The following is a 72,089-nucleotide window of genomic DNA, read 5'->3' on the forward strand; positions in this document are numbered from 1 at the left end:
TTCCACGCTTACTTTTCAGTTACAACTCTGAAAAGACATCCCTGGGACGATTTAAAAGTGCTACCTCAGAGCTTGGTAGAGGGTGCTGTGGTCTGCATGGGGTGGCAGGACGAGGGAGGCACGTTTCAGGCTCTGTGAGGCAGGAAGCAGCATCACGGCCAAGAGAGGAGCTCAAGGCAGGGAGTGAGGCTGAGGGTTTGCAGCAAAGAGCATTCTGTGCTGCTTATGGGAGATTACTTGCCTTAGCTTGAGGGTTACCTCCATCCCCCCTTTACCCCCAGGCCACCTGGGAAAATCTGTAACCCTGCTAGCCAGCATTTATCAGGAGGAATTTTATACAGGAAGCACACATCTTCTTCAGCAGGCATCCAGCTCATGTAAAGAGCACCTGCTCAGTAACGGAAGAGCATGGATTTTGAATCAGACAGGCTTGGGTGAACTTAGGAAAGTTACTAGACCTCTCTAGGTCTCGGTTTCTTCTGTACTACTCACAAATGATGCGTTCTCCACCCTGTTCAACCCCTCCACACACAGTCTCCCGATGTGTGCAGACCAGTGCTTCCCAATCCAATGTACATGTGAATCACCTGGGGGATCTTAGTCACATGCAGGCCCCGATTCAGTAGGCCTGGGGTAATTCTGCATTTCTAATGAGCTCCCAGGTGCCTCCCAGGCTGCTGGTCCTTGTACCACACTTTGAGTTGCAAAACCCTCTCTGTGCATTGATCATATGAGTATGAAAAAAGAAAATGAGTCACCATCCCTTACAGCAACTGAAAGCCCCCCGATGTCCCCTAGCCTTTTCCAACATCCCTTACAGCTCTGAGGTTTAGGGTCAGGGTCTCCTCCTACCCTCTCATTGCTGGTGTGGTCAGACCTGTTGTCCCTCCGGTCCTGTCTCCTGCCCTCTCCTAATTCACGTCCTAGCTAGCCACGGCACCTTAGCCCTGTTAAGGTACCTCAGGTATTTATAGAGGAATCTGTATGTTCCCAGTCTCCCTTCAATTAATCAGCCTGTGCAGACTGTGTCTGAAATTTGGTCCAGACATTGTGGAATAAAGAGCTCCCTGCAGGCATGTCTTAAATTTCACGAGTACTGGGCAATAACAGTATAAATTAGCTTTTAGACTCCGAAAAAAATTGGGCCAAAAAAAATATTGGGCCAAACTCTTCCATGTGCATTTATTACTGTCAAATCAAGCATGTATAAATGCTTTGACACATTTAAAAACCACTCTAGGTATTAAAATGTAAATAACAATGAATGACAAGATGTCATCAATAATGCCTATAATTTTATTGAGCATGTGGTGCTTTATACTCAATATCTGTAACCCTCACAGAAACATTGTAATCTGCATTTCCCTCTCATGCCAATGGGGACCCTGGGTCTCAGAGAGGTTCAGCACCTTTCCCAAGTCACACAGCTCGTAGGCAGCAGAGCCCGGATCACCCAGGATGCGGGATGTAAAAGCCGGCTCAACGCCATCTGCAGCTCCAGATTGACGGGACCTCTCAGGCTCTCTTTTCATGAGACAACCACTTCCTTAAATAATGTCTTGTTTTACTTTTTCCATTTACTTTCTCAATCCTGTTATTTGTGGATTTTATTAACAAGGCTCCCCTTAACTTGAGACAATGTGATCGTCACACTGGAAAATAGCAATGAGAGCCTGTTTTGAAATATTTAGTTGGTTTAATCTTACACACAATGATATTCTGAGGAAGAGGAGTGGGTGGGAAGTGGAGTCACCTTTTCTACCAGGTAGCGAGGCAGTGTCAGTCTACAAAGGGCGAGAATAATACATCAGAAATGTGGGCCATTATTGACTTTTCATTGTGGGGCCAAAGAAGTATTTGAGTTCATACCGACCCACACACTAAGAGCCTGGTGTGCTATTTTTATTGTGAGTGACTGAATTGGGGTTAGCCTGGAGGATGGGAACCAAGGCAACGGGACTTAAATAGGAACTTGACCAAAACCATCACGGCATCAATAGTCTACCAAGGAGGAGTGGATTTAGATATCAGACGCCCAGAATAGCTTTTATGAACTCGATGTGCCCTCTAAGTCTACTGACTAGTCGTCTCTCCAATTTTAAAGAAGGAAGTTTCAGTAAATTATAGCAATAAAGGGCAGTGGTTGGGACATTTTGGTCTGACGTCCCAAATATTTCCTATAACATCACAAAATGCTATTGACCCTGATTGCCTGACCATCAGGAGAACTCGTCTACCTTAAAAACAAGAAAACAATTACCTCCCATTTTGCACACCCTCTGCTTTTTCTTTTTGGGATCATGCTCAGTACTTCATCTCCTTCAAAGGATAAGAGATGGAGGAAACAGAGGTGATTTCTAAGTCTCTAGATTCTGTAAGAGGTGTTAAAGACTCATATAAGGTACTGTTTTTTCTTGATGTTTCCTTAAAGCCATGATTGCAGGGGTGGCCTGGCCTTCAGCACACATTCCACTGCTGGCCTCCATGTGTCTTCTTTATTTGCCAAACACTTAAATATTTCAGAGACGGTTGCTCTGTGCTTTATAAATAGCAATGTTCTAAAATCCATCAAGAACTGCATTTTCTTTCAATGACGACCATCTAAAAGAAAGGCGTAGCACATTAAAGCAGCAGAAATGCTGTAGAAATGCAAAGTGACTCACTACACAGCGTTAAGTATTTAAAAGGTAGTAAAGAGGACCCACAGTAGTTCATGATCAGCAAGTTAACAGGAAAGCTAGAAGTAGGCAGGTAAAGAAAAAAATCCACAGCTTTAGTGGAGCAAATAGCCAGTGTGCTGTTTATTAACGTCATAAAGTGAGAGTGATAGGAATTGACCTCTTAAGAAATATTCAGCTTGTGGAGAGTTTGTTTCCGGATAGAATCCAGATTATTGGTGGTGGAAAAGACCCTTCTCTGTGTCATTGGATGGTGTTCCTTGCATTGGCGATTGAGGGTCAGGGAAGGGGTATGGATGGTGAAACACAGCATCTGGCTTTGAGTCCCTCAAAGATGTTTCAAGTGGAGCAAGTCACACAACCCCTCTGGGCCTACATTTCCTCATCTAAAAATGGGGAATGAAATGAGAATACATGTGAAAATGACTGAAACCTCTAGCTACATGGGTATTAGTTATTGTGACAAATATTGTTATTCTGACCGGAAGTAGTGGCCCTCACTTGGAAAAGGCTCCGGTTCAAAGTTCTCCATGCTGAGACTTGGAGGTCAGCATCCGCAAGCTCCTCATAGCTCTGCCCATCATGGCCCGTCTAGGCAGCCCTGCCTGTCTGCTGTGTGTGTGTTTCACTAACCTAGGAATGGCCTGATGGTTCTACTAACGGTCCTACTAAGTGCTCCCAAGTTCAGAGGACACAGGGGGACACTGAAACTAATAAAAGTATCAACAGTCTTAGGATGAGGGTTGAAAACAATTTTAAATGTTACACAGCCCTGGGAGTCAGGGATATAAAAACATCACTTATTCCTCAGTGTCCAGCTCACAAAACCATTTCCACTGAGAGCAGAACAAAAATTCTGCCAATTCAAGATAAATAGTCACTTGTGAATGTTAATTCAGTTTCAGATGCAGTCTGTGCCTCCCTTCTCCTTGGGGTGATCTAAGTCTCTAGGGGTCTCACATATTATCTTGACTGTGGCAGAAGTGTCTGGTCTTGGGCCATCCTTACTCCTCATAGGCCTCACTTCAGGGCTCTCATCCTCTTGGGGTGAGACTGCCTTCCCTCCCCTCAGGGCACTTCACGGCCCCTTTGTCTCAGCCCTGGCTCTCACAGCTGCTGGCTTCTCTCTAAATGCCTTTTGATGGGAGGGACCACTGCTTCAGAAACGTTTTGGATGCTGTTCCACATGGTGCCTGGGGTATGTGTAGGATGATTGTGCCTCCTGTTTCGGAGGACATTGCCAGTTTTCGCCTGTTGTTTCTATGTCATTACTATTAGCAGCACACTCTTCACTCACAAAAGTGTCCCAGTTTCACAATACGTTCTAAGTCCCCTTGGTATGCAGGACCCAGGGAGGTCCCTCTCAGGTCTACCTGGCTTCCCTCAGCGACCACTCCCCTCCCATTCAGACGCCTTCTTGGATGCAGAGTAGATAGGGCCCAGGGGCATCTCAACCCTAATAAAGTCCACTCCAATCCTCTCACTCTGCCTCAAGGTTCTTTTTGGCAAGGAGGGAAGGGAGAGGAGGCAAATAATACTTATGTAATCAAATATCCTTCCCCGCTTCACGTTCTAAGCTTTCTCTCTTACTATTTAAATAGAAATTTCTAGAAATAAAGCAAAACAAAAAGTTTCTTTTTCAGATTCCTGGCCCTGTCATTGGGCTTCAAGAACCTATGTTGGTAGTGAAGGGGAAAGTTCCAGTGGGTAGGATGCTGAAGGTGTGTGTGAAAGGTGGTACCTCAAAAGGTGGTGCAAAGGAGAGGGACTAAGGGCAGGTGAAGGGGGCAGGACTTACACTGAAAGGAGCAGATAGTCCAAGTCAGCAGTGAAGAAGCCACGTGTGAACAATGTACCCTAATTGCTTCAGACACCAGGGAGGAGAAGATCAGTGAGGAAATGCTCCCTTAGGCTAAAGTGGTCAAGGGAGGCCTTCTGACAGCCGGGAATTTCAGTGAGAGAATTGAGAAACAGGTGGAGAGCATGATATGGGAGAAAGGGAAAGGGGTCTGAAAACGTGGTGGCAGGAACTCACAGGCACTTTAGTGGACCGAGAGCAAACCAGGAGTAAAGCAATCTAGTTGAAACATATCCTGTGTGCAGAGAGGCAGCTGGACAGGAAACTGAGACGGTAGACTGGAGACAGATAGTGAGTGGCCTTTAAAATCAAGTTGATGAGTTTCAACACTATCCTCTGATATAAGGGAAACACTGAAGGATTTTGAGCAAGGGAGAGGTATAATTAGAGCAGGCTTCTCTCTCCTTTCCCCTCCCTCCGTTTGTTTGTTTTCTGTTTTAGAGAAATTAATCTGTCAGGTATGTAGACGAGATAAAACTTTGGAATGATTAGAGCGAGAAAGACCAGATACGGATTTTGAACCAGCTATTAAAACTATGATCAATGAGGGAAAATACGCTTTCAGTGAATGAAAAGATAAAAAACTTCATCAGAATAAGTAAAGTATAGAAAATAACCAAATGAATATTCTAGAACTGAATAATACACTATCCGAAATTAAAAAGTTCCTGGATGCACTTATCAGAAAAGAGACGACAAAGTGAGCTTGAGGAGAGATCAACAAAGTTCTCCAACCCAAAGAAGAGAGAAACAAGAATGAAAACAATGAACAGAGCTCAAGGACATGAGAAACAACATCGAAAGATCTAATATATGTGCTATTAGAGTCCCAGAGCAGAGCAGAGAGACTCTGTGAAACTAATGGCCAAAATTTCCCCCAATTTGGTGAAAGACAGAAACGTACAGATTTAAGAAGCTCAGCAAACCCCAAGCAGTATCAATACAAAGAAAACCTGGGCACATCACAGACCAACTGATCAGAACCAAAGATACGGAGAAAACACTGAAAATATCCAGGAAAACCCAACACCTTGTTGGCAAGGGAAATGACTTGACTGATCACTGACTTCTCATCAGGAAGTATGAGGCCAGAAGACAATGAAACAACATCTTGAAAGCGATGGAGAAAAAAGCCAGAGAAAAGGCCCTTTAAGAAGGATGGTGAAATGAAGGTGTTTTCAGATAAAAGAGAATTTGTTACTAGCAGATCTGTAGGAAATACTCAGGGAAGTTCTTCAGACTATAGAAAATGAAAATGGATGGAAACTTGGATCCTCAGGAAGCAATCAAGAGCATCAAAGTGTGAGTATGAGAGTCGATACAAAAGTGGCCCTCTTATTCTACTCGCTTGCACCCAGCAAACCTCATCTTCCTGCGTCTTCCAGTCTCAGCAAGCGGCTCAGGCCAAAATCCCTGCAGTCATTCTCGACTCTTCTCTTTCTTTCATACTGCTTTCCTGGTACCAATTCGCCAGGAAATTCTGTCCTTTCCACCTTCAGAACACGTACACAGAATCTGACCAATTTTTTTTTTTACCTCCGCTGTTCACCCCCCTGGTCTACGCCACCATCATCTCTCCCAGGTCATTGCAGCAGCCTCCACACTGCCCTCCCTTCTGCTTCGTGTGACCCCTACAGACTGTTCTAGCACAGCAGCTGCATCCTTTACCGCATAAACTTGATGGTGTCACTCCTCTGTCACCACCTTCTAAAACTTCCCGTCTCAGAGGTGTCGCTGGATACATCAGTAATACATCATTTTTAAATGAGACATCATTGTGATTTTTATACATTGAGAAGACTTTTAAAGAACTGAATAATTTTACTATAATAAAAAAGTCTTCTGTTTCCATTAACTTATCTATATGAACAAGGCTTCTCAGAATGTGTATCTTTAAAAAAAAGGAAGAGAATAGAATTGATGCTGAACCTTGTTTCATTCTACCAATGAAAAATATTACTCTATGGATACATGACCTCATTCAGAAAAAAAAATCCCAGCCCCATTCATGTCGTTAAGAGATACATTTTCAATAAAATTTTACTTTTTATATTAAGCAATAATTTTTCAAAATTTAGAAAATATAATTTTGTTCAATTATGTCCAATAATAATTGTCACAATAACTCAATCCCTAAGACATTTTATAACACTTAGTGTCTTATGGACATAGAAAATAAAATTTAACAATTTATGTTTACATTTTTGTTGCAGAGAACTATTTCATAGGGACATGTGTAAAATATTTTCAGGCATACAAATATTTTATATCAGAATAAAATTCTGAGTGAGAAATATGTTCTGAGTATAGAATAGCTTGAAGAGCAGCTGTATTACTGGAAAAACACGTTCAGGAAGAAAAAGGAAGAATGTGGAATTTCCAACTGCTGGAGAAGACAGTGTTCATGAATTTTTTAAATGGATGATGATAGATATCAAATAGCTATGGGGTTTAAATTCCATTGGATACATTTAAGATAGGGATGTAACAACTTCATTTTTAAAATAACAAGACTTATAATGCGCTGGACACGGCATCCTTTGCAACTATTTAAATTTATGACAAATGTATATTTAAATATACAATTTAAATAAATATTCAAAATATTTAAGTTGATGCTGAGTTTTTCAAATTTTTATAAGGGAAACGTAAGCAGAAAATTTGAATTCTAGTGTTGCAATAGTATCTAACTTGGAGAATAAATATTAATACCTATTAAATGTTAATATGTGCTAGACAACGTTCTATTTCAAACATATTTTGTTATATGTTTATAATAAGGGTATGTTCTTATATAATAAGAGTAATGTTCTGGTTACTATTTATGCACAAAACTTATTGGTGGTAAGAAAGCCGCCATCATCTTCAGCTCACCGTGTCATGGGTTAGGAATCTGGGAAGGGCTGGGCGGGCCTTCTCACAGGGGCGTCCTCACAGGGGCGTCTCATGCAATTGCAGGCAGATGCTGGCTGGGACTGCAGTCCTTGGAGGGGTCGACTGTGCTGACGCCCACGCTGGCTTGCTCACAGAGATGGGGCAGATGTTGGCTACTGTCTGGGCACTCAGCTGGGCTAATGATCAGAGTACCTACATGTGACTCTCCACCATGGCAATCTCCAGGTAGTCAGACTCCTTACATGGCAGCTGGCTTCCTCCAGAATGAACGTCCCAAGAGTGATGAGTGACAGCTGCACGGCCTTTCTGATGTAGCTGTGGAAGTCATATAGCATCGCGTCCATCCTATTTTACTGATTAAAGCAGTCAGGAGCCCACCCAGCTTCAGGGGAAGGGAAACAGACCACATCTTTCAATGAAACGAGTGTCAAAAAATTTGAGGGCTGTATTTTAAAACTGCCACAAGTAGATAATTATCCCCGTTTTTAGAGATGAGGAAACCAAAGCATAGTGGGGTTAAGTAATTTGTAGAGCAGGTGAGTGACGGAGTTAGGATTCAAACGGAAGCAGTCTGACTCCAGAGCAGAGCTCTTAAACACAGCAGCACTGCCTCCTGAGAGAGGCAAGCCAGGAGGTACGCAGCCCCCTTGGCTGAATAGGCATAGACCCCCCTCCCCAGTTCCACTGCAGAGCCCCCTATTGACACATCCCCAACTATATCAAACTGGGGAGACTGTCCCCAGAGACTACACTTTGGGGAGCCTGTTGCTATGGATACCGTGTTGCCAGAGCCCTTCAATGACTCAAGGGATGGAGGGCAGGAAGAGGAGTTGGAGAGGCTGCAGCCACTGGTGCTAAAAGTCCCTAAGTGCCCCAGCCTCAGGTGGGACAGACTTGGTGCCGGGTAGCAGCTGCCTCCTCGCCCTTGGATGGATGTTCCAGGTGGCTGGTTGCTTGGTTGTCAGGGTTCTAATCCTAGACTACCCTGGATTCTAAGATTAAACAGCTTTCACCTGAGTATGGGAGAGTCCCCGTGGTGTGATCTGCTGTCCCCTCAATCCTTGGCTTTGATTGATTAACAGCCACAGGGGTTAGACATCAACATGCTTTCCAGAAGAGCTAACTCCTTAAGAAGAGCCTCTTCTTTCTCCTTTCTCTCCTGCCATTCCCAGAGACTATAAGACCTCGCTATACCTCTATGATTTTTAATTTACGGTCTTGCCTGGACAGAGAAATTCACAAATCTCCCTGAGTTCTTTACATGCAGCCGACACTGAGGCAGTTGATACAGGAGGGCCGGAGGTTGATTAGGGGATGGGTGGGGCTTGGTGAGTCACCAAACAATTTTGTGGTAGACACCTAAGTGGCACTGATATCATTGTCCCTGAGCTAGGACAGAGGTCAGATTGGTGGGCATGTGTGGGTCGGTCTCATGCATCGTAACCACGAAGGCTATTACCTGCACTTTCTTTCCATCTTCAGAGCTAGTTTTCATGTGCAGTGGGCACACCCCCCACATCCACACCCACGCACACACAGGCTCTTACCGCTTCCTCTCATTCTACTATTTTTTAACTCCAACTTCAACCTCAGTCTCCAATTATATTCCTCATGCTTCCATCCTTTGGAAGTATCAAAAGGGCCAATTACTGAATCACTTATGGTGGGCTTTAGGAATGAGAGAATGTTTGACATGTATGTGTTCGCTGACATTCAAAAAGCCTCCCTTTCCTGAAGGATCATAAAATAAATTGAAAATATTATTTTTAGGTTTACACAAAAGAAATAATCCTTCTTTCGCATTGATGTTGTTAAATTTATTTGAGGAAATTCACTTTAAAACTCTAAAGGGACTCTAATTAAGTGGCTAATGAGCCTCTAGATGTCTTTTTTTATAACTCTAACATGATGATCAAATATAATTTACCAAACCCTAATGATCTAAGGTTCAGAGTCATCATTAAATGAGGCAGAAGTCCATACTTTGCAGAAGAATAGCACTGCAAAACTTCAGCATTACAAAGTTGTTGGGGGTTGTTTTTACAATTTCCGTGCTCTGAGACGTCACAGATAGTGGCCGCCTTAGTTCCTCCTCAGGAAAGTGAGAGATGCCCTTTCCTCCCCAGCCGGGGACGCGGCTCAATTACAGCTTTGCGGCAGGATAAGGTTAAGGGGACGAGGGAGGACAGGCAAGCGGAGGGAGGCAGAAGCAGAGAAATCAATTCAAATTACTTTGATGACAGTGACTTAGAGTCTTCTGTGACAGACAGACACGAACCTCCGCGATGCTGTCAGCCCGGACTGGGGCCGCGGGGAGTCAGATCTCGGAAGAGAACAGCAAGTTAAGGAGACAGTCTGGGCTTTCCGTAGGGAGCAAAGACAGATCTCCCAAGAAAGCCTCAGAAAAGGGGAAAGACGGCAGCCTCGGGCCCTCGGGGCAAACCCAGCTCAGGGCCTGGCAGCTGGCTCTGGCGCGTGAAGCAGAGAAGAACTGGTACCTCAAGCTCTGGGACCTGTCCAGCGAGCACAGCACCGCCTCCAGCACCGGCATGCCTCACAGGTAAGCCGCCGCCCCTCCCTGCGCGCTTCAGGAGACACCACGTGCCAGTGCTCTCCAGAGGGGATGCTTGGTTTCTTTCCCGGTGCTGCTGGAGAGCTTAAGGGTTCTAATTGCCTGAAGGATGATTGACACTTCAGAATGTGTAACCACAAAGATCAGGAACCTGGTGAAAATGGCAAATGGTGCTCCTTGGATTGTTATTCAGAAAAGGCCCCTCGTAAACAGGCAGTAGACACTCAAGAGCTGACAGGAAGAAGGAGTGAGGCCTTAAGATCTGTCTTAAGTAACAATCAGAGGAGGTCACAGATTGCAGGAAAACGGCCCCCTTCCAAAACAACAACAAGACTGCACTTCCCTTGAGAACTTGGGGAGGAGGGAGGGACTCATGTGCTGCCCATCTGACCAGTGCAGCAGTGTAGTGTGAACCAGTTGACTGCGAGTCTAGCCCTGGCAGTGGGGGTGCAGAGCAGACGGCACTGATGGCCAAAACAGCGTCTGGGCCCCTGCCTAAGACAGACAGCGTCAGGAGAAAAAGCCACTTTGTAAAAATGAGGTAAATGTAAAACAAATCTCTGTAGATTTTCTCCCTGTTCTTTCCTTGCCTTGGCCTCAAATAATGCAGAGGAGGAATAATGTCACAAATCTCATTGCTATAAGGAAAACTAGACTCAGTAAAAGTGTCTGGAGTCTTGAAATTTAAGAATGCTTATTCTCTATAATTGCTACAAAAAACCTCTTAGGAATTAAAGATAATTTTGCAAGGAAAATTATTGTGAAAATAAAGCCTAAAATAACTACTTTCATTAAATAGTAATAAAAATCCATTAGAAATGAAAAATGATGCCACTGAATTGGTCAAAGTATGGAAAACTTCTGTAGATACTGTGTGGTAGCTTAGAAATTCTGGAATGCGGTCTGTTTATCAGAGCATCCCAGTATGCTCTGAGCTGCCTCTTTTTATATTTCTAATTCCAAAAAGACACTACATGAAAACTTATTTAGTAATTGAATTACTGATACATATAGACTAAAAACTTGTTGGATTACAAACTTCAAAATGCCTGAACTTCTGTTTTCCCCTTTCCAAGGCGGGAATAAAATAGATATTTCCAAATCTAAGCCACTATTTAACAATCAACATTTAACAGGTAGAACAAAATAAAGCTTCTGGAAATGTTCTGTGAAATACATTTTCTGTTTATGGCCCGAGTGATCTGTTTGAAGCTCCTGTGAGCTGTTATGGCTAAGTTTGGGTTCTGGAGGAAAGACTGTGGAGAATGGTCTCAGTCTAAGGAGGCTTCAATGAGCTTCCCAGTGTTGGGAAGGGAATGCACCTCGTATCTATAAATCTTAAAGCTGTTATTAAAGAGCTCCTGGAAAAAGAGTTGAGTGGTAAAGGAAAGCCTTGATAATGGTTTCCTTCCATGATATATGCTTTCACTTACTCTAGATCAAAAACTTTCCTTAAAGGAGTCTAACGCAGCACCACAAAATTCCTGCTCTGTTACCTGACATTAGAATAACATCAGGTCAAAGGGGAATGTTAATTAAGGTAGCCAGGTTTAGCCAGCAACTTTGGGGGAAGAAAGATCTCCCCTCTTTTCTGCTTTACTCAAACAAAAACAACTTGTCCTGTCATCAGAAGAGATGATGCAGAATTAACGGTTTCCATGCTAATCTGTGAGGCGATGTTATGAGTCATCCCTTTCCAGTAGCCTTCTGTGTCCCTGGTTTAGTGAGTGTGTTAAAGAACAGTGAAAGTCACGTCTCTCTTATGTCATCAAAAATTAAAAATGTCTCCTCCTCCTTTATTTTTGCAACATGATTGTTTCCAGGAGGAAACTAGTGTGTGCAGTTGGAGCTAAGTTCATTTATGAATTAGATTTACTGCAGAGCTCTAGGTGTGCACATTTCAGAAAAAGGAAATTGTTCCTGTCACCAGCTCCTTTCGTTTTTACACCTTTATGTTGGAACTACCTACCTCAGTTACTGAGATTACTGCGCGCCCAGGATCCCAAATGGCGAACCCCGGGCCCCTGCAGCGGAGTGTGTGCACTTAACCGCCTGCGCCACCACGCCGGCCCCTCTCTGGTTATTTTCTTAGGCTCTATTTCTAGAAGTGGAATTAATGGTGACTATTACGTATATAATATTACATGTACATATATAAACACACATACATGTTTATTCTTAATGCGACCGCTGTCTCAGTGTACCTTCCCACGGCAATATTTGAGAGCACCTATCTCATTGCTTTCTCTATATACGCAGTGTTTATATGGAATCTATAGCACTGAGTTATGTAGTTAAACAAATTGTTGGGTAAGTTAATTAACTTTTCTGAGTTTCAGGTTTTTTGACTGCAAAAGAGGACTAATAGCATTATAAAGGCCTGTTGTAAAAATTAAATGAGATAATGTACAAGTGATTTGAATAGAGTAATGTGCTTTGTTTTCAAACTCTCGGAAATAACAGTTGAGATATGACCCCATAGTATGCATTGTTGTGTTTAAGCTTGTGAAGATAATTAAGGATGAGGTGACTCTTAAAATATCTGCAAAAATGTGCACTTCACCTGGCACCTAACAACTGAGGATCCTGTTGTGCTCCTTTATGACAGAGCACCGTGTGTTCTGACAGAGGCACTTTTGGGATTCATACAATCACCATCCTCCTGGGGAAAAGTGACTTGGGGATAGAATATAAAGAGCTTTGAAATACCATCAGTATTAACATTCCAAACCATAGCCGACTGAACCTATTAAATTGAAATGACTGGGGACATTTAGGAGGACAAGTCAACACATGAATGAACATTTAGCTATAGCATTTTCATAGTGATTTCTACCATCTTAATAAACGTTTCTTCTTAACCGGAGCCACATTTCTAATATTTCCTCTTTCTGCTATCAAGACTCCCTGACTTCCTGGAAGTCATTTACTCCTGCCCACTTCCAGAGGATCAGATGTGGTTCTACGTGAGGACAGGCAGCTCTCCAGGGTGAGTTTTGGTAGACTCAGCTCCTGCTAACAGGACAGCAGGTTGGTCCACGAGCTTAGCAACCTCTGGCTGAGTTTACGCAGGAAGATCTGGTTGTTGAGAACCAAGCCTGCGCTCAGGGAACGCGCACTGTTCAGTGTTGATTGAGCATCCTCTTTCTACACCTACCTGTAGGTGACACACAAAGAGGAGTTAGATAAGATCACTGCCCTCAGGTTAAGTACAGACTAGGGGAGATAAGACGTGTACTTAAATAAGAAGTGCTGTACAAAAGAAGGTCATACAGAGCTTGGAGGAGGAGTGCATGCTCCCTGCTGGAGTGATGAGCCCTGGACTTGGAAGATGTGCAGGACTTGAGCAAGAGGAGATGGGGGCTGGGGAAGGCAATCTGTGTGGAGGGAGGAGCGTGAGCAAAGGCGTGGATGTATGAAAGCAGGAATGGAAAGGGAGGGCTGCTTCCATTCATGAGGCTCCTGCAAGCGTCCTGGAAAGCAGGCTGGGGGTGTGGCCAGGAGAATGGGAGGAGAGGGGACCACTTCAGACACATGGGAGTTGGGCAGGGACCAGGCATGGAGGAGAGGCAGAGTGTGTAGCCGACTTGCAAGAAGAGGCAATGGAGGGGGAGAGGATGGTAGTTGAAGTCGGCAGCAGGGTCTGGGGAGAAGTTTGTGGGAGAAAGCAGATCTGTAGATGTTTTGGGGCAGAAGGGAGGAGTTAATGGGTAGAGGAAGTGGGCAACACAAATAGTGAAGCAAAGTCCCCACAGAGGAAGAAGACGGAGTCCAGGGCAGCAAATGCGGGTGCTAGCTTTGGCAAAGGGCAGTGTGGGTGGAGGCGCTGGTGATGAAGAACATGCCTCTGGAGGCCTGTTGTCTGCAGGCTGCATCCCAGCAGCACCACGTCCCAGCTGGGGGCTCTGGGCAGGCCCCTTGCCTGACAGAGGCAGTTGGCTTGGGGGTTAAAGCCATAGACCCTGGAGCCAGGCTGCTGGGTTCAAGCCTTGGCTCTGCCACTGACCAGCCACGTGACTTCGTTTCTTCAGCTATTAAAGGTGAGTAATGAGAGTACCAAAGCCATAGAGTTTTTATGAGGGTCAAATGACTTAATAAGTAAAGCACGTGGACCAGGGCCAGGCACACAGTGTGTTATTCATAGTTCCTGACACAGGGTCCAGGCCCCTCTTATTATCTTGAGATTATTATTGGATCTACCAAAATTAGGGATGCCTCCCCTTTCTAGAGCATACTGACTCTACTCTGATTCTGTAAATGGGTGCAGGAATAACTAGCTCAGAGACTGTTATGAGGATTCCATGGAAGGATGTAAAACATTTGGTGTGGATGGGACGCTCCACCAATCTTGGTCCCCTCCTAGCTTTCCCCTCCTTTAGTGACCTAGAACACGGTGGATAGCATCAGTAAAATGGTATCAGGGCAGAGTATGGAGAGATGGAAATGAGCTTCAATGGAATAACTCTAAATTTTTAAACCAATTTTTTTTTCTTAGAAAATACTATTGATTAGTTTCTTTTCTTATTAAAGAGAAAGCTCTTCCTTTTCTAAAAGATGCTACCTATTTCTTAGAGCAGGCACACTTTCTTTAAGATTATAACTCTTGGAATGTTTATCTAAGAAGTCACATGAAAGTATCTTTCCAGAGATGTTAGAATGTGAGGACATTTTTCTGTAGTTTACTATGATTTTAGACAAACGCTAGAAAAATTGCTTCCTAGCCCGCTGTTCTGTTGTTCTGAGTGTTAGTGCAAATCTTAGACTATCGAATGACTGGGTGAAGAGCGAGAGAGTGAACCTCAACAGGACAGGAGTTAGGTAGCCCGAGAAAGTTGCCAGCATCTGAGCAGCAGTGTCTGGGGTGGGGTGGGGTTGCCATGGTCCCTAATGGTGATGATGGTGCCCTTTGACTGAAGGACCATGAGGCTGTGGCTGCCTTGTGCAGCTGTACCCCCAGGATGGTGAGTTGGAAGTAGACATTCCTGGGCAGGCACACGCACTCCCACGATAGTAGCCAAATACACAGGGGCTTCTTCAGTTTCCATCCCTGTGACTGCTTTTTGGATTATCTTGGGAAAATTGAGGCGGTTTCTCCTTTTATATTCCTGTTAGTTGGGCCATGTTTGTTGTGTTCCCAGTTCCTTATGGACTGTGGACACCTTGAAGGCAGTGTCTATGTCTTGATCCTCTGACTTGCCCACAGGGTTCTTTCCTAACTGGAAGTTAGTGGATTATATAGAGCACAGCACCTCCAGTTCCTCTTCTCCTGAGGTCCTCTGCCTTTGCAGGGAACAGGCTCACGTAATGGCAGGAGCATTGGCTGAGGGGCTTGGAGCATGATTTGAATCCCATTTTGCTCCATAGTAAGGTTTTTAAAATGCTCTAGAACTCAGTGCCTCCTCTGTATAATGAGAAGACTAGACAAGATGTTCTCTTGGGCTCTTTCCAACTCAGAGCCCATGTGGTATAATAATAATAATATCATAAGCCAGGGCAAAGGGCAGAATTTGAATTGCGCTCACTGACCTTTATAGAGATTGTGCAATTGTGTTACCTCTGCAAGAAACAGGAAACAAGCTGATGCTTTGTTTTGAAGTTGTAAAAGCAGTAAAAAATTCTCTGACTTTTAGAGTGTATTATTTTAGTAATTGGTTGACCATTGTCAGATATGTTTGACTTTTTAAAAAAGTTTTCTTTAATAGAAGGAGACAGAGTCACACAACATCTTCAGTTTGTAATGTCCGTTTATGAAATGTTGTCACCTTCATTATCTCACGTGCCTTCGTGCGACATAAAGCATGAGCTCTTCTCTCCCACTTTCCTTTGGGAGAACATGCCTCATGATGGTGGCCTGCCTGCTCTTGCAGCCTAGACCAGGTCTCCTTGTCCCACATCCAGGGCCCTTTACACGCTTCCAGTGTTTCCCAAACTGTGGCACACTAGCTGTGCCTGAGATGGCTTTGGGGGGCGTGTGGACATTAAATCTCTCAATGGTTTTAAATTTATTTTCATGAATATTAGGAAGAAATGTATAACTTACACCTCAAATCTATGAATTCATGGCTATTATGACAGAGGACAAGGCTAAGTTTAAAAATAAGTGAGTCAATTTAAAGGAAAACATTCACTAAATATGAGTAGAGGTGGAACTCAGACCTAACAAAAATCCTGAAGGTGGTACACAAAGGACTGTTTATTTCATCTCCTGCACATTTGTCAAGCCCCTATAAAGCATCAGGCCCTCTGCCCAGGGCTTTCTGTATTCATTTCATTTAATCTGTATGTGGGGAATCAGAATTTGCCACCCCAAAATGTGTCTCTTTGGCTTGATTATTTTTAAGAGCAAAAGACTCAGGAAGAAACTTTGACCTTCCCCCTAACTGCCTAATATAATTTAAGACAGAAGGCCTGTTCCAGGAAGAAGCTATTGCTATGATAACTATCGTATGATACGAACTAGGCGTGGTGGACAGGGAGGAACCTAGAAAGGCCCATTTGATCAAAGTCCTCTCCATGTCCCATTGTCTTTGTAAGTCACAGCAAACACTTGTTTACCAAACACTTGCTGTTCCATCTCCGAGTGAATTGCCTTCCTCCCCTTTGAAGTCCCAAACACTACCCCCAACATCTTCCTTTGCCTTTAGCTGAAGATGATATTTAAGGTGGTGGTATCAGCCATTTTGGTGAGTTACTCAGTTTTCCTGGGTTTACCCCCTGTCTACATGTTATTAAACTTTGTTTGATTTTCTCTTGTTATTCTGTTTCATGTCAATTTAATTCTTAGACCAGCCAGGAGAACGTAGAAGGGTAGAGGAATAGTTCTTTCTTCCCAACACATAGAACAGCCCACGGACTTGTTACAACACACATCCTCCAGTGATGAAGAGTATGGCTCTGCTGATTCACTTTCTATTGTTGATTATTTCTTTCTCCTTTTCCCATTAAGAGGATAAAATATTCCCTAGGCTGCCTCTCTGCTGTATATGCTCAAGTATATTCCAGCTGACTTATTTGAGCCATTGCTGTTTTACTCCCTGTCCAGGGCAGCCTTTCTGTTCTGTCTCTAGATACTGAATATTCTGCTTCTCCTTTGGGGAGGTAACATTGTGCTGTGATTTTAAAATTTAGCCATAGTTATACACCTTTGTTTCATTTTATACAGCTTAATTGTATTGCATACAGCTTAGTTTATTAATTTTTTATATTTGCCCTGCAGCTTATCGTGTGCTTCTGGTCTTAGCCAATGAGAGACAGTGTGCATCTTGCCTTTTCTGTAAGCCTCAGGGGCTACATAAACCTGGGGCAGACTAACATGAGCACTGATGTCAGGCCAGCCTAGGTCTGCATCCTGATTCCGCCATACACTATCTATGTGACCTTGACCTCAGTCTCCTCACTTATAAAATGGGAGTGACAGCATTATACATTCACAGAGTTGGGAGGATTAAACGGGATCATATCTAGAAGTTTTAGCACGGCGGTGAGTGCACAGAAAGGGCCCTTCAGCAAATGCCACCGTTACCGTCCCCTGTGGAGAGCCATCAGCCTTCATCTGTTGTTTTGCCTCCACTCTCCTGTCGCTGGATTCCTTCCACAAGCTCCCTAGCCTGGGAAAGCCCCCAACCCTCCAGAATGGTCTTGACATGCTGCTTCCTCCTCGCTTCACCTAGAACCTCATTCTTCTAAGATTTTCATTTACACCCTCATTTAAAATCCTTTCTGCGTCACACATCTGTCTGACGCATCCTCCCTCCGTGTGCAGTGGTCTGGGCTGGTCCTTGTCTCTGGACTAGAGGGGCCTGGGTTTGAAATAGCTGGCTAGCTGTGTGAATTTTAGCCAATCATGTCCCCTCTCCGAACTTCAATTTCTCTGTCTAAATGGTGGAAATAAAACATCTATGTTATCTATCTTCTAGGTTTTTAAAGATTAGATACAAGCGTATATGTGAAAACACTCAGTATGTTATAAACCACCATCTACATATTTGCTATGATATTATTTTTATTACCTTCTATCCCGAGACGTTGGCTCTAGTTCAGTCTAGAACGTGGCTTGAGAGCACGGTGACCTCCAATCTGCTTTTCTGGTAAACATAGGGGTAAATGCAGTCACACTGCTTTCCCAGACCCTGCACGGGGTTTCCTGGGTGTGTTGACAAAGACTGTGACATTTGTCTTCTTTCCTGAAAATCAACAACTGCTTATTGAATATTTATTATACACCAGCACTTTCCCTAGATTATTCAATTTAATCCTTTCCAATAAGCCATGAGGTGGCCATTTTTATTACCTCCACTTTACCGGAGGAAGCTGAGGCTTAGAGAAGATGCTGCCCAAGCTTAGACTCAAGTAAGCGACAGAAGCAGTACTTGACCTTGGGTAGTCGGGATGCAACTGTCACCTCTTAATCCCAAAGAACCCTCCCTCCCCTAGTTTGGATTGATTATTGATTGCTACTGAAATGTCACTTAGGTAATTTCACCTTTCACTTTCCCTCACAGTGTAAGGTTCCTTCAGTGGGATGTGGGAGTCACGGCTTCCCCTCCCTGTCTGCGGTCCTTGACTTTTGTCCTGCTCATGTGTAGCCAAGGGCTGGGGGTGTTTGGGGAGCAGCTCTGATGGGGATGAAGTCACGCAGATGGAGAGTGAAGGGCTGTGTAATAGAGTGGACTGTGAATTTCAATATTTCTTCAGGCTTCTCTCCCAAGGAGGTTATTTCCATCAAAAAAGCTGTGTAAGAACAGAGGCCCTGGAGGCCCCCAAGTGGCACCCTCTGTTAGATGAATTTAACTCAATTTCAGCTCTTAGGTTTAAATCAGAGTCTTTGGCCATCTCCCTCTCATACGAGCTCTCAGAGGATACAAACGTTAGACAACAACAGCTGCCCCGGCCTTTCCAATTTTAGCTTGTGGTTGTCACTAGATGGCATGTGCTAATGTCCTGCCAGAAATTTTCACTGTTGTATTCTGTGCTTTTGCTCTGTGGGAGGAGGAAACAGCATAGCTTTGAGGAGCACTTGCTCACGTTTCTCTGGAGATGACAGTTGAAACAATGCTCCTTTTCCCGGCAGCCTTTCTAGCTATATGAAATGTCATCGGTGTCAATTTTACAGTTTTGGAGAAAAATCTCCATTCCAAGGCAAGAGAAATTGGGAGTTTTGTGTGCATTGGTACACATATTGCAACCTAGTGGCAAACAAAAACTTGCCAAATATTTCTTCAGTCACCAGGAAATTAACCTGGGCTCCAGACTAGATATCTGGCTCTGGTTCCCAGTCCGGGAAGGGCTTCTGAATGCTTATTATGGTCAGGCTGTAGGTAAATATCCTCTACAAAATAAAGTCCATCAATTTTATTAAAGGTAACCCTAGCTGCTAAATCCTGCAACCTCGGTGACTTGACATAAAACAGTTTATTTCTTAATCATGTAAGTCCAAGCAGGGGGAGGAGGTGCAATCAGGTGGGAGCCAGGCTGATGAAAGTTTGGTCACCTTCAACTTTTGTTTTCTACGCTGTCCGGTGGCTGAGTATTGACATCGATCGAGCAGACAGCAGAAGAGAGCATGGAGGATCAAGTGGAGGGTACTTCATAGGCCAGGCATGTAAGTGGCACCAATGGGCAGAAGTGACTTTGGCTGGAACACAGTCACATGACCATACTGAACTGCAAGGGAGGCTGGGAACTGCAGTCCAAATGTGTGCCTAGGAAGAGAGAGAAATAGGTATGGGAAAGAGCTGGCCAGTCTCTGCCGCAGAGCCTTGGTCAGAGCAGAGTGAAGGAGGTGCTGAGGTAGAGTTTGGCTGTTTCCTATAACAGGGAGAGGCCAAGGCACCACTTAACCATCAACGTTATTCTCCTCATTCAAAGCCCAGCCTTAGCCACATGGTGGGTACGTCTCTTTTGGCTTCTCTACTTGGAACTCACTTCCCTGTTTCTCTGAGAAGGCTGTGGCCCTTCAGAAACCTGTAGATGGTGATCTGATATCAGCTTGGCAGGGACTTGGAACACAGCCTTCCTTATGTCAACCCATGAGTGCTCAGCTCTCATTTTGAACCTCGCGGAGTTTTCCTGTTGCCCTAAGGATCACTATGGATGGATGAGCCTGAACCTCTCTGCAGCTCGTGTTTCACTCCTCCTTCGTCCAAGTGTGAGATGGAGCTGCCGCAGTGCAGCAGGTCAGCCCTTCCCAGGGGAGCAGCCACAGGCTCTGGCACCACAGACACGGGCTGACATCGCATGAGGCAGGATCAGACACGTGGAAACAAAGGTCAGAGAGCCCTTGTTGAGAGCCAAGAGAGCTTGCTAATTCACTCTGTTATTTCAGAACCGGCCAGGTGTGCTGTGTGGTTTTTTTTTTTTTTTTTTTGAGGACGATCAGGCCTGAGCTAACATCTGTTGCCAATCCTCCTCTTTTTTGCTGAGGAAGACTGGTGCTGGGCTAACATCCCTGCTCCTCTTCCTCTACATTATATAGGATGCTGCCACAGCATGGCTTGACAAGTGCAAGTAGAACCTGTGAACCCTGGGCTGCCAAAGTGGAGTGCGTGCACTTAACAACTATGCCACCGGGCCAGCCCCCAGGTGTGTGTTTTTAAAGAGTTTCTATGACAGTATGTTCATTCAAACAATGTAATTATGTTTTTCTATGCTGTGCCTACAGGATTCTTGAAAACAGATAAGCCAGTCACTCTGTTCCCAGCCGCAGGATACAGCATGGTTTTGAATGTAACATCATTAAATAAAACTGCATATCATCAATGATGTTCTGGCATTCCTTCTCTGGCTCATTATCCTCACACAAGATACATGCAGGTTTTTATGTGGAATGGTGAGGAATTTGGGGAAAAACTGGTTAAGAAAATTTGGGTTTATATTCAAGAGACCTTTTTTATTATAAATATCTCCCATTTGACATCGTTCACTTAAAAATAATCAGAACCCAGAGTGCATTTTGTAGCTGAATCTTCATATTTAATTTGATTACAGCAATGAACATTAAGTATAAAACAAGCTGTCCAAAAGGGCTGTTGAATTATTTGATTACCTCTGGGACTAAGGAGGGGAGAGCACAAACAGTTGCACAAGCGGATGAATGCGTTAGAAAGATCAGCTCTTTCTGTTTCCAAGCTTAGTAATTTGAATGATGTGACTATCTAAAACACCAGTTGCTTGTTGAACAAAATATTAAATGCTTAAATCTGTTTATAATATTTTAGGTTCCAGATGGTCATTCATCCAAAAGAAATGGCAAAGAAGCATTTAGTTTAAATGCATTTTTAAAGTATTTTCAGTTAAATGAATTTCCAATGAAGTCAATATTCAGAATTCAAGGACACTCTTTTATTACTATATATGTAATATTAGAAGAATTTCTAACAATCAAACCAGAAAATAAAACAGAAATTCATTCAAGAGGTTTGATCATCTGTTATGTTCCGGTTCTGAGGTTATGGGGATGAGGTTAAGACAGGCTTTCTGCCCTGAATAACTTGGGAGTCTTTTCAGGGAAGACAAGACTATAATATAGATTTATTGGTGTGATATCAGAAGTGTGAATCAAGTGCTGTGGAAATATAGATAAAGAGTAATTCTTCTGCCAGGAGGCGGGGAGACAGAGAAGAGAAGTACCAGGAAAAGATACACAGAAAATGCCCCATTTCAACTGGAGTTGTCCAGGGACATGCAGGCGTTTGTGGGAAAGTGAACCAGTGGGGAGGTGGGGAGGCAGCGGGCAGGAGAAGAAATGTGTAGTGTGCGGTAGGTTAAGAACAGAGTTGCCTTTTCCTCAGGCTAGGAACCAGCTAAACCACCACGTTCTAGTAATGGGAAAAACAGTCATGAGGACGGGCAGGAGAAGATTTCTAAATGCAGAAAATATTCACAATTAGGCCTTATTTGTCTGACATTGTCAGAGAACAAAAATTTTCATTCAAGCAGTTTTCCCCAATACCTGCAGCTTTCTCATTTAAGTGTCAAGGCTTTATTTTAACCTTTTAAACCCAAAGAAACAACTTGACAACTCTAGTTTATCTTAATAAACGTCAAGGATTGTGCTACGGTAAGGTGTCCTCAGGGACTATTGAGGCGTACAGAACTACTTGCCTTAAAAATTAGAGGCCTCAGTTTGCTGTTTTATTTTTAAATTTTGGCTTCTGTATTTTTCCCTCCTCTGTTATTTTTTTCTGTATCCTCGCCTTGCTGTACATTTTTCTTGCTGCTGTCAGTATGCCTGCCTCTAATGGCTCTTTTCGTCTAATTTGTTCTCTTTACTCTGCAAGGAATGGGAAGTAAGAAAATCTGTCCTGCTTGAATTATGACCAAGAAAGAACAAATCATTCTGACTTGAGGTCTGAAGCACGGGCTCGGTGATGGACTTTACTTGTTCATTTGTGATTCTCTGTTGTGCTCTGCCTAGCAAGGTTGCTGAAAAGGCGACCTCTAAAATATTCAGTTCACTTTATTTGAACTAACATTTGAGTCTGTTTGGGAAAATGCCAAAGGCTGCAATTGCTTCAAGTTGAAGTTGATCTTGGAATAATCCTTAGAGATTTTAGAAAAGCAAACCATGCAGAACACAACTTTTCAAAATGTTGACGGGACACTTGGACTCAGGATTTTATAAATGTCCCAGTCAAAAAGAACATTACATCACAAACACAGTCAGCAAAGTGAGCTCTTCATTTGCCTTTCAGCAGAAGCACACTGAGGCCTTTTCAGGGGGTCACTTTTTCAACAGTTTTGCCTTGGAACTTTGGAGCTTTGGTCACTAATTAAACATTTACAAGACTACACAGTGAAATGACATTTCAAGAGGCAGGGTGGTATATCTGGGGATTTAAAGTATATCAACTGATTTAGCTTATTTTGTTTTCTCCATTTTTCTGAGGAAGAAACCACACAGTAGGATGTTGACGGATAAAGATTCAACCCCTGTCCATCTGACCTCCAAGCCCAGGCTCCTGGAAACGTGCACTTTATTCCGGACCTTACAATAGCTGACTCCTAATGTCACCAATTTACCTGCCTGTTTCTCTCCTTGTTTGTAAAATCAGAGAAATGAACCAGTTGACTTCTCAGATTTCTCACAGCTCTGGTTAGAATCCTAGATTTTTCAGATTGATCTTCAGTGCCTAGAAGAAGAAAACGAGGTAAATTGGTTCAGATGGAATGGTCCCAATGAGACCCCTCAGCAGGGCATTGTATCACAAAACCGAAACTATAAATTTTCAGGCCTTGTTTTTGTAGCTGAGATTTACTTCTGATGATGCCACTTTGCGTCCCAGCCTCCCAGCCTTGTCTCTGACAGGTTCCAGACCCCAAAGGAATAATGTGTGGAAGAAGACGGATGAGCCCCCTGGCAGAGCATGGAGTGGTGACTGTGGGGTGTGGGATTCTCTACAGCTTTCAAATCTGCTTTCTGAGCTGACGTTTAAGGAGTGAGAGAGGGATTTCTTGCCGGATGAAAAACAAATCAACTTTATCCAAAGAACCTGTCAGTTCTCTTTAGAACGAGAAAGTCATTTTTAAAGCCATCCCATCCATTTTGCAGTCAATGCACTCACAGCACTGAAGTCCCCTGAAAATTGTGGCTTGCTACATCTGTCCAGGTTGGCCACAGACAGCTGTGCCTGCCGTGCACTGCAACACTAGGGGGCGCCAGCCACACAGACTGCAGTGTCAGCGGCAGTCCTTGGAGTTCGGCGATGCAGCAGATGCTATAACAATAACCACCGTTTATTGAGCCATTTCTTCTGTGCCAGGTACATCAAACACCCTATTTTCTTTAATCTTCACAACAACTCTATGAGGTAATGTGGTGAGGTGTATTTTCCAGAGGAAGAAATTGAGACTCAGCAAGTGCCCACTGTCAATCTTCTAGTGTGCTGTAGGGGTAGGATTCAAACCCAAGTCTTCCTGATTCACAGCCATGCTCTTTCCACCACACTCCACCCCCTCTCCATGGAAACTCTTCTAAGCCAGGCCAATACAGACTGGAATAAGGTGGGCACATGTTCTCAGCATCCTGGAAGCATTACTTCAGTGATGACTCGACAGCATGTGACTACAATCCTATCCTGATCTCGAAACATCCATGCTCAATATTGTTTAAAAAAAGAGTGCAATGCCTAGATAATAGGACCACGGCCCCATCTCCCACCTTCCTTGCTCCTCACCAACCTCTTCACCAAGGCACTCTGTGCCCCCAACAACCATCTTTCAAGGCATTTCTGGCCACAGAATGCACTTCTGCACATCGAGGTCCCATGGGCCATTTCCTTTGCATTAGCCTTAGGCTAAAGCACACATCTTGGCATCTTTTGGGGCCTTTTGCAGAAAGAGCAAGAGAGTCACACCCAAAGTAGTGAGGGGAGCCTTTGCTGCAAATGCCAAAACTCTACTCAAGATGCTTTCTGCTGGTGGATGTGGGTCGGTGTGGGGGTAAATGCAGTTGCCAGTGAAATCCCAAGGGCCAGCCCTCCCCACAAGCCCTTTACAGGCCAAGGAAGAGACCCACAGACCTGGCCACCCTTAAGTATGCTTTGTTTTTTCTAAAGCAAGACTGTAATGTATATATCTATGCGTATATTAGAAATATAACAATTATACACTGTGGAGGGGTTGTTTTTATGTTGCAGTGCGAGAATATTTAATATTCAAGCAGCAGGGAGAGGAAAAGAGGTAAATGAGACAGACCGAGGTGGAGGCGCTGCCTTCGGGAGCTGAGGCTGGCTTGACGGGGGCTCTCCGTTAGTCCCAGGCTATACCCACGCACTGTAACATGGGTCCCCTCCCTTATTCCCCGGGGACTGTTTTAGTCTATTCCTAGAGAAATTTGGCCTAAAAGGAGGTAATTGTCTAGAAAAGGGCCAATAAATAATAAACAGAGAGACTTTCAAGACTGCGCTTCTTGCTTGATTGCAAACTTCTGAAAGAACTCCCCCCACCTCCCACCCCTTTCTTTTACTGCTGATGTCACTTCCTCCACTCCACCCCAGGACTGGACTGTGTGTCTTCTCCCTGCTCGCCTCCAACGAAGCTCAGAGTGCCCTGCCACGTAACCTTTACTCTCTCTCCCCTCCCTTCTTCTGTGAGCTCCTCAAGGACAAAGGTGACGTTTTCTTCATTGCGTTGTGTTGACACAACACACACATATTTAACTGTGGTCTCGCCACACACAACTAGATCCTGAGGTAGCTCTGGCAAAGGTGAGAGAAGATGGCAATGACAAGGGGAGAAACCCCTTTGTTGGTCCCCAGGGGGACGGAGGCAGACGTCTCAGTCAGGGGACTTGCCTGTCACTGTGTCACCTGCAGAATGCTGGTGAGCAGACACCTGAGCAGGAGCAAGAGGACGAAGTTCCCATAAATAATTGGAATAGAAAGACAGGCTCTGACCCGTGGACTGGTGTCTCTTGTCCAAACGCATTTGGGCAGAAGCAGCACTCCTTCCCCCAGCCGTGGAAACACAGCCCCATCCTCCTAGCCCCACCAGCTCCCACCTCAGTTTTCAATTGGAGGCCAAGACAAGTCTTAGATGACTGTGATATGTCCATAAATCCAGGATGTGGTGTATAACAGTCACTTCTTTAGCCAAGAAAAATTTAAAACCAGGCTATAAATGTGATTGGTATATTCCAAGAATGATAGTAGCCATCTCATGGGCTTGGTATCTTAGAGAACTGGCTGGTAAGTTATTGAATCCACGCCTCACCCGTCAACACAGGAAGGGCCCTCACTCTATAGACTGTCTACCCAAGTAGTTTTCAAGACTCACAGAACATCAGACTTAGAAGAATCTTAAACATTACTTAAGTCTGAGCCAATAAAGAAACCCAGGGACGGAGAGGTGAAGACCTGCCCAAGGTCCCACAATTATTTATGAAAGCTGAACAGGTGTGGTGAAGCCTGGCCACCGCCCAGAGCCATGGGAACTTCTATTTGTGACTTCTGGGTCCCATGGCCTCTGGTGCCCCATCAGCAGAACGCGGCTGGAAGCACCTCTCTCATTGGATGGCCTTGTCACTTTTTCCCATGCTCTGCTGACCCTGGGATTGCATAATACTCAAAGATTCTGAACAGTATACGATAATTATCATTCCCGAGACACAGAAAGGCAGCAAGACAGACATTAACTGCCCGTCAGCTACTCAGAGGCATTTCTTATACTCTTTACATTTAGTTTAAAACTGATCCTAATTTGCATTGACAGCCAAAGGGGCTAATACGTCCCTTATAAATATAGTTTCTACTCCCCAGCTTCAAGTTGGGACCTTTTATGACAGTGATCAACTTTTAAAACTTTATGAAAAGAAACTTCAGTTTAGCCGAATATTGGCTTTCTCATCCCTCTCTCCCTTCCTGGGCTTGGCTCCACGTCCAGAGGGCAGAAAAAGCGAGTGATGGGTCGAAGAGGGCTCGTGTCTCAGATTTCACGACTGCTTTTCCACTTCACCTCTGTTCTCTTGGCGGGAACTCCCACTGGAGGAACCGCTTCCATGGCTCACACAGTCAGATTCCACTAGTGGCTGGTGTACGTGACGGAGCGGTAGGTACAGCTTGACTCGGGAATGCGGGGTTCTCCACAACTCCATCCGCTGCTCGCTTCTTCTTCTAGCTTTTCTGGCCTTGTCTCTACAAGCTCTTATTCCTCCCTTGAGGCTCAGAGCTTTGGCTGCTGGGGTGAAAATGGACATAGATTGACAAGAGGAAAGGTAGCTTTTGGGAGTTTAAAATTCAAGCAAGCAAACCATTAATATCTTTGAAATATTGATTGTGCACAAAACACCATGCCGATTATTATGGAGGTTACAAGCTTACACCAGATACAGTTCATCCCTCCCCTCAAAGAGCGTAGAGTCTAGACGGGGAGTTAGACGTGCGCCTGCAGGAGGCGGAGGTATTTAATACCGTGGGACAATGTGTTATCAGTCTGTGTTTCCCAAAGTAGGTACAGTACCCCTGGTGGACACGATGATTTTAGTGGGTACACGGATGGGGCATTAAATAACTTTGATTCACATTGTAAAGGTGGCATAGTCCTGTTTCAACTTCCTTTCAATTCTTCTGATTACCTAAAAAAAGAAAAAAAGAAAGTCTCAGATTTGTACTAAAATATGTCAAACACCTATCTAATACCTTTTACCCTCCTCAATAAACACCAAAAAGTGGTAGGACTCTGGTTTAGAGCCTTTGGACACCAGTAGTGTCCAGTGCAATCTAATAATAGTCTTCATTTGCATTGTATTTATTTTTTACAGGTTACACTCTATTTTACTACAAGTGATAACATTTTTCTACTTGTGCTAGTAATATAATGTTTCCTCACTAAATGTCTTAGTTCAGTCTGCTATAACAAATCACTATAGACTGTGTGATTTAAGCAACAAACATTTATTCTCCTGGTTCTGCAGGCTGAGAATTTCAAGGTCAGGGTGTCTGCATGGTTGTGTTCTGGTGACAGCCTTCTTCCTGGGTTACATACGATCATCTTCTTGCTGTGTCCTCACATGGTGGAAAGAGAGCGACCTAGCTCTCTGGCCTCTTATAAGTGCTCCACCCTTATGACCTATCACCTCCCAAAGGCTCCACCTCCAAATACCAAAGCATTGGAAACTAGATTTCAACATATGAATTTCAGAGGGGACAAAAAACATGCAGTTCATAACACTAAATAAATTCATTTAGCTAGGAAAAAAGCAAGTTAATTCCAAATAGTAAATAAATAATGGTACAAATGGTACAAAAATATGGCAGAAATCATCAGGGGGTGCAAATGTCTGGGAAACACTTTACAAGTGTCAAGTGAGTGCTTTAGAAGTGAATTGCAAGAGGCATGTCAAGGAATGATTGTAGACCAGGGCTGGGTGATCAGGGAAGAATTCCCGGAGGAGGTGAGCTGTGAGGGCATATCTGAGGGGGTGCGGGAGAAGCCATGAGAGCGAAGATGTGGTGACAGGTGGGGTGGGAGTGGGAAGCTGGTTGGACTGGATGAATCATTCATGTCCGGGAGTCAAGGACGGAGGAGAGCCACAGCTGGAATCACAAGGTGGAAGGACCTTTACATGAGGAGTCTCTTTGCTTTTTTTTTAAACTTTTTACTTTTATTTAATTTTTTACCTTTTTGTTTTAACTTTTTCCTTTTTTCTCATAATTATTGATTCACGTGCAGTTGTAAGAAACAATACAGAGAGATCCCATATACCCTTCACTCAGCTTCCCCTCGTGATGACATTTTGCATAACGATAGTTCAATAACTCGATCAGGAAATTTACGATGATACAAGTCGCTGAGCTTCCTCAGGGTTCATTGGCTTTACATGCACTCGTGTGTGTGTGTGTGTGTGTGTGTGTGTGTGTGTGTGTGTGTGTTACATAATTTTATCAAAAGTGTAGATTGGTGTGACCGTCACAATAGTCAAGACACATGACAGCTCCAAAACAAGAATCCCTTGTCTATCCTTTTATAGACACAGCCTCTCCCTCCCTTTCCTCCTCCCTAACCCCCAGCAACCACTAATCAGTTATCCATCTCCATAATTCTGTCAACCCAAGAATGTGATATAAATGCAGACATACAGCATGTAACCTTTTGGTATTGGCTTTTTTTCACTCAGCATAATTCCCTTAAGATCCATCCAACTTGTTGCTTGTATCAATAGTTCATTCCTTTTTATTGCTGAGTAATATTCCACGGTACGGATGTTCCACAGTTGAACCATTCACCCACTGTAGAAAATTTGGGTTGTTTCCAGTTTTTGGCTGTTACAAATAAACCTGCTATGAACATTTGTGTACAGGTTTTTGTGTGAACGTAGATTTCATTTCTCTGGGATAAATACTCAAGAGTACAATTGCTGTGTCACATGGTAAGGTTGTTATGTTTAGTTTTATAAGAAACTGTCGTACTCTTTTTGGGAGGGGTGGTACCATTTTAGATTCCTTCCAGCAATTTATGAGGGATCTAGTTTCTCTGAATCCTTGCCAGCATTTGCTGTTATTGCCATTTTTATTTTAGCTGTTCCGAAACGTATGCAGTGATATCTCGTGTATATTTAGTTTGCATTTTTCCTCATGGCTAACGATGTTGAACATCTTTTCATGCACTTATTTGCCATCTGTAAATCCTCTTCAGTGAAATGTCTGTTCATATCTTTTGTCCATTTGCTAATTGGATTGTCTATGTTTTTATTGTTGAGTTCTAAGAGTTCTTTGTATATTATAAAGAACTTATTCTAGATTTAAGTTATTAGTTAGATATGTGGTTTGCAAATATTTTCTCTCAGTCTGTAATTTGTTTTTTCATCCTCTTTACCAAGTCTTTCACAGAGCGAAAGTTTTAAATGTTGATGAGATCCAATTTATTAATTTTTCCTTTTGTGGATTGTGTTTTTGGTGTCAAGTCTAAGAACTCTTCACTTAGTCCTAGGTCCTGAAGATTTTCTCCTAAGTTTTACCTAGAAGTTTTATAATTTTACATTTTACATTTAAGTCTGTGATCCATTTTGAGTGAATTTTTGTAGAAATAGGAGGTTTAAGTTCAGGGTCCGTCTGTTTTTGTTTGCTTTTGCTTACAGACGTCCAGCTGCTGCAGCATCATTTGTTGAAGAGCCTGTCCTTCTTCCACTGAATGGCTCTTGCGCTTTTGTCAGAAAACAGTCGGGCATATTTGTGTGGGTTCTTTGCTTTTTACAACCACCTGATTGATATTTCCTGTCATTTGACAGCAACATCTGAAGAAAAAGGTTAATGGACCTTTCACCCAAATGAATCATGTGTATAAATTATTTGATTGTAATATATTTGATAACTTATAAAGGTCTCATTACACACTCATGAATCATCCCCAAGGCCTTACGGTCCTTATGAGAACAGAACATTTGGCCCATATCCCACCAAAATACTTCCTTTTACCTAAATAGACAGACATGGGAAAGAGTGCCCATATTTTTTTCCCAGGACCAATACATAGTTTCTTAAGCCTGACTTTGCTAAGTTTACAGGGACGAGAAAAGTGACTGGCCTTTGTCAGGCTTCTTTTTACACTAGCTTAGGCAGAGACGTGTAACCAGCAGCTCTGCCAGGGATTCAGGAGCCTGCTCGCATTCAAAAATGATAAGGGACATCTAAGGAAAACAAGATGATCCCTTTCGGGAACACACCAAAGCCAGATAACCCAAGTTAATCATAGCAAGACACAGCCAGTCTTAGAGCTGAGTACTGGGAAATTAGCTTTGCTTCTTTGAGTTTCTGAAACATGCATCTTTATAAACCTGCCTGTGCAGACATCCCTAGCCCCAAGCTGGGGCTGCCCAGGTCCAGTGAGTCGGCTCTGAAATGCAGACGGCACGCAGTGGTGAGCAAGCCTCCGCCTCAGGCAGCCTGCTGGCCCGTTAGGCCCAGTGGAGCAGCGGAACGGAAACACCTGGAGAAGTTTTTACGTGTCCATGGAAATTCATTGCAGGAAACCACGAGGGCAGAGACGGGCATGCCTTACAGGTACTTGCTGGTTGCAATGTTTTCCAGCCAGGGCACTGCTCTGAAGTCAAAGCTTGTTGTTATTAGAGGAATAAGAATTGAAATAGCAAAAGAAACAGTATATAGGAAAAGGAAAAGAAAAATGAATTCAGTAGCCCTCTTCTTGGGCTGCCTTATTTTTTCAAGCCTTAAATTATCTGCTTTCTCTTTGCTCAACAGGTTACGTAAAAGATAGTCAAGCTCACCTGTGGAGGCTCCTAACCGTGTGCTGCCAGTAGAAATATCTTTGATTCTGAGTGGGGCGGTGATTTTGTGGGTTATAGTGAAGAATGGGGCCTCTATTCTTCTTATGGGAGTTCATAAATTAAGAGAAGGACTTTTAAAGTGCTGCCTGGGCTTCAAGCCTGGTATTTTCTTCTAAGCCTGAATCATGTGGTCTGTGCTAACGGCTAATAAAGTAGTTCATGAAACTCAGCAAGTTCTTCTCAAAATGACAGCACTTTTTATCAGTGTAGCCCTAGATAAATTACTGGTTGTTCTTTAACCTTCCAACACCATCATTATTCAGTGAAAGATTAAGGGAAGGGAGAAATTTTCTCCTGCCATAGGGTTGGATATGTAATCTTTATAAATTGCTCTGAGATGGGAAGTATCGTTCTTCTCCAGAGCAGTCACCATTCAAACGTCTGTAAGATGTGCCTGTGCGTGGCTGAATCACCCGCAGTACCCCCACACGTGCTTCCCTGACACACGCCTGGGTCTTAAACATCTGGAAAGCTGATCAAAAGCCATTGAGAAGGACAGGGGCACTGAAAACTGACAGAACAACTTAGCGTTGGTGAAGAGCAGTTGTCTTAGTTCAAGTCAAAGCTTCCACTTCACAGAACCTGATTGCTTTTGCAGGGACAAGGTGTCCCCAACGATTTCATTTTCCTATAACCTAAAGGTCTGTGTTAGCGTGGTAGCTACTGCTCCGGTTTATCAGCTAATTCGATTAATAAAACAATTTGCAATGAGATGGCTCCTCTCTGGAGAAAAAAATATTTCCCACAGACTCTTTGCAATAAAGGGCTCATGCGTAAGAGGAATGAGCTCCTCTAGGTTTATAGGGCGTGTAAACCTGGGGCAGCTCCCCCGTCGTGCTTTAGAAGTGCAGCCTAAGAAGAGTCTAACTGCCTTTCCAAGAGAACCCGGCCTCCTTACGCCGGGATGGAGGAGGAGATGCGCTTCCTCACCCACCTCTCCTGGATCTGTCTTCCTACGAAGGAGCCGCCTTCCTCTGCCTCTGCATGCTCTCTCATTCTCTTCTCCATGCTCTTCTTGACCCTCACTGGTGGCAATGGGGGATACAGATCAGGTGAGGCTGGGCTGTTCATTGTTTAAAAAATAATCTGTCTTCGCATCTTTGTCACAGGATGAGAGATATTACCATGCCTCTCGTGTAAACCTTCAGAGGGCTGCCTCTTCCTCTCAAAAGCCCTGGTTTCAATATCATTACACATCTTGGGTTGTGTGCCCGTGTTCAGACAAAGATCTGTTCTAGGACAGCATTCCTCAAACAGTTATGATGCAGAGAAATACTTTCTTCAAACAGGTGAAAACAAAGATGTCCCAGGTGAAGTTGGGAGCCCCGAGCCCACCTGCTTGAGGAGGGCAGTCACTCCCCAGCCTGGTTTCCGAGGCGCCCCTGCAGATCCCATACTCTCCACGGATTGAGAGTGCAATATGCCTCGGAGTGCAAGGCTCTGCGACCTCGAGGACGCCCAGTCCCGCTCACGGAGGTGGGCTCTTGGGAAGCGTATGTGCCAGTGGATCACACGCTAGTAAGAAATAGGACTTAGGAGATTGTTGTTCCCGGGTCAGAATTTGAGGAGAGAAGAGTACACTTAAATTGATAAATGGCCCCAGGAACCAGCTCAGGCTTTGAATTACGGGGAACTTGCTGTGTTCTGCCACCTCCCCCTGACACGTCCCTCCATCACCCCCCGACCCCCAACTTGAAGCAGCCCTCCTTTCTCCAAATTCCCGCAGCACTTGGTCTATTCTTCTTTCAAGGCACTTACTAATTATCCTTATTGAAAACATCCTCCTTTAAGCATTGCTGGGGATTTTTAGGGAAGAGAGCCCAGGTTCTCCTGGTTCCTCCCCAGCGTGGCTTTTGACTTTGACTTCTCATAAACATAACTTTCGTGTTCTCACTCCTTTATCTTGACTTCCACCGCCCCCCAAAGACCATGGCTGTGTTAAGGACCTTGTTCACCTGCCTTTTCTATTTCCTCCGTTTTGAAGGGTATTACTTCATGTGTAGTGGAAAGAGAATGGGCTTTGGAGTTAACCACTCCAGACTTCAAATCTCAGCTCTTCTGGTTTATGAACTGTGTGACGTTGGGTCAGCTGCACATATAAGTGCCTGCACACAGTAGGTGCTCGCCTAATGTAGGTTCCCTTCCTGCTTATTCTGTAGACTCTGTCAACCATTCTAGGGGTAGGGGAGGAAAGCCCCCAAAGCTGAAACATGCAAACGAATAAGACTACTATGAATAATTGTATGCCAACAAACTGGATAACCTAGAAGAAATGGAGAAGTCCCTAGAGACACACAACCTACTAAGAGTGAATCATGAAGAAATAGAAAATCTAAACAGACTAATAATGAGTAAGAGGTTCAACTAGTAATCAAAATCCTAAAATTCGTATGGAACTATAAAACACCCCAAATAGCCAAAGCAATCTTGAGGAAGAAAAACAAAGCTGAAGACACCACAATTCCTGATTTCAAACTATACTATAAAGCTACAGTAATAAAAACAGTATGGCACTGGCATAAAAACAGACATTTAGACAAGTTGAACAAAATAGAGAGCCCATAACTAAGGCCACACGTACACGGTCAACTAATGTTTCATAATAGTGCCAAGAATACACAATGGTGAAAGGACAGTCTCTTCAATAAATGGTGTTGGGAAAACTGGATATCCACGTGCAAAAGAATGAAATTGGACCTGTATCTTAGACCATACACAAAAATTAACTCAGATTGGATTAAAAACTTAAATATAAGCCCTGGAACCATAAAACTCCTAGCGAAAACATAGGAAAAAACTCCTTGACATTGGTCTTGGCAAAGATTTTTTGGATACGACACCAAAAGCCACTTGATATCGGTCTTGACAATGATATTCTGGATATGACCTCAATAGAACAGGCACAAAAGCAAAAATAAACAAATGGGACTACATCAAGCCAATAAGCTGGTGCACATCAACGGAAACTAGCAAAAAATTGTAAAGACAACCTACAGAATGGGAGAAAGTATTGCAAACTGTATATCAGATAAGGGATTAGTATCCAAAATATATAAGGATTTCACACAACACAACCAGAAAACAAACAACCGATTTAAAACATGGACAAAGGACCTGAACAGACATTTTCCCAAAGACATACAAATGGCCAACAGGTGTATGAAAAGGTGCACAACATCATTAATCAACAGGGAAATGCAAATGAAAACCACAATGAGCTATCAATTCACACCTGTTAGAACGGTTACAATTGAAAAGACAAGAGATAACAAGTGTTGGCAAGGATACGGAGAAAAGAGAAACCTTCTGCACTGTTGGTGGGAATGTAAATTGGTACAGCCATTATAAAATAGATCATGGGCATAATGCCCTTGAGGGTATTAGGCTAAGTGAATTAAGTCAGACAGAGAAAGCCAAATACCGTATGATTTCACTCATATGTGGAAGATAAAAACAACAACAACAACAAACCAAACACAGAGATAGGGAGATTAGACTGGTGATTTCCAGAGGGGAAGGGAAGGGGAGGATGAAAGGAGTGAAAGGGCACATTTATATAGTGATGGATGCTAATTATCTTTGGGTGGTGAACATAAGGTAGTCTTCACAAAATCAAAATACAATGATGTACACCTGAAATTTGTATAGTGTTATAAACCAATGTTACCTCAACAACAAAAAAATAAACTCTTACTCTAAAAGAAAAAAAAAAGAGTATGGAGTTTCCTCAAAAAATTAAAAATAGATCTCCCATATGCTCCCGCAATCCTACTTCTGGGTATATATCCAAAGGAAATGAAATCAGTATCTAAGAGACATCTGCATGCACATGTTCATTGCAGCATTATGCACAGTAGCCAAGATATGGTAACAACCTACCTGTCTGTCAATGAATGAATGCATAAAGAAAGTGTGATCTATCTCTCTCCCTATTTCTCTATCTGTCTATAATAGTATAGTATTCAGCCATAAAAAAGAAGGATTTCCTGCCATTTTGGCAACATGGATGAATCTGGAGGACATTATTCTAAGTGAAATAAGCCAGACATAGAAAGACAAATATTGTATGATCTTACTTATATGTGGAATCATAAAAATTAGAATTCAGAAAAGCTGAGAAGAGAATGGAGGTTGCCAGGAGCTGGGGGTTGGGTGAATGGGGGAGAAGTTGGTCATTGGGTACAAACTTTGAGTTATAAGATGAATAAGTTCTGGGGAATCTAATTTAAAGCGTGATGACTGCAGTTAATCAAACTGTATTGTATACTTTAAATTTGCTAAGAGAGTAGATTTTAAGTGTTCTCACCAGAAAAAAAAAAGGTAACTTTGTGAGATAAAAAATGTTACTTGGCTTGATTATGGTAATCATTTCACAATGTATATGTATATCAAACTATCATGTTATACACCTTAAATATATGCATTTATTGTCAATTATACTTCAACAAAGCTGAAAAAAGATCTATTCATTGGAATATCATCATTAAAGTGCAGCTCATTCATAGTAACTCAAGGGGTGAGCCGGGTGTGAGGAGACTGTAAGAAAGTGTATACTTCTCTTTCAGTTTCATTATCAAGGAGAAGAAAGACCCTGGCATAAACTAGAGATAAATTGGTTCAGAGGAGGCTTTTGTTTCACGAATTAAGAGATTGAATGAGTTTAAGGGGATGGATGGGGAAGTGATGGAGAGGTTGCTGGTAAAAGAGATCCAGTTTATAATTAGTAATAAAAAGTCTTTGAGAGAGCAGGAGAGGAAGGGATACATTTGCAGAAATCAGCTTAGCCCGGGATAGAGATGAACTTCCAATTTTACGAGGTGAGGGGTCACTGGTGGATAGAAATTCAGGGATATTTGTGGATTTCACAGCAGCAAGCTGAAACATGACTTCAAATTATCTATTCATCTGTGTAGTAAGAGGTGGTCCCATTTGTAGAAGCTGAAGAGAAAGGTGAGCATTTGTGAGACTCATAAGGCACGGGAGAGGTCTGAACATTTATGCATCATGGAAGAATGACTTAAAAATCAAGTTATAGTAGGATAGGAGGTATTTATAAAATGCCACTGGGAGATTTGTGGCCCTGTAATTAGACCAGGTCAGTATCCTAATCCTGTGCTGAGACAGATGCAGCCATGGGAAAGGGAGATTGTGGAGTCACCTGGGATTGGGGTCTTGATCCAAAGATGTGGTGAAAGGTCGAGGGTCATGAGATCTATGTGTTTTGGTACATATATGTTGGATTGAGTAGGTAGGGGTTAAATGGGGTCAGTGAAACTGAGGAAAAGTGGAAGTTGATGTTTGGGAAGGAGGTCAGTGTACTGGAGGTTCCCACAGTAAGAGGACCTGGGCAAGGGGAGTAATGTTGTGAACAGGGTGAAAGGAGAAGAGTTGTGGGAAGAGGGAGAGGTCTCTGGTCATTGAGCTGAGAGGTGACATATCCACGGAAAACCTGGGTCTGGGTCTAGGTGAAAGCCCTCAAGGGGGGCATGTCTAGTTATCTGAGATCCAGAGACAGGCAGAGCTGAGTTTAAATTCTAGCTCTGTCATTTTGTAGCCATGTGATTTTGTCATATTCATAAGGCTTTCTGAACCAGTTTATGTCATTTGTTAAATGGGTAACTAACTCATAAACAGTAGTGTTATTTGGGGATGAAATAAGCAAATATATGTAATTCCAGGTGCAGGCTCTCAATCTATTTATCAGATAATTTTTTCTCTTCTCCAGACCTCAGGCTCAAAGGGTTGTAATCCTAACCTTGTTCATGACACATTATCATTATTTGTCCATGCAGTACATTTCATTAGTAATGTTTTTGGTGGTATTTACAGTTGAAAGTTGTTTCTCTCTATATAAATTATGACATGAAGGGATGTTCTTGTTGACGGTAATTACTAGGACAGAACTCCAGCTACCGTTTCACTACAACATCTGAAAGACTCAACTAGATTTCCTTCACGCTATAATATCTGAGCCTTCCTGTCCTGTGGGGAATGTGGGACACAACAGTAGCATTATCATGTATGCACTCTTGCTTCATGCCTGTACAAGGGACTTTTTGTGCTATCTTTACATGATGAGAGTCATTGATCCCTCCAACAGGAGATGAAGCTCTGAATTGTTGCACATTACCATTAAATAGACTCCAAACGAGCCCAGTCACCTAATCAAGGATGTGGGGGATAGAGCGGATGTCGCACTGATATTGCCTGAATCCCCATGTGGAGGAGCCACGATGATTGAGGGCCAGTACATGCAGAGGGTGGGGAGGACAGAGTACCGTGGAGGCTGTGGGCCACTGGGGGCTTATGTAGGTATTGAAGGACACATGGGGATGCACCTAACCAAGAATTATTAAATCAGAAATCCTATAATGGTGCCCTTGGTTGTGGATACAGTAGTCTCCATGTAACAGAAATGATGTTTTCCTAGGATTTAGAATCAGGAAGGAATTAAATAATATCTCTGAGCACCAGGTCTAATTAAAGTATAAAACCCTATGGCTTTCATTTTGTTAGCTGTAAAATGAGGATATTAACATCTTCCTTATGTTCATCGGTAGCTAAAGCCTTCTCCCTGTGACCCTAGGAAAGAGACTGCTCCCCCTGTTTGTCTTAGATCACTCTTCATGCAAGTGTGCTTTCATTTTTGGGAGGAAGACCAGCCCTGAGCTAACATCCGATGCCAATCCTCCTCTTTTTGCTGAGGAAGTTTGGCCCTGGGATAACATCTGTGCCCCTCTTCCTCTACTTTGTATGGGACGCCACCACAGCATGGCTTGACAAGTGGTGCGTCCGTGCGTGCCCAGGATTGGAACCTGCAAACCGCTGGGCCGGTGAAGCGGAGTGCGTGCACTTAACTGCTACGCCACCGTGCTGCCTGCAAGTGCGTTTTTTTTTTTTCAGCTTTTTTTTTTTTTTTTTTGGTGAGGGAGATCAGCCCTGAGCTAACATCGGTGCTAATCCTCCTCTTTTTGCTGAGGAAGACCGGCTCTGAGCTAACATCTACTGCCAATCCTCCTCCTTTCTTTTTTTTTTTCTTCCCCAAAGCCCCAGTAGATAGTTGTATGTCATAGTTGCTCATCCTTCTAGTTGCTGTATATGGGTCACGGCCTCAGCATGGCCGGAGAAGCGGTGCGTCGGTGTACGCTCGGGATCCAAACTCAGGCCACCAGTAGCGGAGCGCGTGCACTTAACCAATAAGCCATGGGGCCGGCCCCTGCAAGTGTGTTTTGAGACCAAGAACGAATGCGTAAAATTTTCCATAGGTTAGAAGAGAGAGAGAGAAAAAATTGAGATAAGCTTTGTTAACTGCAGCTGTGAATACTCAACTACACGTAATCAACTGTTTTTTAAAACTATTCAGATGTTTCTGTCCCTTTTTAGTATATGATGAGTTGTGTTTCTCAGGAAGTCAAGGTCTAGACGGTCAAGAAGAAAGGAGATTCAGTCTCACAAGGCCAAATGCAGGGTGAAGGTGAAAACTAACCAGAAAAGTCCAGATGGTCAAGGAAAAAAGAGATTCAGTCTCACAAGACTAAACGCAGGGTGAAGGTGCCAACCAGCAAGGCCACATGCTCCCCCTCCCCTACCTAAAACTCCTGATAAAGACCTCTACCTTTTTCCTTTCAAGGAGATGGAGTTGAGCTATTTTACTCCCATCTCCTCATCTGGCTGCCTTTCCATAATAAACCTCCTCCATTGCTACAATCTGGATATTTTGGTGATTTGGTTTGCTGCTTATCAGGGAAATGAACTTGAGTTTGTGTTCAGTTTCAGTTTGAGCCAGGGGATTCCCTGCCATGTGAAGGTTTAGGAATTGATGACTGGTGTATGTACAAATGGTGGAAAAGACTGGAGTCTCCTGGATTCTTTTTCTTCCCTCAGCTCTGTCTTCTTAGTTATCAGACTGTCCCACAGGGAGAATACTGAGGAAGAGAGGGGCAGCTGAGTGTTGTCAATGCATGCCTGGGTGAGTCGAGACTTGCTCTCTCGCCTGCATGGACTCTTCTGTTACAGCAGACAGACGGGCAGGTCCCTCCTCTTGGCCTGGATCTTCTAAGGGCACCCAGGAAATATTAGTGGGAGAGAAGTTTCACTAGGATTCTGGGAGGCTTATGGCAGGTCTAGGAGTGAAAAATAAATGATCTCCATCCTACATTTACACTAATTTAGTCAATTCTCCATTAAGGATGTCCTTGCAGTGAAGAGATGTGAATGGTTGTTTCATTTACTTTTTCTCTACCAGACCACAGCCTTGGTGGAGAAGTAACTCACTCAGACCCATGTCAGTGGCTACAGTGGCTTTAGGCATGTGGTTAACACAGGTGTAGAGATGAGTAAGAGCAGAAGGTGGTATTCCAGTGGGGGAAGAGATATTTCAAGGGAGCTCACTCAACCCTCTGTCACAGGGGCTGGAGGCGATGCTGTGCAGCACTGAGGTGGTGGGGTGAATGGAGGAGTGGGCCAGAGACAACAATGAGAGTTCATCTATTCATTTTCACCAACTTTCAATTTATTAAAGTTTTGTAAAATGTAATTGAACATTTTGATGAGTAAAAGAAGATAACTAAAATTCTCCTTACTCCCTTTCCCAAAACCCAGTGTGTCTGTAATTAGCTTTTGATCAAATTTGAAAACTGAACACAATACATGGCAAGTATTTTTTTGATTTTGGCAGTGTGTTGAGGAGAAGGAATATAGTAGATAGGATAAAATTTTGGATTCTACAGCACTTTGGGGGAGACTGCAGTGATCACATACAATTGAGAGGCTTCTGTTTCCCTTTGGCAGGTAGATGGGATTAAGATAGAAGAGAGACCATGGAAACTGATGCTTGGAGGTCCCAGAGAAAACACGGTGGAAACCTCACTCTAGGATGGGTCAGGCTAGGGCCATCCTTCTGCACAGAAGCATCAGGGTCCCCGGGTTGTGTTTCTGGACGAGCTGTCCTTAGCTTAGACTTGAAAATGAATATAGGAGATGTGTAGAGGCAGGAGAAAGAGGCTGCACCTGCTGACCAATCTGCTCTATTCAGCCTGATCAGTTCTGCATAATGGTGGGCATCGCTTCACCATTCTCCACCCTTTTAGTACTAATATACTTATTACGTATGGTTATTGAGTGTTTGTTATAAAGGCGGTACTTTGCAAATTAGCTCACTGGATCTGTCAACATCCATCACGGATTTTTAAACCATTTTGCAGAGGAGAAATGTAAGGTTCATATAGGGGAAATGTTTACCCATAATCAGTTATATGTCGCAGACCATGGATATTGCTTGCTTTGTGATGAGTCTGTGATTTATTTAAATTGATAATAAGGGGAGTCTAGTTATGTATTCTCAAGCTCAAAACTTATAATAACATACTGTATTATATATACCAGTGTGAAAGTGTGAATTCCCACTTTATTAGGGAGTCCTATATTTCCTCACTGATCTTTGTTCTAGTTTTTCCATCCATTACTGAAAGTAGGATATTAAAGTTTCTAAATATTATTATGGAGCTGTCTATTAATTCTATCATTTTTCCTCATATATTTTGGACTGCATTGTTACACACACACATATTTATAATTGTCATATATTCTTGATGAATTTTCCCATTTATCAATACACAATGTCCTTCTTTGTAACTTTAGTATTTGTGACTTAAAATCTCTTAACTGATATTAGTATAGCCACCACAGCTTTGTTTTGGTTATCATTTGCATGAAATATCTTTATCCATCACTTAACTTTCCAACAATTTGTGACTTTGGAACTAGAGAGTGTCTTGTGGACAGCATAAGGTTGAATCATGTTGTTTTTTAATCCATCACACTTTTTCTGCTGGACATGTAAATTGGAAAAGAGTACAGAGCTTCCCCAATCTTTGCTTTTTAATTGTAGATTTTAATTCATTTCCATTTTGAGTTTTATTGATTTTTTCTAGTGTACAGTTTTCTTCTAATTTCCCTTTCTGTATATTTTTTAGTTATTGTCTTAGTGGTCACCCTGAGAATTTCAATTAATCTCATCAATTTATGACAGTTAGTTTGATTTAATACAAACAGATGCATTTTTGTACAAAAACTGCTCCTATATGGAGCTCTTACTCGCCCTTTATGTTGCTTTTGTCACTTATTCCTTCTCTATACATTGTGTATTCATTAACATGGATTTATAATGATTGTTTATGCATTAGGACTTTGTCATATACGAAAATGGAAAAAAATGGGAGTTCCAAAGCAGAAAGCCTTTACTACTGTTTTTGATATTTCCTATGTGGTTACCTTTACTGATGTTATTTTTTAAACATGACTTTGAGTAACTGTCTAGTGTCCCTTCATTTCAACCCAAAGGAAACCCTTTAGCACTTCTGGTAGCACAGGTCTGTTAGTGAAAAACTCTTGAAGATTTTATCTGGAAATATCTTAATTTCTCCTTATTTTTGAAGGACGGTTTTCCCTCATAGAACTCCTGGTTGATAATGTTTCCTTTCAACAGATTGTCACCCTGCTGTCTCCTGGACTACATGGTTTCTTTTTTTTTAACTTTTTGTTTATTGCAGTGACAGTGGTTTATAACATTGTATAAATTTCAGGTGTACATCATTATATGTCTATTTCTGCATAGATTACGTCATGTTCACCACCCAAATACTAGTTACAACCCATCACCACACACATGTGCCGAATTATCCCTTTCGCCCTCCTCCCTCCCCCCTTCCCCTCTGGTAACCATCAATCCAATCTCTGTCTCTATGTGTTGGACTACATGGTTTCTGATGAGAAATTGGCTGATATAATCTTCTGTGGATGCCTTGCACATGATGAATTGCTTCCCTCTTACTTTTTTCAAAATTTTCTGTTTGTCTTGGCTCTTGACAGTTTGATTATAATGTGTCTCAGTGTGGATCTCTTTGGTTTATGCTACTTGCAGCTTGTTGAGATTCTTGGATGTGCAGATTCATGACTTTCAAACATGAGAAGCTTTCAGCCGTTACTTGTTCAAATTGTCCTTCTGAAATTTTCCCTCTTTCCTCTTCGTCTGAGACTCCCATAATGCCTGTGTTGGTACACCTGATGGGCAGCCAGAGGTATGTTAGGCCATGCTCCTTTTTCTTCAGTCGTTTTCCTCTCTACTAGTCAGATGGGGTATTTAAAGTTGACCTACCTTCAAGTTTGCTGATTCTTTCTTCTGTCTGCTCAAATCTGCTGTTGAACCCTTTGGTGAAGTTTTCATTTCAGTTAATGTATTTTTCAGCTTCAGCATTTTTTTGGTTCCTTTTTTATAATTTCTATCTCTATGGGTATTCTCTATTTGATGAGAATACATTCTCCTGATTTGTTGTCCACGATTTCCTTTAGCTGTTTGAGAATATTGATGGCAATTCATATAAAAATTTTAAAGCTGAATGTTTGGACTTCACAAGCAACTGTTACCTTTATTTCTTTTATAAATGGACCATACTTTCTTACTTATTTGCATAGTTTGTAGATATTTTGGAAATTGGACATTTTGAATATTATAATGTAGTAACTTTGGAAATCAGATTATCTCCCTTCCTTGGGGTTTTCTTGCTACTTATTGTGGGTTGAAGTTGTTTGTTTGTTTTCTAACTTCTTTTTGTAAACACTGTATGCTTTGTCATGTATGTCCATTGAAGTCTACATTCCATGAGCTTAGTGGTCAACTAGTGATTTGCACAGATTTCTTAAATGCCTGTGCCCCCCAGTGTACACTTACTGACATGTTTTGATAAAATTGCTTTTCTTTTTTTTGTGAGGAGGACTAGCCCTGAGGTAACATCTGATGCCAATCCTCCCCTTTTTTCCTTGAGGAAGATTGGCCCTGGGCTAACATCCATGCCCATCTTCCTCTACTATTTTTTTATATGGGATGCCGCCACAGCATGGCTTAACAAGCAGTGCATTGGTGCACACCTGGGATCCGAACCAGTGAACCCCAGGCCGCTGAAGTGGAGCGCGCGCACTTAACTGCTTGCGCCATTGGCCGGCCCCTCAAATTGCTTTTCAAATCAGTTAAGAAAACAAATATTCATTGATAGTGTCTTATAATTACATTTATTAGTGCCGTTTGTCTTTTTATGTGCGTTCATATTATTATCTGAGCCCAGTCTCCTTCAGTCTGAATAACTTTTACTATTTCTTGTATGGTGGATGTGCTAGCAAAAAATTATCTCAGTTTTTATTTATCTGGAATGTCTTCATCTCACCTTTATTTTTAATAGATAGCTTTTCTAGTTATAGAATCCTTGGTCAACAGTTTTTTTCTTTGAGCATTGGACAAAAAGATGATAAACAAGGAGCTGAAAAGCTTCCAAGAAGACACACAAATCAAGACCTAGGAAAGTGACTGAACTGAGCCACGATTTTGTAGTGATGGCAGGTGATGGTATATTGGACTGGGCTGGAGATAGCAGGGAGAATTCTAACAGAATGCAGTAGAAGCCTGGGGAGTAGGTGACCCTGACTGCAGCCAAATGGACAATTTATTTGTTAGACAATCAAAGATGGGACATGAGCGGTACACCAGGCTGAATCCAAACATGATTAAATCTGGTGCCTTGGGCTAGATCCATAGGTTGAGTGGGGAGAAAAGTCACTACTTTGACATCAGGTGGTATTTGATTAAGATAGTGCCACAGACATGGTAGTCATGATTAAGGTTAAGGTTAAAGTTACAGTTCATTATAACAGATGACAGGTGGATGGGTGTCACAAAAACTAATAAAATCTGGCAGTTGCTGAGGATTGGGTTCTCTAATTCTGAGTGTGAAATAAAACAGCCCTATGAGTAGAAACAGCAGAGGAGATTGGGGGATGGGTGTGGGAGAACATATAACCTGGGAGCCTGGATGTCCATGTAGAAATAAGTCACCCGGAGAAGGACAGTGCATATGCCAACCCTCAGTGCTGCTTGAAGGAAGGTGTCCTTTCTGTCCTCCCAAAATGCACCTGCCCAACAGGTGGAGGTGTAGGGGTGCAAAGGAGCCTGCATCTGCTTCCACGCCAGGTGCCCTCACTCAGGCTGTGTCCTCTGGAGAAAAAGCCCTTCACCTGCATAGGTCTGGGGGAGGGGCACTTTCCTCATTCCCACAAAAGTGGTGGATAGTGCAGATGTGGCCCTGAAATCCAGGGACATATGTGAAGGCCACCAGGAATCTTTTGTATCAGTGAAGATACATTGGATAATCTGACATGGAAATAAATATGAAAAAAAGTCCTTTTGAAGGTAGGATTATTGTTTGACTTCTGTTATGTAGACAAGGACTGAGACCATACAACCCACCAGGCCAAGATGACCTAGGAAAATGAGCTCACATGTGGAAAAGTTTGAAAGCCAGCTGTTCCTTGTCTGCTGTTTTCAAGGAATTAGTTTGGTTCAGTTTTCTCTTTGGTGGCTCTCCTTTCCATCAATCTCAAGGCCAGATCACCTGATCCTACAGGTGACACGACAATCATGGGCCTGGAGAGAGATGAGCTGACAGCATCCCGTTCTTATGACTATGTCTTGGGTCCACAGTTCACGCCCAGGATAATTCCAAAGGCTCAGCTGGGTGAGTGTCTATGTCTCAGCTTCATGAACAGCGAGTGCTCAAGACCCTAGGTGGGTGGTGGGGCGAGGTAGGATTTTCTCAGTGATGTGTTAGGATAATTCTCTTCTCATAATTTTGGTTTTACATCTCACTGAATCATAACTAATCAGTAAGTATTTCCAGATGAAACATAAATTTCATTAATATTAAGATCACAATAATTTATAATTTGTGGAAGGAAGTTTGTAATTTTATGATGTTATTTTGAATTGCAATTTTATTTGAATATTTATCATTTTAATAAATTAGTTCAGAAACAAATTATTTTATGCATTTATGGAAAATTTAACCTTTTAAGACACAGCGAGTCTGAGGTAATCCAGGATGATTTAGTCTTACTTCCTTTTTTTAAACTTGGACCACACTTTAGCATATTTCTAAAACTTTGGTTGTTTACAATAATGTAATTAAACACGAGATTTTCTACGTTTCACAATAGTGAGAGTTTAGCAGATGACGATAAAGAATAGTATGTTTATTCCATTATAGTAATTGTTAACAGAGGGATTCCTTTTGTTGTTGTTGTTACTACAAAACTATCTGGAAACGTCACTTTCTGTTGCATGTCTAATCTCTGTACGGTTAATGACTAACTTACAGAAATGGAAGCATGGTAGCACTCAGCATGATATCAAATATTTCCTTAAAATAAGTTGTTTAATATTTTGTGTTATTTAAATGGACTACAACTTATAAAATGCTCTGTATATTAGCTTGAGTGAGATTGCTTAGTGATGAGAGAATCATAATTTGCAAACTTGAATGACATAGCATTCACTTATAATTATAAAAATTTCTAAATATAATTTCTAAGTATAAAAAAACTTATAATATAAAAAACTATGCTCAAAATTTACTATCTCTGCTGTTTCCTCTGAAAGTTTTAAATTGTTATTAGCTCAATAAGACACATATTCACAAAACTGATAAGTAAATTTCAATTTAGTCATTTAAATTAACAAGTTAACATTGTCTGCATCGAGTCTTCTAGTGTCTGTGTGTCTTTAAAATGGAAGACAGCGAGGATGGAACCAAGATGCTGTTGAAAACAGAAATGAACAAAATGATGATGACAGGGATTGTCTGTCTGTGGCTCTCAACTGCATCAAAACCTCAAGAAACTTGATCAGTAGAAAACTTGTATGTTCCTGAACACTGGAGAATTTTAAGTTTTTCTTAAAATAACTCATGTTAAGCCCCTGCATCTCATGTAAAGGAGGGAAGATGTCAGAGACAATGGGCCTTGACTAACCTGAAGAGAGTTCTTGGAGCACAGAAAACATGCTTTCCATTTCCTTCCTGAAACAACATTTGAAACAACAAGTTGTGATCTCCTCATGACTGTGATGCACAGGGTCACGGTGGTAAAAGATCTTGCAATCCTTTATGAGAAAAAGTGTCACATTTTTGCTCAGATCTTTTTGGTTTCCGTGGTCAGAAAAACACACTGCAGACAGGATTTTAAAGTTTCCAGAAATAGATAACACAGGATTTGTGTTTGAGCCCGTCCAGTGTTTTCCTGACTCCTACTTCTGCAGCAACATGTCCCCTGCCCATGTTTTCCCCGTTTAAGCCAAGAATTAAATGTCCTGGGATTATGAATACCCTCAGTAGCAAGCACTTTGCTTCCAGCTGCACCCTACATGAAGTTCAATTGCCAAAGAACAGTGGGTGCATTTCAGGTTTTCAATGGTATCTGGAACTTACCATCATGATTCTGTTTACATTTGTACATTTCACAAAGGCTTTTCATGGCACTGATCTAGCTGGGAAAGGTAATTTCCTTTCTGATATTGCCAGGTGTGTTTCTAAAGTTGCGAACTATTGCCTCTGACCCAACCAACCCCCGGTTCCCCAACCAGGTCACCTGCAATTCTCACAAGAGCTGTATGCTGTCATTGACCAGTCATGGGTTTTACCATGCTTTTCATAGAATATGGTAAAACCTATAAGGAAAATAACTTTTTATTCATACAATAATAAAAAACCCACAGGATATTATTTTGTGATCTAGATTTCACTTAACTATATGCTAGGCAAAGAACTACATTAAAAAGATATCCATCATAAAATAACACAACACTAAACATTAGATATTATTATATAGATGAAGAAATAGGCTTCATCAAACTTTTTTTCTCAAAAATAGTATATTGTCTAATGCAAAATAGCACTTGGGTTTTATTAATGGCTTCTTCCTTTGATTACAGTCCTTCTCTTCTTCAGACATCTGGTCTAAGCTCTTAGACTTCATGACCAGTCTTCTGTTCCCTGTGCCTTTAATGGTGTTATTTCCCCCACCATTGTCCATGATTAGGCTTATACTTTGGGGCCAATAATAGTGCGAATAGCCAAAAGTGAAGGCAGTCTGATGAGGGTGAACTTGAGCTGCATTTTCTGTCTTCTGAGAGTGCTCAGGGGCTTCACTCTCAGCCCCAGGACAAGCTGGTCATCACTTCTCACAGTGAACGCTGAGATGTGCATTCAAACTGCTAAGTTTCTAAGGTATCAGTTAGGACCCAAGTCTCCTTTACACTCAGACCAAACTACATGGCCTCTATGAATTTTTCTTCTATTCCACTTCTCCAAGGTCTGCACCACGTTTTCAGATCCCATGAATATTTCATGTTGAGGTTGCCAGATAAACCAAATGAAAATACAGCGCACACAGTTAAGTTTAAAATTTGGAAAGACAACAAATAACATTTTAGTATAACTGTGTAACGTTTGCCTGTAATATTTGTATGCACTACCTGGGGGTATTAAAGATATTATTTGTAGTATATTACTATGTATAGTAACTATTTGCCTGAAATTCATATTTAACTGACTGTACTTGATCTGTTAACCCCAGTCCTTGAGAACCATAGTCCTCTCACGTCAGGCTCAGCACTAGGGCCCTCAAGAGCCTCATGGAGAAGGATGCCCATGGTGATCCAGCAGATACACTCCTTCTCAGTGCGACAGTCAATTTCAGAGTGCAGGCATGAATTAGAAGCAGTGAGACAGACATTCCATGGGGTGAGAGAAGAAAATATTAAAATTATCCATGTTACTTTACCCAATATTTTCCCTATATGTTTAGGTAATGGCTTAAACTGTATGTAGAATATTAATAAAATGTTTCAGACACAGTTATTAAATAATTCCCCATATATTGTTGGTGATTCCCAAATATTTGATTACTTGTCCTGGGATTAACGTGATCCTTAGATGTAGAGACCATTGTGCCTCCGAGTCAGTATTACCCTGGTGCTTCTCCTGAGTGTGACGCGGCAGCAGAACCAAAGTGTGTGTGGGCGCAGACGTTTGCCTGTGAGAACCGCTGGTTGTTTGGTTATGGCAATGACGCAAATATGTCCCTTTACTAGATTAAGCTTTGGGAGAAAGAGTAAAAAGCATTTACTCAACTATGAAATGTCTCCTTTATAAATTCGTTTCTATCAGGTGGTCTTAGATCAATGTTCTGCCTCAGCTGTGATTTTCTGAGTTTGAGCCAATAATACTATTAAATTATCTGCATTGTTTTTCACATTTATATTTATGGGCCACTGTGTTTATAAATGATCTTAAAAACATAACTGAATACTCTTTCATCTCAGAAGAGGAAGAGAGGAATTGTGGGGATTTCCTTTGCACAGCATGATACAGCTGAATTTTTCTAAGCCCTGGATTGAATTAATTTGATCAAATTATGATGCCTGCATCCAGGGCAAATAACATGAGAAAGTAATTTCAAAACCATTCAGTGATATTTCACAAAGGATTCTGTTACAGAGATTTCGTGATTAAGGCATGAGCGGAGGCATCTTTAGTAATGGAGACCTAAGTATCTTTACAAGGCCTGGCAGGGTATCCCTGTATTAAGTGAAGTCTCAAGACATGAAGTGCCATGTGAACACTGTGATGCAACCTCCTGAATGTCATAAAGTCCAGAAACATTTTTTTGTTTGTTCTCTTGAAAATTGAGATCAAGATTTTAGCGATCCTCTGCTGAGATGAAGAGAGTTTCCATAAGGGGTCTCTGTATGGAAACTCTACTGGGAGAGAGCTAGGATCATTTCGAGGAGATACACTTCTTATAAAGATGTCCGCATCTCAATCCCACACTGTGGGAATACAGTCTTAGGTAATATGACACAAAGGAGTTAAGGTGCAGATGCAGTGAAGGTCGATAATCAGCTGACTTTAGGATAGGGCAGGCCCCACCCCATGTAATCACAGAGTACTCAAATGTGGAAGAAGGACCGAAAAGAAAAAGCATCAGAGTGATTTGATGTGGGATAGGCTCAAAGGAATATTTTTTTTCCAAAGTTTTTTGGTAATTTTTTCCCCATTAGCATAAAATGTTCATTTGTACAAACACTCATGATTTGTTTTTTAATAAAAATTGTGTATATTTAAGGTTTACAGCATGATGTTTTGACATACATACACATAGTGAAATGACTACTACAATCAAGCTAATTAACATATATTAACATTTCTCCTTACATTGTTACCACTTTTTTTGTATGGTGAGAACACCTGAAATCTACACTCTTAGCAAATTTCCAGTGTATAACACAGTATTATTTTAGACTTATTTATCATACATAACTGCAACCTTGTTCCCCTTAACCAACATCTCCCCATTTTCCACGCCTCCCCCCCCCCACCCCCCAGGTAACCACCACTCTACTCTCTGCTCTCATGTATTCAACTTTTTTAGATTCCACATAGAAGTGGGATCATGCAGTATTTGTCTTCTGTGTCTGGCTTATTTCACTTAGCATAATATCCTCCAGGTTTATGCATGTCGTTGGAAATCGCAGGATTTTCTTTTTAAAGGTTGAATAATATTCCAATGTATATAGACACACTACAATTTCTTTATCCATTCATCTGTCAACAGATGTTTAGGTTGTTTCCATATCTTAGGTATTGTGAATAATATTGCCATGAATTTGGAAGCACAGATGTCTCTTCGAGCTACTGATTTCATTTTATATGAACATCACTGTTTAGAAAGCATTTGTTTACTTTCTGCATTCTTTCATTTAATATTCACACTCAGAACAGTGAGTCCCAATACCCTAGTAGTATAGATAATGTGCACCCTATACATATATGATTGTGGATGTGTTGGTATGTGATATGTTAATTATTTAGTGTATAAACTAATATTGAGACTGTATTTTTAAGAATTTAAATGAGATAGGGTCAATCAAGAATAAATTGGTGAAATTAAAATGATGGGGGAAGTGATTACTTTGATTATGGAATGAATAACACGGAAGAGGGGAGATCTTTTGTTTATTTTTTCTGACTATAAAACATGTTTCTTCTTTTCCATTAAGACCATCACTTTCCATTTATGTTACCATTAAGAAATGCCATTTTCTCCCAAGCTGCCATCGGACTCACTGCCAACATATTCCTCCTTCTCTTCCACATCTTCACAGCCCTTCTGGATCACAGGCCGAATGAGCTCACTGAACTGACCATCTGTCACTTGACCCTCATCGACACAGTGATGCTCCTCACCAGGGTGTTCTTGAAGGCAACACGTTTCCGCGTCTTCCCTCTGGGAGTCACTGAAATGAGTGACACGATGATGGCGCAGTGTCGAAGGAGATACAGTCTCCACATTCTGTCACCACACTGAGGTGCAGCACCTCGTGCAACATGAACAGGAAACTGACACAACATGTGAGTTACTTCACTAAAACTGAATCCAAGGCCATTCCTCACAAGAGACAGGACTGCGTTTAGAGAGCAGGAGCCAGCCATCCGCGCCACGTCACAGGCCGGATCAGTGTCCTTAAACTCTTACCCTGGAAACTGAGCACGAAGAGTCCCACGGACCAGCAGCAATTCCGACCAGAAGTGCAAGCGCAGGACCCCTCACCCCTGTGCCGCCATCACAGTCTTGACTGGCCGTCGGTGGCTCTGCACCGTCCCACCTGCACTGCAGGACAGGACCGACCTGTCCTTCCCGGAGCCTGAAATGCCACAGGCCGAGGCCCCCTCACAGCTCCCTCGGACGGAGGCACTGCACACTCAACGCAGGCTGAGGTGCCTGGACCAGACCGCCAGGCTCCCTGACCGTCCGGATCTTACCTTCTAAAGGAGGAAGGAGACATGCTTCTAAATACACTCACTTCTAACGTTCAACTTCCTAATTTCTATTAAGATTTGTTTTTGGAGACAGAGGGCCCACTTGCTAGCTGTAGGACACGTGACTTAACTTCTCTAAGCCTCAGTCTCCTCACCCATGAAATGGGCAAAGCTGCCGGCTCTGCCCGGTGGAGTGGGAAGACGGGACAGGGGCCAGGCTCCAGCAACGTGTGCAGCACCCGACCCTGGTTTTGAGCACCTCCTCCTCCTCTCTGTCATATGCGTTCAGGCCTCGAGACTTATAAGATGAAACTGAATCACCCTCCCCCAAACAAAAAACCACTTTTGTTTTATCATCAGAATCAATTTCTCCAAAATATGTACTAATACCTCTGCAGAACAGAAAACATTACGGAACAACAGTTCAGAAAATATTAAAGAGAAAAACCAATACGTGTCTGCTTTGAAACGAAAGTTCTCAGTCACTAACATGTGCACAGATTGACCAGCACGCGAGTCCACTCTCCAAGGTCCCTGTATCGACTCTCTGCTCTCAGACTGACCAGCTCCACTGCGGCTTGATGCCAGAGCCTGCGTATATCTCCCAGAGAGGGCACCCCTCTGTGGACTGCCCTCATTGTAGTTTCAGCATCTCTACACGCGATATCTTATCACTTATGAAGCAGTTCACATACCTCCTGAGTTAAAAGGACTCAAACCTTGGAAAGAACGCCAGTCTCCAGGCAATGAGTTAAATTGGAAATATGACGACACGCAGGAGAAGCAAGATGGACAGGCACCGTCCACCTGAAGAAAGAGGCCCTTTTAGAAGCGTTTTCCCCCTTTGGTCACCTGGGTCCCAGTCGCTTGATTTCCCACATCTTCTTCCCTGGGATGTCCCTGAGCACACCTGAAGAGGAAGTGGAAATAGTACGTAATTCCATTAGAAGACAATGGTTGGACTTAACATTATTGATCTGATACCTGGAAAAGTAGGGGATTGTGCTCAATGAATGTAACCAACTTCTCTCCACTTGGTACCAATCACACTGTAATTCAACCAGGGGGAACCACAGAAACGTGAACCATTAGATTCTTTTAGAGCTTACCGTACTGCATCACGTTTCAAGACACTTCCCCAAAGCACTTCTTATATTTTCTGAGATCCTATACTTTATAAATAAAATCAAAGGAAGGGCTCTCTCCCTTTCTTTAGAAAACACTTATATTTAAGATAACAGGTTTGCAAGTAGTTATGTTTTAAAATCCCTAATAGTTTATATAAAGATGCTGGTGGTTCAGTTCTGAATGGAAGAAAGAAAAGAAAGATAGAAGGAGAAGAAAAGAACCCAGAACTTGAGCTACATCAGAAAACTGGAAACCTACTTTAGTGAACACACTGGACAGAAGGTCCACATTAAACCCACCGCCCTGTAGTGAGCAGCCCTCTCATCCACTCACGCTCACACTCACACACTGGATTTGCATTATGCACAAGCTCTACAAACTGAAGTTCCTACAGTACAGGGATATGCAAGTGACTATTAATTCAGTTTCTGCTCTTCTGATTACCAAGTGCCAGACATGATGTGAAGCACTGGAGATGCAGGCATAAGATACTGGCTCTGTCCTCAAGGAATGGACAGTGTGGCTATTTAAGTGCTGGCACCAGCCAGTTCCTTGAACTGAGAGTGTGTTTTGACACAGCGCTCGTGGCCCCGTGAAGAAGACAACCAGCCCGTGGTCTGACTGCCACCTTCCAGACCTCCACATGCCGGCAGCCCTGGGCCCCCCTCCCTGGTCCTTCTCTTTCCTCCCACACTCAGACCCTCATCCAAAGTGGCCTCCCGCACACTCCTACCTCTAGTCCAGGCCTACTCCCTGAGCTCCAGGCCCGGAGACCCAAAGGCTCCCTGGACATCACAACACAGGTGTCTAACAGGCACCTCACAGTCAGCGCCTACAAAACCAAACTCCATCAGCTCCCACTAAGCAGGATCTCCCCAAGTCTTCCCCACCTGAGTTTCTGAGCTCAGGCCCTAAACCTCCCTCCAGCTTCAACTCCTCCCTCTGCAACCCCGCCCTCACACTTCCAACCTGTACACAGTCCTAAGGTCCGGACCTTCAAACACACCCGGAATTCACCCTCCCCACCCTGACCTGAGCCTCAAGGCCTCTTGCCTGGCTTATTGCAACAGCCTCCTAATTGGTCTCCTTGCTTCTGCCATGCTCTGTGGTATGTTCTCAAGAGCTGCCAGAGCGAGTCTGCTAAACATACGTTCAGTCACGTTACTCCTGCTCTCAAAACCTTCCAAAGGGTCACCATCCCATTGAGAATAGACACCCACTCCGCACTATGACCCAACGAGGCCCCAGGACTGGGCCCAACTCACCCCTCTGTCTTCAGCTCCTGGTTCCCTCACCCCACCTGCTGTACCCTGGTCACACTGGCCTATTGCTGCTCCCAGAGCATGCCACTCGCCCTTCCTCCTGCACTGCTTTCGTGTCTTACATAAAACGCTCCTCCGCAGTGAGACCTTTCCTGGCCATCCTGGCCACAACTCCAGCCTCCTCTTGCTCGGCCCACATCACTCTCCCACATCCCAATCTTCCACACGGTGTCATGTCATGTCAGCCGGGGCACAGCTGTTGTCTCTTCACTTCTCTAGCCCCAGGGTCTAGAACAATGCCTGAGGCAAACTTTGCACTCCAAAATACATGCAGTTCCTTGAACAGATGAGTATAAAAACAACCAGGAACTGCCTAACACTTGGTCAAGGAAGGCTGAATCTGTAAGGACTCCAGGGATCAGTGGAGGCTGGTCCATTAATCGTCCCTAAAAGGACATATGTACAGCATCACATCAGAAAAGAAATTCCCCAGCACACCCTACAGATATCATATGTATTCTTATCAGCATCAACAGAGGTCTTCCACCTTTTCTACTTTGAAGCAGCCTTCCGTGTCCCATAGGGGATCATCCTAACTTGAACATGAGATTTTCACACTGAAGGTAGTATGACCAACATTAAACTGTGCTTTTCACCTTAACCAAGTCTCTCCGAAGAATGGTCATAGGTATGCAAGCAGTAAGAACTTCAAAGAAAGTGGATAAGTAAATAATTGTGTTCCTTCTCCCACCCTATGCCCCTGCGAACAGTACAACAGCCCCTGATACTTTCTTGTTTTAAAACAAACTTCACAGAAAATCCGTCTGGTTAACACGCTCCTTTGGGAGTCAGGGCTACTGTTTCCTCCAGCCACCTAACACATTTAAGTGAAGAGATGCCACAGACCGTTGAAATCTTGGGCGAACATGCCTACGTTACAGTTTACAAACTGGGATTTCAGTCAATTGATGTTGCAGCTGCCAGGAAGAGAAAACCGAAGGAAGAACACTGCCACCCAGGATGACAGGTGGAATTAAATCAGGGGAAAGACTTCCTGGACGGAGGAGGGGTTCTTGAAGGAAATCACTCCCTACAAGGAATGAAAGAACCAAAACTGTTGTGGGATGAAAAAGAGAGCGCGTGTAACAACGCTTTCAAGGCTACTGGACCAAGAGCCACAACATCTTGCATCAAAAATTCCGGAACTGTCCCCTCTGGAGGAGCAGCATAAGAGGATGGGCCAACACCCCACCCCCGCCCCCCGAAAAGCGCCTGGATGATCTGTTGGTCAGTGAATGAAACAACACAACTGCGTGTGCTGTGAGTGTTGGAGCGTCTCCCCTCAGCCCCCAACAGAACCAAGAGAGCTTGCCCGTCTTCCCTCCCGGCGGGGGAGGCAGAAGCCCTTTCAAGACGCGCTCCGCCCGAGCGCGTCCCGCCGCCGCGCTGTCCCTTCTCGTCGCCGCGGCCTGGGCCTGGCGGGGGTCGCCGGGCGCTGCGGGCGGCCTGGAAAAGCGCCGGGACCCGCCGATCCCGACCGTGAGCCCCGCGCCGGCCTCGCCCCGCCCGAGGGCCCCGCCCCGGCCGCCGCCCTGCGCCCAAGCCCCCGGGACGTCCCGGGCCGCGGCGCCGGGCGAGCGCCCCCCGCGGCCGCCCCTCCCGGCTCCCTCCGCGCCCCGTCTTCCCGCGCCGACGCGGCTGGGCGCCGCCATCTTGCCGGACGGCGGCCCCCACGTCCCGCCGCCCAGTCGCCGCCGCCGCACCCCTGGGGGGTCCCGCTAGGGGCCCAAACCCCGAGGTGGTGACGGGCTGCGGGCCGCGAACTGAGCCGACCGGCAGGGCAGGGGGACAAGCCGCCCCTCCCTCCGCCGGGCGCCGGGCTGCCCGCCGGCCACGGCCCTGCCCGCTGGGCCCCGCGGGGAAACTGACGCCGCGCGGCCGGCCCGAGGCGGCCTCACTTGGGGCGCCGGGCCTCGGGGCCGGTCCCGCGAATGAGCCAGCGCCCGGGCGCTGTGTGACCTTGGCCCTGGCTGGCGTCTCTGGCCCGGGCTCCTCGCGTCGCCGTGGCCACCGGCGGTCACTCCCGCGCGCACCCTGAGCCCACCTGGAGGCCGCCCGGCTTCCACCTTAGGGCCTCCACCACCCTCTCACCACCACCCCGCGGCCACCTTAAGCTCCCCTCACTCAAGTTGGTGCTGACAATTTCCAGAAACAGTGTGTTCCGGAAACGCTCCTCTTTTGGTCAGCTGTCCTCCTGCGTTTGCTCTGACTTCTCCGCTCCTTTGATCCTGGGAGCCCGCCTTGATCTCTGCCATCAGGACTGTGGCTGAGCAAATGCAACTTGTACCTGGGTTACCACGGGCTCCCAGATGCTCTGTGACTAGAAGGATCTGGCGGTTCCGGGGAAAGGTAGCTCTGCCCATAGAGGTGAGGCCTGGAGCGGATCCTGACAGCATCCTGCGGGGAGCAGGGCACGGCCCACGCCTCCTGGAGAGGCTGACCCTGCGGACTCGCGGGAGGGGCGCCTTTCCCACTTCCTCCTGGGCCCCCGAGGAAGTTGGCCCCGGACAGGGCAAGGGGTTTGGCTTCCCTCTGGCCTGGCGCCTTCCTGAGGGCTTCTGGAATTCAGCTATTTCAGCGAGTCCCTTTCTGTGGACTTCTACACTGAAGGTGCCAGGACAGTGAACTGAAGGGACTTGACGTGAAAGACCCCCTCGCAGATACTTCTGTTTGATGTTGCAGGGTGTTAAGTTTTAAAGACCTGAATGACGCTTGTCATTTATAGTCTTATTGGAAGTTTACAGTGGTTTGTTCTGAGTCTCATGTTGTTCCCGTCTATCAAAAGAACTGGTAATATTGGAGTATTTCCAGAGGTCAGCCACTGAGCTTTCTGGACAGTTTCTTTTAGAGCTTGTGTCCCCAAAATTTGGTTACTGTGTCTGAAAATGAGGCAGGCTGCTCTTGGCATTCATAATGGTCTAACGTGGTAGGGGGCCAAGGAGGTGGGAATTGGGGGGGAGGTGTTTGGGAGATGGGCTCAGAAAGCATGGAGAAAGTTTAGAAGGTCATGTTACTTAGAAGTTCCTGAGGAGCTAGTATCCACCCAGGTCCTGGTCCACAGCAGCCTCAGGTGGGTTAGATGACCGCAGATGGAGCAGAGAGCCCTGTGGAGTGACCACCCCCACCCCCATGTGCTCAGTTCCATCTCAATAGAAATCTTACCTTAATGAGAAGAAAGGAATATTCAGTATGTTGCTCAGTATCTTCCAGGGGCTGGTTGTGTCTTAAAGGGAGCCGTTTTACCCCTGATAGTGGAAGTACAGTAGGAACACAGACCTACAGCTTTTGAGTCTGACCCCCTCTTAGAGCTGGTCGCCCATCCTCAGCTGCTTGAGCCACAGCTGGCGCCAGACGCCATGCTGAGTGTCTGGGAAGCTCTGCTGGCTGACACCTGGCATGGCTTGTAAATGGGGGACCAACCATCCCATTTTTAGCACCAAAATCCTGCATCCCCAGCACAGCAGGACGGTTGGTCAGCTGTGAGCTTCTAGGAGCTGTTTCTGGGGCTTTCTGAAGCCTGTCCTGTGGTCTTGATGCCATCCTGTGCCATGTGTCTGAGCATCTGTATGCCTTGAGCATATGTAGGAGGAGTTCCTCACCTTCCTTATCTGCCCTGCAGACTGTAAGCTCCTTAAGGGTAGGCAATGGGTCCTGCATCTTTCCATTCCAGTAATAACTTGCAATTAGAAGGTGTTCCTTCAATCGTTACTCGGGTTTTAAATGTGGAAGTCAATACAGGTCTGGATATTTGCAAAAACACTTGTTTTGCTTTTATAGTAGATCATTTTAGGAAAAGACGTTTAATTATGTCTTTCTAATTACTGTGTCATTTGTCCTGCAGGTTCCCCCCAAAGACCTCAAAACGGCTCATCCAGTGGGTAAAAGCTGTTCAGAGGGATAACTGGACCCCCACTAAGTATTCTTTCCTCTGTAGTGAACATTTTGCCAAAGACAGCTTCTCCAAAAGGCTGGAGGATCAGCACTGCCTGCTCAAGTCCATGGCCGTGCCCTCCATCTTTTACCTGATGCCACACCAGGAGAAAGGACACCAGAAAGGCCTTGGGGGGCCTTGGGGGGCCTGAGGGGACATTCGAGTGAAGCAGAAGAGAAGGGAGCTGCAGGTTCATCGTCGTCCTCAGGTGAAAACCTGATGGACAAGCCAGAGTGCTACAAGTTGAAGCGAGCCGCTCTGCAGGGTGAAACTGCACCGAGGGCCACCCAGGAGGCGCCGGTCAGGAGAGGGCACAGCACTCTCTGGAAGGAACTCAGGAGATGGTGTGGCCATCACAGCCTCAGGCAGCCAGGGAGAAGCAAACACCTCTACTGTGGATCTTGGCGATGAGCTCACCACCTCCCCCTATGGGGCCAGCTAGATAAGAGTGGGGTTTCCTCAGATGACTTTCTCTCCCACCCCCAGGATCTGGGGCATGCAAATTTATCGGCTTGCTTCCTTCCTAACAGAATTTTCTTCTCCAAACACAATCCGGAGAGGTGCATCCCCAAGAGCCTGTCGAAAGAAAGAGGTTGGAGAGATACGTGGAGCCTGGTTGCAGGGGGACCAGCCTGGGGCCAGACAAGGGCTTGGCCCAGAGCCGCCAGACTTTATCACTCAGACTGATGCCTCAGAAGCCCCCTAGAGCCCCTCTGTCCCTCTGACACGTCAGCCCGACGCCAGCTGTGGAATCTGCAGAGTGAGCCCAGTGATGCAGCCCCATGTCCATCACCACGGTCATCCTGTCAGCGTCGGGGACCTGCAGACTCCTGACTCGCCGCACTCCTACTGCTTCTGCTCTGGGCAGAACAAGAGCCAGGGGTGCTGCCTGCAGGGGCAGGTGGCAAAGAATGGAGAGCCGAAGACCCTGCGGCAGAGGGTCAGTGCTCAGACAGCAGGCGTCCAAGCTACAGGAGAAGCTGGACGAGCTGAAGACAGTGAGCTTCCCCTCCCTGAGCAGCCTGCTGTCCCCCTGCCAGGGTCAGTACCAGAGCCTGGCGGCTCGCCCCGCCCGGTCACTATGAGGGGTTTCTTGCTATGTGGCTGAGGGCCCCTGAGCACTTCTGTGTGTCACATCCTCCCTGCTCTCTTGGGAGAAGGCTCTGATAGTAGCCGTGCCTTGTAGACAGGGAGCCCAGGCTGGAGAGCTTACCTCCCTCGTTCCAGGGCACTCGAGAGGCATCTGTAGCTGTCGCGGTCTAGCTGGTGGGAAAGGAGGCATTTCAGGTCAGCTGGGAAAGCCAGAACTACCCAGTGAGTGGTGCCTGGACAGTTGGTTTTCCACTTGATCGGGGGAAAGTCAGCTCTATTGCATACCGCACACAACATAAACTCCAAATGAGTTAGGATCTAAATGTCAAATAAAATAGACACAGTAAACTATTAGAAAAGTTTCAGGAGAGTCTTAAAGTCATGAGGAGGTTCTTTCCATTCGTGTTTTAATGAACATCCTCAAAGTTAAGTCTTTTTGAACATTAATAATAATTTCTTTCAAATTTTAAATGTGTTCAAGTAGAATACATTCTCTTTTGTAAAAATTAAAACACTGCAGAAATATGTTTCCCCATTACAGAAGTGGGGAAAATCCCCCCACTTTTATTCCAACTTTTATTCCTTGTTGCTAGTAAAATTTGGCGTGTTATCTCTTAGATCATTTTCTATGCACTTACATATTTTTTTATGGCTATGTTTCTGCTTTTCTTCATATTTTACTGTTTAGTGCTTGCAAAAATTGGTTTCTAGATCTTCTTTACATATTGAGGATAGTATCTTTTGCCTGTTATCTATACATGGAAAACATTTCCCTACCACGTTGTTCATTGGATCTGGGTCAATGTTTGTCTTGTAGGATGTAAGTAACACTTCAGGTGGAAAAGGCTCTTGTGTGACAGGCTGCTCAGGACCTTCTGGGCCTCCAGGTCAACCATTAGCACAGCCCAAAATAGAAACAAAAACCAAAACCCATCCTGTGTGTTTCCAAATGCACCCTGAGGGAAGAACAGCTCCAGGTGAGGACCACTGATGTCCTGGTCAATTGTCCACTATATTCCCCCATCGTGTTACAGCTTTTTTGCGGTTTCTCATACCTGACGTTACTTCTGGGTACCTTCCTCTGTTCCTATTGGTCAGACTTCCCAACGTTTGTCACTATTACAGGTCCTTCCCGACAGCCAGCCCTTTACTCCATTGATCAGGTCTTCACTGTTGTTTCTACCTCATGAATCCTCACTTCTTTCTGCTTTTTTCTCCTGGAGGGAAGTGCTTAGCTTCTTCGTGTGCAGTTTCTATTTCCTGATCCCTGCAGTCAAGGCTGTGTCCCTTCTCCTGTCCCTTTCGCCTCACACCATGGATGTGCCGTGTGCTGCCCTCATTTCTGTTCATTTCTAAATAGTTTGTAATTTCAGTCGACTCCCTCTTTCACCTGAGTTATTTAGAAGAGTGTGGAGAAATTTTCAAGTTTGATAGATTGGGGGAGGGGAGCTAATTGTTTTGTAATTGTTCTTTAATTTTATTGCTTTAAGCTCCTATAACATGGTCACTTAAAGATATCTGCTTTTTAGAATCTTTTGATATTTCGTTGTGGCTTAATACACCATCCATTCTGGTGACTGTTTCATTGTGGTTGAGAAGAATGTATCCTCTCCAGCAGTTCCTTACACTGCTCTCCCTCAGGCTGAGGCTGGATCTGGCTTATTTGTGTGAGTGAGCAGATCTGTCTCCTAACTCACTGTATCACTCCCTCTGTTGATTTCTAAGAGAGGAAAGGTAGGTCTCCCTGTGATTCTGGAGGTGCCTGTGTCTTCCTGTTTGTGTGTCTAGTTTTGCTTTATGTTTCAAGACCATGTTGTTGGATGCATAAGTGTTCCTGACTATTATCAACACAGAAAACCCCTTTTTGTCCCATTGACACTCTTTTCTTTATCTCCTTATTTTCAACAAAATCCCTTTATCTTATAGCTATATTTGAACTCGATCTGAGAGCTTCTGTCTTTTTATAGAGTAATTTAATCCGTTTGCAATTATGATTGTTGATACGTTGGTATTTTGGCCTTCCAGTTTATTTTATTTTTAATTTGTTAGGCTTTCTCATTGTTTCTTTTTCTGTTCTCCTAGTGGATGTCTTTCAGCTTTTAAAAATAACCATTTAAGCCTGTCTTTCTGTAAATGCTTAGTGTTGATCAGTTCCTGTGTTGTACACTGCCAGCCCCTCACCCTCACTCCCCAGGTGGAGACTGTCTGTGATCTTAGTTCTATATTCTTCTTTTCCCCCTCAATCAGCCACAATTAGATGTAAATATGCATTCTATTGGTTACTTTATTCACCACTATTTTTTTTTAAATTTTTTGTTTATTGCAGTTAACATTGGTTTATAACATTGTAAAAATTTCAGGTGTACATCATTATAATTCTAAATCTGCATAGATTACATCATGTTCACCACCCAAATACTAATTACAACCCATCACCACACACATGTACTGAATTATCCCTTTCACCCTCCTCCCTCCCCGCTTCCCCTCTGGTAACCACCAATCCAATCTCTGTCTCTATGTGTTTGTTTATTGTTGTTATTATCTACTACTTAATGAAGGAAATCATACGGTATTTGACCTTCTCCCTCTGACTTATTTCACTTTGCATAATACCCTCTATTTATTGTATCCAGTGTTTCCTCTTTTTCATAAATACTTAATGACCTTTTTGGAACTCGAATGACAGTAAAATTTTGAGAGGAATCGAGTTTGAGATACTCCTTAGGTGCTGATGCCAGAGAGCCAGCTCCCAAGCTCTTCAAGTTGCCTCTGTGTGTCTACAGAGTGCGGGATGCTGAGTGGTGTTTACAGCCATGGAACTGAATGAGGTTTCCTGGAGAAACTGTGTGTCTGGAGAAGTGCTGGGGCCTAGCCTAGGGGCAGGCAGTGTTCGTAGAGGTGCAGCTGAAGAGGGTCCAGGAAAGGAGACTGAAAAGACAGAGCATGGGGTCATGGGAGCCAGGAGGGGAAAAGGGTATTGCAGAAAGGAGGTCCTCAGCTGAGCTGGATACATCTCTGATCAGAATGGAGAAAAGATGGCTGGACTTGGCCACATGGAGTCACTGGTGACTGCAGTCCCCTTGGAGTGGTGGCAGTGGTGCTGGGTCTAGAGTGGGTGAACGGGGGCTTTAGGGGGTGGTGCTGGAGATAAGGCACTTTGTTTAGGAGATTTAGCCCTGAAAGGGAGTTGGAAAATTGGACAGTAGCCAAAAGGGAACATGGCTTCAAGGGAGAGTTTCATGTGAATGGTGGAGACAAGGGAGCAGGTGTCTGAGCTGTGGGTGGGCCAGGATGGAGAGGAGGAGCTGTGAGGGCCAGGGAGGAGGGTGCTGAGCCCTGGGGAGGTGCAGGGCTGGGTTTTCCCCCCTAGGGAGCGGGCAGAGAGCAAAGGGACAGATGCTGAGCTGGTGGAAAGGCGTACCTGTGCCTCTGCTCCTGTGTTCCCCGGAGTGTGAGGCTGGTCACTGGCTGGGAGTGGAGGGGCGATGCAGCAGGTGTTAGGAGAGCAGCAGTGGGAGCAGTAGGAGGGAGAGAGGACACCCTGGCTTGGTCTACAAGGCTCACCCAGAGCCCCCACTGGGCTCTGTGGTCTCCACCTGTTGGCTCTCTTTGATGTCTTCCTCAAGGTGTCTGCTCTCTTGATGGTTCCCAGTGCTGTTATGAATTCATTCATCAGTCAAGGAATCTTCTGGACATTTTTAGGGATTTTATGTTGAACAGGCTATACACATATTTCTTCAGTCCGTTACCTTTAATCAATCGCTTTACTTTTGGACAGATTCCCTACCACAGAGCTGCGGGGCCAGTGCGCCTGCGGGTTCTAGGGTTTGGGAGGTTTGCCCTCCGGAAAGCCGGTGCTGATGGGCATTCTCACAGGACACGGTGTTCTCTCCCTGAGCCCGCTGTGACTCCAGGTGTCATGTTGTTTTAAACACGGGCCATTTCTAGCAGGGTCCATTGTTGGCATTCCTGTGGACCAGTGAGGATGAACATTTTTCCGGGTTCAGTATCTCCTTGTCGCTTCCCCACCACGCCGCCCCCCACCTTGCTTCCCGAGCTCTGAACCTTCCTGATGTAACCAGGACGTTCACTCTATCCAGTGTGAATCCATATTCTCTCAGTGGACTCAGCGAATACTTGCTTCAAGCATCTGTTTTCTTCTCGTTTCTTCATTGTACATACGATTCTTGAGTTAATCTGGAGTTTTAAAAACGTTTTATTGTGGAAAATCTTGAACATACTCAATTGAGTAGAAAAGTATAATAAGCGCATGTCCCTATCCTCCCGCTTCAACATTTATCAGTATTCTGAGATTCTTGTTTCTTCTATATTTCTACCCAATCCCTACCTTCCATTGATTATTTGTTAATTAATAGAGTGATTTTTAAGGAAAGGTTTACATTGACAGAAAAATGCAGCAGATAGTACAGAGAATTTCTTCCTCCTCCCCACACAGTCGCCCCTGTTATTAACATCTTGCATTACCACTTGTGTTAGCATGGTTCATGCATCACAAGCGGTGAACCAACATCGATACGTTGCTATTATCGAAGTCCATAGTTTACAGTACGGTTCACTGTCTGTACTTGGATTTTGACAAATGCATGATCTCCTGGATTCACCATTACAGTATCCTACGGAATAGTTGGATGGCCCTAAAAATCCCTGTGCTCTGTCTGTTCTTTTCTTCCTTCCCAACCCCAGGCAACCACTCATCGTTATATTGTTTCTATAGTTTTGCCTTGTCTAGAATGGCATATATTTGGAATATGTGGATACTATAGAATAGAGTATGTAGCCTTTTCAGGTTGGCTTCTTTCACGTAGCAATATCTATTTAAGCTTCCTCTATGTCTTTTTGTGGCTTGATAACTCATTTCTTTTCTTTTTTTTTAATATTGACTTAAAATACACATAGCAAAAAATGTACCTTGTAATCAGTTTTTAAGTATAAACTTCAGTGGTATTCAATACATTCACATTGTTGTGCAGCCATCACCACCATCCATCCCCATCACCCTTGTAGATCTGAAACTCTCTACCTATTAAACAATAACTCTCCCTTCACCCCTGCTCCCAGACCTTGGCAGCCACCATTCTGCTTTCTTACTTTATGATTCTGACTCCTCTAAGAACCTCATATAAGTGGAATCATACAGTATTTGTCTTTTTGTGACTTGCTTATTTCACTTAGCACAATGTCCTCGAGTTTGATCCATGTTGTAGCATATTGCAGAATTTGATTCCTTTTTAAGGCTGAATAGTATTCCTTTGTATATATATATACCACATTTTGTTTATCCCTTCATCCGTTGATGGACACTTGGGTTGCTTCCATGTTTTAGCTGTGGTAAATAATGCTGCTTTGAACATGGGTGTCCAGATATCTCTTTGAGACCCTGCTTTTCTTTTGGATATGTACTCAGAAGTGGAATTGCTGGGTCATATGGTCATTCAATGTTTAATTTTTTGAGGAACTTTCATTCTGTTTTCCATAGTGCCTGCACCATTTTACATTTTACATTAATGATGTACAAGGGTTCCGATTTCTCTGCCTCCTCCCAGCACTTGTTGTTTTCTTTTTTTTTTGCATAACGGCTATCTTAATGGCTGGGAGGTGTTATCTTATTGTAATTTTGATTTGCATTTCCCTAATGATTAGTGATATTGAGCATGTTTTCATGTGCTTATTGGCCATGTGTACATCTATTTTGGAGAAACGTCTATTCAAGTCCTTTGCTGATTTTTGAATCGGCTTTTTTGTTGTTGTTGTTTAGGTTTAGGAGTTCTCTTTATATTCTGGATATCAATCTCTTATCAAAAATTTGATTTTCAAATACTTTTCGCCATTCTTTGGGATGCCTTTTTACTCTGTGGATAGTGCCTTTCGATGTACAAATTTTAAAAATGTTCATAAAGTCCCATTTTTGTGTTTTTTCTTTTGCTACCTGTGCTTTTATTGTCATATCCAAGAAATCATTGCCAAGTCCAGTGTCGTAACAGTTTTGTCCAGTGTTTGCTTCTAAGCGTTTTATTGTTTTAGGCCTTACATTTAGGTCATTGATCCATTTTGAGTTAATTTTTGTATATGGTGTTGGCTGAGGGTCCAACTTCACTCTTTTGCAGATTTATATCCAGTCTTCCCAGCACCATTTGTTGAAAAGACTGTCCTTTCTCCATTGAATGGTCTTGGTACCCTTGTCAAAAATCATTTGACCATGTATGTGGGGGTTTATTTCTGGGCTCTCTATTGGTGTATATATCTGTCTTTATGCCAAGACCACACGGTTTTGATTACTGTAGCTTTGCAGTAAGTTTTGAAATGAGGAAGTGCGAGTCTTTCAGTTTTGTTCGTTTTCAGGATTGTTTTGGCTATTCCAGGTCCCTTGTGGTTCCATATGAATTTTAGGATGGGTTTTTCTATTTCTGCAGAAAAATCATTGGGATTTTGATAGGGCTTAAATTGAATCTGCAGATTGCTCTGGGTAATATTGCCACTTTAACAATCTTTCCAATCCACGAGCACACAATGTATTTCCATTTGTGTAAATCTTTAATTTCTTTCTGAAATATTTTGGGGCTTTTATTGTGCAAATCTTTCACCTTCTTGGTTAAGTTAATTCATAAGTATTTTTTTATGCTATCGTAAAGAGTTGTTTTTGTAATTTCCTTTTCAGATAGTTCATAGAGATTGTGTTGTGTATAGAAATGCAACTTATTTTGAGTGTTGACTTTGTATCTTGCTACTTTGCTGAATTCATGTATTAGCTCTAACCTTTTTTGTGGAGTGTTTAGGATTTTCTACATATGAAATCATATCATCTGCAAACAGAGATAATTTTGCTTCTTCCTCTCCAGTTTGGAAGCCTTTTCTTTCCTTTGCTTGCCTAATGGCTCTGGCTGGAACTTCCAGTACTGTGTGGAACAGAAGTGGTGAAAGCGGGCATCTTTCCTAGTTTGTGGTCTTAGAGGAAGGGCTTTCAGTCTTCCAGTATCAAGTATTATATTTGTTGTGGGTGTTTCATGTGACTTTTTTTCATGGTGAGGTAGTTTACTCCTATTCCTCCTTAATCGAGTGTGTTATCACGAGAGGATGTATAATTTTGTCAAGCGGTTTTTTTTGCTTCCTTTTGTTGAAGTGGCATATCACATTGATTGATTTTTGTATGTTGAACAATCCTTGCATTCCAGGAATGAAACCCACTTGGTCAAGGTGTGTAATCCTTTTAATACTCTGCTGAATTAAGTTTGCTAGTATTTTGTCGAGGATTTTTGCATCAATGTTCATAAGGAATATTGGCCTGTAGTTTTCTTTTCTTGCGGTGTTTTTTTTCTGGCTTTGGTCTCAGGGTTATGTTGGCCTCATAGAATGAGTTAGGAAGTGTTTCCTCCTCTTCATGTTTTTGGAAAGGTTGGAGAATAACTGATATTAGGTATGTTTGGTAGAATTCACCAGTGAAGCCATCAGGTCCTGGCCTTTTCTTTGCCAGGAGATTTTTGATTACTGATTCAGTCTCCTTACTAGTTATAGGTTTATTCAGATTTTCTATTCCTTTGTGATTTAGTCTTGGTAGATTTGTGTTTCTAGGAACTTGTCCATTTCATCTAGGTTATCCAATTTTTGGGTGTACGATTGTTCATAGTACTCTTTTATAATCTTTTTTGGTTCTGTAGAATTGGTAGTAATGTCTCCACTTTTATTTCTGTTTTTAGTCATTTGATTCTTCTTTTCTTAGTCCATCTAGCTTAATGTTTGTCAGTGGTTTCATCTTTTCAAAGATGTTTGGCCTATTTTTTAATTGGGTTGTTGATTTTCTTGTTGAGTGTTATGAGTTCTTTGTGTTTTTTGGGTATAAGTCCTTTCTTGCATTAATTCACTACCTATAATAACATCACAGTCCATTTTACCTGTTAAATGTATGATAATGTATGAAATAGAAATGGTAGGAAAAAATTAAACAGGGGTCAGCAACATGGATTTTTCCAAAACTGGGGACCAAAGAAGATGTGTTGCCTGCTGGGCCCAAGGAGGAGCTGGGGAGGATGACGGGTACAGCCTTTTTTTTTTTTGTAAAAATTTTCTCTGAGTCTTTCTTCCTGGCCTGTCTTTTTATTCTCTCAAGAGTGTCTTTAGCAGAACAGAAATTTTAAAGTTTAATTAAGTCCAACTTACCAATTGTTTCCTACATGGATTGACTTTTGGTGTTGTATCTAAAATCTCATTGCCAAATCCAGGGTCATAGAGATTTTACCCTATGTTTTTCTAAGGTGTTTTGTACTTCTGCACTTTATATTAGGTCTGTGGTTGATTTTGAGTCAGTTTTTGTGAAAGATGTAAGGTCTGTGTCTAGATTCCTTTTTGTTGTTGTTGTTGTATAGTCATCCAGTTGTTCCAGCACCGTTTGTTGAATGGACTATTCTTTCTCTATTGTATTGCCTTTGCTCCTTTGTCAAAAATTAGTTTCCTTATTTGTGTGGGTCTATTTCTGGACTCTCTGTTGTTTTCCATTGATCTATGTATTTATTCTTTTGTCAATACCAAGCTGTATTGATTATTGTAGCTTTTTAGTAAGTCTAACTAGGATACTGTGGGTTCTCCATCTTTGTTCTTTTCCATGAATATTATGGTGACTGTTCTGGGTCTTTTTCCTCTCCATACAAACTTTAGAATCAGTTTGTGGACATGCGCAAAATGACTTACTGTGATTGTGGTTGGTATTGTGTTGAACCTATAGATCAAGTTGGGAAGAATTGACATCTTAACAATATTAAGTCTTACAGTCCATGAACATGGAGTATTTCCATCCATTTATTTAGACCTTTTATTTCTTTCATCAGAGTTTTATCGTTTTTTTCATCAAAATCGTTTATATATTTTGTTATAGTTATTAATATATTTAATATTTTACAGTAAATAAATATTATTTAAATATTTCTCTCTTTTTTTGGTGCAAGTTTGAATGTTATTGTGTCTTTAATTTCAAATTCCAATTGTTTATTTCTGGTATATAGGAAAACAATTGATATTTGTATGTTAACCTTGTATCCTGCAACTTTGCTGTAATTGCTTATTAATTCCATGAGGTTGTTTGTGGATTCTCTGGGATTTTCTGCATAGAAAGTCACATCATCTGCAAATCAAGACAGTTTTTCTTCCTCTTTCAATCTTATAATTTTTTCCCTTTTTTTCCTCTTCTTGCATCAACTAGGACTTCCAGTACAGTGTTTGATATGAGTGGTGAGAGGGGCATCCTTGCATCCTAGTTCCTGCTCTCAGGAGGAAAACTTTGAGTTTCTCACCATTAAGTATGATGTTAGCTGTAGGGTTTTTTAAATAGATGTTCTTTATCAAGTTGAGGATGTTCCCCTTTATTCCTAGTTTTTGAAAGTTGTTATCATGAATGGGTGTTAGATTTTGTCAAATATGTTTTCTGCATCTATTGATATGATCATGTGATGTTTCTTCTTTAGTCTGTTGGTGCGATGGATTACATTAATTGATTTTAGAGTACTGAATCAGCCTTGCATACCTGTGATAAACCCACTTGGTCATGGTATATAATTCTTTTTTTACATTGTTGGATTCAATTTGCTAATGCTTGTTGAGGATTTTTGCATCTATGTTCATGAGAGATATTTGTCTGTAGTCTTCCTTTCTTGTAATGTCTTTGTCTGGCTTTGGTCTTAGGGTAATGATGGCCTCATAGCATTAATTAGGAAGTATTCCCCCTGCTTCTACCTTGTAGAAGAGACAGTAGAGAATAGGTAAACTCTCTTCCTTAAATGTTTGGTAGAATTCACCAATAAACACACCTAGTCATGGTACTTTCTGTTTTGGAAGGTTATTAATTATTGATTCAATTTCTTTAATAGATATAAGCCTATTCATATTATCTGTTTCTTCTTGTGTGAATTTTGATAGTCTGTGTCTTTTAATGAATTTGTCCATTTCACCTAAGTTATCCGATTTGTGGGAATAGAGTTCTTCATAGTATCCCTTTATTAACATTTTAATGCTGATGGGATTAGTAGTGACGACTCTTTTTTACATATGGTATTGGTAATTTGTGTCTTGTCTCTTTATTTTTTCTTAGTTAACTGGCTAGGATTTATCAGTGTTATTGAACTTTTCCAAAAAAGCAACGTTTGGTTTTGTTGATTTTCTTTATTGTTTTCCTATTTTCAATTTCATTGGTTTCTGCACTGCTTTTTTTTTCTTTTCTTCTGCTTGCCTTCAACTTAATCACTCTTCTTTTTCTACTTTCCTAAGGTGAAAACTTAGAATTTTAATTTTAGATATTTCTTCTTTTCTGGTATATGCATTCAGTGCTGTAAATTTCCCTCTAAACCTTGCCTTTCCTGCATCCCACAAGTTTTGACGAGTTGTATTTTTCATTTCCATTTACTTCAAATATTTTCTTTATTTCTCTTGATGCTTCCTCCTCTTCCCACTTGATATTTAGACGTGTCTTTAATCTACAAGTATTTGAGGATTTTCCAGTTGTCTTGCTGTTACTGATTTCTAGTTTAATTCCATTGTGTTCTAAGAGCATATTTTGTACGGTCTCTATTTTGGTAATTTGTTAAGATATGTTTTATGGCTCAGCATGTGATCTATCTTGGTGAATGTTCCATGTGAGCTTGAGAAGAATGTGTGTTCTGCTGTTGTTGGATGAAGTAGTTGTTAGTCGAGCTTCTTCAGAGAAACAGAACCAATAGGATGTATACATATACATATATAAGAGGATACTATTATAGATATGGCCCCCCAGAATTATGGATTGCAAGCTGGAGAATGAGGAAAGCTGGTGGAGTAATTCAGTCACTGTCCAAAGGCCTGAGACTTGGCAGGGGGTGGTGGGGTCAGGGGATAGGGGCGATGGTGTAAGTTCCCGTCTGTATCTGAAGGCCCAAGGACCAGGAACATTGATGTGCCAGAACAGAAGACAGATGTTCCAACTCAAACAGAGAGCAAATTTGCCCTTCCTTCATCTTTTTGTTCCATTCAGTCCTTCAATGCCCACCCACTTAGGGGAGGGCATCTGCTTTACTCAGTTCAGCAATTCCAATGCTGATCTCTTCTGGAAACACCCTCACAGACACACCCAGAAATGATGTTTTTCCAGGAATCTGGGCATCCTCGTAGCCCAGTCAAGTTGACGCAGAATATTGACCATCAGAGTAGTCTATAGATATAAGTTATATCAGTTGATTGATGGTGCTGAGTTCAACGATGCCCTTACTGGTTTTCTGCCTGCTAGATCTGTTCATTACTAATAGAGTGATGCTGAAGTCTCCAGCTATGATAGTGGATTTGGCTATTCCTCCTTGCAGTTCTATCAGTTTTTATCTCATGTATTTTGGTGCTCTGTTGGTAGGTACATAGATATTAAGGATTATTATGTCCTGGATAATTGACACCTTTGGTAGTATGTAATACCCCTCTTTATCCCTGATGATTTTTCTTGTCCTAATGTCTGCTTTGTCTGAAATAATATAGCTATTCCAGGTTTCTTTCAATTTGTGTTAGCAGGATATATCTTTCTCTATCCCTTTACTTTTAATTTGTGTCTTTATATTGCACGTGGCTTTCTTATAGACCACATATAGTTTTCTTTTCCGTACTCTGATAGTCTCCATCTTTTAATTGGTGTACTTAGAGGATTCATGTTTAAACTGATTATTGCTACAGTTGAATTAATATCTATCATGGTTGTAACTGCTTTCTATTTGCTTTTTTGGTTCCTCTTCTTTTCTCCTTCTCTGATTTAAACTGAGTGTTTAATTTTATTTCACTTTGTCTCCTTTCTTAGAATATCATTTATAGTTCTTTCTAAAACTTTTTAGTGGCTCTCCTCGAGTTTGCACTATACCGTCACAACTAATCTAAGTCCACTTTCAAATAACACTACACTGCTTCACAGATAGTGCAAGTCCTATATAAGAGAGTATTCCCAATTCCTCCCCTGCCTTCCTTATAAAATTGCTGTCATTCATTTCACTTATACATATGCTGTGATCTCATCATTATTGTTGTAAATTTGAACAAATATTTATCTGTTAGGTCAATTAAGAATAAGAAAAAGAAAATATTTTATTTACCTTCAATTATTGCTTTTGTGATGCTCTTCTTTATCTCACTTCGGGTTTCTGACCTATATCATTTTTCTTCTCTCTGAAGAACTTCTAGTATTTCACATAGAGAATGTCTACTGGCAATGAATTCTCTCAGGTTATGTATGAAAAAGTCTTCATTTGTTCTTTACCTTTGAAGGATAGTTGCACTGGAGATGGAATTCTCCTCTTTTCTTGCATGTCTTCTAATGAGAAGGGCACTGTAATTTTCCTTCTTATGCTGAAGGTAAGGCTTCTTTTCCTCTGGGTTCTTTCAAGATTTTCTTTGTCTTTGGTTTTCTGCAGTTTGAGTACGATATGCCTAAATGCAGATTTTTTTGTATTGATTGTATTTGGTGTTCTCTGAGCTTCCTGGATCTGTGATTTGGCATCTATCCTTAATTTGGAAAAATGTCAGCTATTATTACTTCACATATCTTTTCTTCTCCTTTCTCTCTTTCTTTTCCATCTGTTATTTCCATTATGCATATGTATCAGTTTTGTAATTGCCAACAATTCTCTGATACTCTGTTCTCCCCCCAACCCATTCTTTGTTTCTGCATTTCAGTTTGGGAAGTTTCTACTGTTGTATCTTCAAATTCACTGCTTCTTTCCTCAGCCTTGTCCATCAAAGGCATTCTTCATTTCTCTTACAGTTTCTTCCCCGCCCCGCAAAGCCCCAGTAGATAGTTGTGTGTCATAGTTGCACATCCTTCTTGTTGCTGTAGATGGGACGCGGCCTCAGCATGGCCGGAGAAGCAGTGTGTCGGTGCGCGCCCAGGATCAGAACCCGGGCCGCCAGGAGCAGAGCGTGCGCACTTAACCGCTAAGCCACTGGGCCGGCCCTCCTTACAGTGTTTCTGATTTGTGGGGTTTACTTTCGATTCTTTCTTACTGTTACCTCTCTTCTTACATTGCTCATCGGTTCTTGCACGTTGTCCATTTTTTCCGTTATACTCCTTAGCATATTAATCACAGTAACTTTAAACTCTAAGACTGATAATTCCAAAATCTCTGCCATATCTGAGCAGGGTTCTCATGCTTGCTCTGTCTCTTCAGACTGTGTTCTTTCTTGCCTTTGTGCATGCCTTGTAACTTTTTTTAAAGGTGGACATGATGTATCAGATAATAGAAGCTGACGTAAATATGCCTTTAGCTTGAGGTATCGTGTTAACCTGGCCAGCTAGCATTTTGACTGTGTCTAACCTCTACTGTAGCTGTAGCTGTAGATGCCAGGGGCTTCAAATTTCTCTAATGTCCTTATTTTTTGTCTCTTCTTTTGTCTTTGGGTTTCCCTATGAAATGTTTTTATAGGGCCTGTACCTTTGGGCTTTTCTGCTTTGATTAGTGGATCATAACATATTAGAAACTATCAATCTGAAAAAACAACCTCACTCTTGGCTCACTGGAATAGTGGTAAAAACTACCAGGGCATCAGTAAGAACTATCCTGTTTTATGGCTGCTGTGAGATTTATTCCTTCAGGAAAACAGGTAGCACTAAAACTGGAGTTAGGTAGAGGTTCAGAGTTTATATAGCACAAGTGTATATGGAAGAGCTCTGTTTCGTCACATGGGCTGGACTTAGCTTTCAGAAGTGTACTCTATGTGAAGAGTAGTACAGACACACCAAGTTTTGTCTATAGTCACATCCCTCACTTAACCATGGAGTTTGCATCTCTTTGCAGCAGGAAGTGGAGAAGCTGCCAGTTTTGGAGCCTGTGCCTTTGTCTTCGCAACCCCTGGGTGCACTGAGTGTGTGAGCCAGGTATGCAGAATAAAGATGCCTTACCTGGGACTCCTGTTAGTATCGTCATAATTTTTATTCTGTCTTTCTCACTCTTATTTTTAGTTCTGATACTCCCAAATTAGTTCTGGCTGATTGTATTTTACTTCTACCGAGGGTGATCTTTTATTTCCCTTACCTCTTTCTTTAGGAGAAATTTTAGTTTTTAGAGTATTTGGAAGATACTATATATTTCAATAAATATTTGCCCATATATAAAGTCCACCAGCTACC

At 42.9% G+C, this 72,089-nt stretch overlaps 1 pseudogene; it reads left to right on the forward strand.

Annotated features, from left to right (window-relative positions):
* Nucleotides 1-9,716: 9,716 nt before the first annotated feature.
* On the forward strand, nucleotides 9,717-57,988 carry LOC131414623 (peroxynitrite isomerase THAP4-like; annotated as a pseudogene).
* Nucleotides 57,989-72,089: the final 14,101 nt, after the last annotated feature.

Source organism: Diceros bicornis, chromosome 15 (genome assembly GCF_020826845.1).
Source record: "Diceros bicornis minor isolate mBicDic1 chromosome 15, mDicBic1.mat.cur, whole genome shotgun sequence".
Taxonomy (NCBI): Eukaryota; Metazoa; Chordata; class Mammalia; order Perissodactyla; family Rhinocerotidae; genus Diceros; species Diceros bicornis.